Genomic DNA, 72,089 nt, shown 5'->3' with positions numbered 1-72,089 from the left:
ATTTATATTATAAAACTATTCCTATCAAATAAGATTATAAGATTACAAGATTAATAATGATATAATCGGTTCATTTCAGTATTTCTCTTTCTTTTTACTTACACTCCATCCCTTCCTTTTTTAACCATTTATAGGGTAAAACTTCAAACTTTTACTATCTTAGTTGAATTTTATTTACATTGAAATTTTTTATTTCTTATTAATTTTTTCGAAGTTCAAATCTCAAATGATTTATGTTAATTAATATCTAAGTTTAATTAATGGTTTATGACATAGGGATGTGTTGTAAACTTATTATATTTCATGGGACAATGGAAGTTAAGTGGATTTTCTTTTTTTCTTTTTTCTTTTTTCTTTTAAGGCAAAAAGTAAAGTGATTTTATTTATTTATTTATTTATTTAAGGCAAGGATTTAGTAGTTAGAGAAAATCAAATAAGTCAAACCAGAACAACACCATGTTTAAAAAAAAAGTGATATAGTTTTGATTTTTCATATCATATTTCTATGCCAAATTTATTTGCTCAACTTTTTAACATTTTTAATTAGACTCCAACCTTCAAAACACATTATTTCTTTATATCCTTCTATATTTGTAATAAGTGCGAAATTTTTTCAATTTCATGTTTAATAAAATTTGAATTTATCGTAAACCTAATAAATGTAGAATTAAAACTAATAAACTTTAACTACAAATGTACTAATCGTGGCAAACGGGAGATGGGGCAAGGACGCCTATACATACTAATCATATTTGGAGATGATGTGATTTGTTGGGCAATAATGAGAATTGAGGTGCTAAAACTCGAATTTGTTTCTCTCCTGCAACGCCAAGTTTATTCTTTGTATCCCTCATAGGGGTTCTAGGGGCTTGGTCACATCACGTGGGAATCAAGTCCTAACAGTGCTTATATTCTCGCTACTAGTGATGCTTTTTCGTTTAGAGTTTACAGTTCGGACCTTAAGAAAGATAAGCCTTTTTTGGAGTCTGTTGGGATTTTGGTGCTCCACCTAGGGTGAAACTCACCATATGGAAGACTTTATTCCCTTTCCACCATCGATAATATTTTTAAAAGAGGCATGATATTAATCCCCTTTGTTTATTTTCCAGGAAGCACGTGGAGTCATCTTGCCACGTTCTTTGGGGATGCAAGTTTACTAAACATGTTTAGCTCTTCTTTTCCCCTACCTTATGTAGTCTTTTTTATTGCTTTCAGAGAGACTGTTGGAGCTTGATGGATTGCTGGACCAGGGTCTTGGAGCTGATTGAGAGTTCGGCGTGAAATGTCTGCGATGTGATGTGTGGAACTATAGGAATTTGATTAATTCTAGTGGCCAATCCTTGAACAAAATTGCATTGTTGGATAACATTCCCTTGCACATAAAGGAGTTTTTCTAGGCTTGGTAGGTCCTTTCCCTTCTAGGAGAGAGATTTGAGCAAGACATGTGTCTAGGTCCCCACTTGACGATTGCTGCTAGAAGCTCAATTTTGATGCTTCATGGAATGATCGTGATCAAGTTGGGTGGCCTCATCTAGGTGGTTCATCTTCAAGATCTCTCCTTCTTGCTGGTTGTGAGAGAGTATATTAATTTCGATTTGGTCCATCATGATTTTGGAAGCTCTTGCTATAGTTAGAGGTTTACATGCCCTCATTGATTATCTTGGGGAGACCTCCCTCACTTGACTATTATCGATTATTATTGTTATGAGCTGACTAGTTTCCTATTCTATATATTTGTGGATATTTTTGAGTTGTCGAGTTTTGTTGAGGATATTTTAACATTAGCTTTGACTACCTGTGTTCGAAGGTTTGTGTGATGCTCTCGTTATACAAACAAGTTGGTTCATCGATTGGCTAGGGCCTCCTTCGTGCATGGCAACTGGAAAGGTTGCTTTGTCCTTGTTTCCTCCTATTTATAATGTTGGAGTGCGATTCATGTTTTGGTCGCAAATTGGATCCCTCTTAATGTTGTTAGGGATTTGTGTGTTGTTGTTCAGCATTTGAATGAATTTCTTCTTTTTCTTAAAAAAGAAATACTAATAAACTCTAATTAAAACACACACTTTATAATAAAACTGCTAAAAAAAAAAAAAGAAAGAAAAGACCATACTTTAGAATTGTATTTTTTAATTAAAAAAATTGAATTTGAGGAGACATTAGCTATGTTAGTTTTTTCCACACACACAAAAAGAAAAAAAGAAAAAAAAAACAAACAAACAAACAAAAAAAACCACTTTGCTGACGGAATTACCTTTTTGATATTAGGCTGACAGAAATGGTAAATTTGACTTTATTGATCTCTTACAATATTTTGTATTAATTCAATTAAATTACGCATCCTTATATTATTTGCCAAAAATAAATAAAAATATCTCCCAATTCGTATTTTATAATATAAACTTAAATTATGTTTTAAGAAAAATCAACTATGTATATATATATATGTGTGTGTGTGTGTGTACTTTTTCTAATATGATGCATTTATGAATCCCATCTTATAAATATAAGTCTAAAAAATAAAAGAAAAAAAAAAAACAAGTCCATTTCATTGGAAAATTTACACCCTTAAATTTTACTATTATATTAATTTATTAACAATTCTATCCATCTAAATTTTCAACTTCCATAAATAATATTTTAAATTAAATTTATAAGTTATTATAAGTAAAACCTAAAATATTCCATACATTCATTTTTATGCATAACATATGCTCTGTTTTAAAAGTATCTTAGAGCTACCTTCGAATATATTAAAATAAATTAAAATATTTATAAAATATAGCAAAATACTATCGTCTATCTACGATGGATCGCGATAAACCAAGATCATAAATTATTTTATGTGTCTATCTGTATCATAATAGACAGACGGGTGGATTTAGCATAGATCTAGAATGGCTTGAGTCCAACACAATTTTATGATCTTTATATATAAATAAAACTAAAATAATATCAATTTCAAAAGTTAGCCTAATGGTAAAATGGTCTTTTAATTGCCTCTGCATCCCAATTTGTGATTTAAAAAAATTCAGATATTAATTGATATTTGTTTTTATATATATGATAATTGGATTGAAAATATATATATATATATATATATATATATATATATATAAAATCCATTCCTTTTGATTTACGGAATGGTGAGTTTATAAAGGTAGGGGAGGGGAACATAAAAATTTGCACTAAAATTGAAGAAATTAATTATAAGATTAATATGGTTATTTTAATTTTATATTTGGGTCGATGTTACATTTCTATAAAAGATATATAGAAATTAATAATATGCACATGAATCCATAATCATTTTGATGCTTATTTATGATTTTAAGTTTGGATAATGAATTGGTTGTTGCTTTCAATTGATTACCAAAATTATGAATATTTAAAACAGTCAAGATAGATAGACAAAAAGAAAAAAAAAAAAAAAAAAAGTATAGTGACTTTTGAGACATATATGTATGTAATCTTTAATTAGAATAATACTTATATAGTTATTGGTTTGACATGAATGTTCAATTAGTAAAATAAATTAGTTGATTCAACATTTGTTGGAGAGGAAAAAAAATTGCAATTTCAACGTAGCTTTAACCTACACTGTATTATCCGTGTTAGACTTTGTAAGATTTTTTGGACAATGATCCATCAAAAGTTGTCGGAAGTCTAAGTAGTCATAGAGGGTCTCGATCATAATCTCATTTCTCTTTAACCTTTGCTATATTTTTGTTAAACATGATGGTTGTTAATTAACTTTAGTAAAAAGTGAAAAACTAAATTGAGAAGTTAGGTATATGTTGGACGCTTAGAAAATCTTTCTCATTTTTGTCTTTATGATAAGAATTGGTTGTACATTTTTAATTAGTTTTTCTTGTTTCCTTTTGAAAGATTTTAGAAAAACTGAAGTTATTAACTTTCCGAGCTCTGGGACTTTTATGAAGTAGGTTTCTTTAATATACATATATATATATATGTATGTACATGTATACACACAATACCAAGCTAATTACAAAAGTAATAATCAATAGTTGAACTAAAAAGAATTAGCAACCTAGCAAATTCATCATGGTAGATAATCGATAATTATTTAAACTATAAACATCAATATCTTAGTGAAATATAATGTTTAGTATGGAAGAATTGTGATTGATAGATTCTTTAATTACACAGGCCATATATTTTTTTTTCCCTTAAAATGCTATATGTAGTTCAATATAATTGTATGGTGTGAGAGTGTTTCAAGATTGTAACTAATTTCTTAGCACTAAACTACAAATTTGTTGCATACATATTTATCTATTCAACTATATATATAATATATATTTTTAAAGAAAAAAGTAACCACTAATTCATTTCCTTAATTAAATATTTCCTTAAATCTCAAAATTCATATTTATCTTGACAGGAGTCGATCAGAAAATGAAAAAAGAAAAAAAAAAGAAAAAAAAGAGAGAGAGAGAGAGAGATCAGAGACGAAAGCAATTTCCCTTTTGTATAAATAGTTGAGATTAAAATGCAATGAGAGACACAAAGAAATTAGCATTTATGGTGAAGTATATGGATGCACATGCACCTCATAATTCGTCACCATTATCAATATTTATTAAATGTATTTTGGAGAGAATAAAATGAGTTGTAAATGAGTAGTTAACAAGGTACCTCTACCAAAATTTATATTTAATATTGCTTAATCATGTACAACTAAGTTAGATCAATATTTTTTATAAACTCTATAGTTATTACCATTTTCTTTTATTATTAATTAATTCAATTAGGAAAATTCTATCTTAATATGTTAATTAATGACATGGCCAAAACCTTATGTAGATAGCTACAAATTACTTATGAAAAATGTTTAAATACCAAATTATATTTGCAAGAAACTTCTTCATTTCTACTTTCCTGATCTTTGTTTCTTACCCTTTATGTCACTGTAAAAATAATATTCACATTGACGTTAGAAGCATATAATTAAGTAAAATTTGTATTTAACGTGTTTACTTATTTACATAATATAAATTCAGGCATCATTATTTTATACTATGCAACATTTTCTCTAATAATGGTTCTCTTTCAATTTCAGAAATATGTCCAATTGTTGTTTATTATTATTATTATTATTATTATTATTTTTAATAAAAAATGAAAACTGTGGAGTGAAGATTCCAATATCTTAAAGGAACAGAGAAACATTATTTGAAAAACCTAAAATTTATTTGGCAAGTATATAACTTTCCATGATAGAGTGATCTGCATTTTCAAAGTTGTAATCAATTTGTAAATGCCAAATATATAGTGGTTCCCCAAGACTTATTTTTAGTGTTTCAATGTTAACTACATTTTTCTGAAGAGTTTCTAGAAAGTATAAAACATATCAACTATCAAGTTAGTTAATAATTAACAATCTGGAATTTTAAAACAAAATACCCAGAGAAACTAATATTTTAATACAAAAATCATAAGTATGGTTGTAGTTACAATTACAGACTTTCCATCGTAAAAATTTGGTCCTCAAATTTTGATACAAGTCAACATTAGACACTTAAAATAATAGTAGAAATTAGATTCTCAAGGACCCGCTTTTAACATTATTTATAAGTTTGAGAGCTTAAATTTGGTTGAAATTTGCTATCATACTTTGACAATAGTATTTGCAAGATAAAGACAAAATTGTACATTAATCTAAGTAGATCAGGGTAATGCAAAATAAGAACGGTATGAAATTAACTAAATCTAATGAGAAGCAATAACCCTGGAAAGCATATAGTAGATTAGGCAGTAAGAAAGAATATAAAGCAGTGGCAATAAATTTCATTCCACAAGCTAGGGAAGGAGAATGGATATTATATAATTACATTTGGTACTGTTTCTGACTTTTTCTTAATCTGCTTTTGCAATTCTCAAATTTAAGGCTATATAAACCCTATAATTCGTTTTGTTCTATGTATAAATGACAAACAAGATGCTATTTCAGTAAAAATTGTATTGGCAGAATATATATATGTGTGTGTGTATGTGCGTGATGGTGGCTTTAGTAAGTTTAAGATGCTGACCTCACTCCTCGTCACATTTTTGTACCTTTAGAGATGAAAATATCTCCAAAGGGAACTTGTTGGTTGACCTTTAAGTAATCACTTGAAGCTAGAACTGTGTAAAGAAAGGATAAAGTCATTTTAAGATTAATTTCTTAAGCATCCATATGAGCATAGTATTAAACTATTATTGTAGTCTTCTGCTATTTAAAATTTACAATTTCCATTTTCCTCTTTATGATTTGATTATATCTTCTTCCAAAATGTCTTCTAATCATGTATTGATATTTTTTCCTACCTGAGATGATTTTGTTTAGCATGATAAAACAAGTGTTAAAGTGTTGGTATAATTAAATTTACCATAACCCATCAACTTAAACTTTTGGGTCATTGTTTAACATGATAGGAGAGTAAGAGGTCCGGTGTTCGAACACTTATAATATCATGTTTTTTCAGCTTAAGTTAGTGTTCAACGTAGTTTTATCCATTAAAAAATCTATTAAAAGACTTAACCAACAAGCAAAAAGACTTGGCAAGAACAGCAAAGGAAAAGCACAAATGAAGGAAATATACCGCAAGTTTGATAGAAGAGCATAGCAGCTGCTTTGCGGTTCATTCCAGCAGCCAAATTGTTTAGAGATTCTGTTGATGCGGCTCCTGGCGTATCGAAATGTGCCTTCATTTGCCTTCAGCATTAGAATGGTCCAGAGGGAGAGAATTTTTTTGTTAGGAATCTATGATGTGCTAAAATACACACTTCATACCAAAACAAAAACAGTATTTACATTCGAATGGAATCAGTTATCTTGTCAGCAGGAGGATGCTTGAAAGCAGCTTGAGAAACTTGAGTTTGTGTCAATGCAGTTTCTTCCAATAAATCTGTGAAAGCAAATTATCAATTAGAGCAAGTAGTGAGTAGAGTTCAACTAGATAGAGAAACAATCCCGAATAGGTAAGTGTTTTTTACTTACCTGGATCATTTTCAGACAACCTCGCTAACTTGAAATTTGGATCAGAATGATGAGACCATGGATTCTCCTCAGCTACAGGTTCGAGGCCTCCGCTACTTCGCTTAGATGAAGAATAAGGTCTTTTCTTGTTGAACCTATTGATCGTTAACACATCGTGTTATTGTGTTTTTCCTAAATTAAAAAAAAAAATCGTGTTTTGGGTTCAAAAGGGAGCGTCTTGAAGCTTTCGTACTACTAACCGTACAGAATCAGTCCCTGAATTTTTTGATAGCACATCATGTTCAGATGCTGAGCTTGAAACTGACCTCACTCCAAATCCTGTTTATATGGAGAGACCATATGTTTCTAAAACAAGTCATGGCAATCTCAAAAGTTCTTACTATAGAGATGGAGTGAATGTTATATGTTTTAGCTGAGATGAAGAAAACATACCGGAATTTCCAGGTGTACCCATTTGATTTCTTTCAGCCATCTCCATAACATTATCCATGATATTGGGTCCAAGTTCTTCCAGAGGAATCTCGGCACCATCATTGACTTGTCCGGTCATTAGCTTCTCCATGGAACCTCCAAACGACTGAGAACCAACTCCACTGTAATGATCTTCAAAAGGCTTCATAATTCGCATTTAAATTATTTGTAAGTGAGAAGATTATATTCTTCCAACATTCAAAATAAATCTGTAGAAGTTGGTTAAATGGCTTACAAAATCCGTATGATCTGAAAAGTTTACTCTCTCTCGCCGTGAGGACACAGATGGCTCGGGAGGAAATGGTGTAGAATTCCTCTCTGCAGAAATAAATGGTCAAATTTCTTTTTTCCGCAATATATATTTTCAATGGAAATGTCTAGCTACGAGTAATAGTAATACTGACCAGAAGGTGAGTCAGGGGATTGACGTATACTTCTCATCCATAACTCTAGGAGAGGAGCTGGATAGTAGGCTTCTCTACTTCCTTCTGTGAACAAGCGTTCACTTAACACCACAGGAGGAAGGTCCATGAGAGTGACTATCTTCTTAGTGAACATTGGACCTGTCCGCTGCTACAAAAGAACATGAAACTTCTTAATTTTATTAACTTAATGGTAGTTTTTGTTATCCTGTGTAATATCAATCTTATCACAGACATCGCTCTGTCGGTTCAAAATGAGTATCTAAGATACAATGTGGCAGTCAACATTCAAGAACACTCTTATGTGAGTAAAATTTCAAGATAATAAATGAATAGTTCAAAAGTGTGCTCATTATCTAAATCTACTAACATAGAATATCAGAAAAAAAAATGAGAACTACAGGTTGAAGACTAAGAACCTTTCTCTTTCTTCTTCTTCTAGAGATCAGATCCGAGACATCTTTTAGCCAAGATTGGTATACATGTCCAGGAATGATGGTCTGTTCATAGTCCATCAAAGAGGCTGCTGTTCTTTTTGCTTTCCTTTTTCTTGCCTCCTGCTCCAGCTTGTGTCGAATAGATACACTCCATTGTTCGATTAAGCCTACAATGTGTAATTAATTACTCTTTATCAAGCAAACTAGTAGAATACCTGTCTATGCTCCTTGGATTCCTTGGCCGGCTGATCAACATTGTGTTCAAGATGTTGGTCCTGGACTTCAGCATCAGGAGGGCCTAAAAGTAAGAGAATGCATAACGATGTGAAATATCTTCTAAAATTGACATTCAATGATGAAAGTTCTTTTGGAGTGTAGTAGCAAGTTAAATCGAGTTTTGGAGTGTAGTAGGATGAATCATAGCAATTTTCTTTCTGAAAAGATCAATAGAGTAGTCTGTTTTAGCTAAAGGCTACTTAGTACTAAGTTTCATCGACCAGTCTGATCTATTTCTTCACCAAGTGTAAATATAGTAGAATCTGATCTGGAAAAGATACTAAAAGAAGAAAAAGAAGATACCGAGAGATAAGAAAAGGAGGAGAGTGGAGGCTATTTATAAGTTTACATCCCTGAAGTATGAATTTGTAGATATTCACATTTCTAGGATGTTGTGATGAAAAAAACAAATGCATGAAACGTTCATATAATCACATTTATTTCATTCCTCCCGAAATAAAAGTTCATAGTTTGACATTAACATTTAGAAGATTTAACTTAAAAACTGCATGTTCATATAGTTACGAATGTGGAATACATACATGGTGCAGTTGAGAGCCTTTTAAGTGCCAAATCATGATAATGTATATTACCTTCTGGATACTTGTCTGGAGGAGGAGGGGAAGGTCTAACAGTAGCTGGAATTTGTGTTTGATCTACAGATGCAAAATCTGGTTGTGTATCCTCGTACTCTTCAATATCAAATCTACAAATCCAGCACAAGAAGTTGATGTTGTTGGTTCTTTGTTTACCATTTCACCTCAGAAGCATTTCAAATAACGAGTTGAATTATCACTACAGAGCAAGAGAGAGCTTCATGAATTTGGAATGGTGTATGTTACGAGCTCCGATTAACACATAAGTTTTATGGCTCAAGTTTTTGAGCAAGAGGAAGGTAGTAGAGAAATTATATCGATAACCGCAAAGTTCTGTCTATACAAGTAAAGAATTCACCTTTCAAACCGATCAAATGTACTTGTCTTTGATTGATACATATCAAAACGCTCAATTAAGGTTATATTTTCAATATCAGCTGGCCAAAGAACAACCGAGATCATTAGTAGGTAGAAGTAGAACGCATCATGAATTTAATAGTTATGCAGAAAATGAGTTCAAGGGACGGAATAAAACTTTGATGGAAGTTTTGTGATGGGTCATCTTCCACCGTTTTGTCGTTGATATAGGGTTCATCCACACTGTCAAGCCGCTGCAAACGCAGAAAAATCTATCAATGAAACAATTGGTAATTGAAAAACTAAAAACTAGCCCCAAATAAGTTGCCAAACTCCTATAGTATGTTTCAAAGAACAGACAAAATAGTGTGATGATAATTGCCAAAATCAATTAGTTCCCTTCGAAGCCAATATCCGACAAGTTTATTCTATGCTTTGTCTTCCTCGTAACTCAATCCTAGCGCAAGTTATTAGGCTTAAAATCTCCCAATACCACATTAAAGTGCTCTAGACTCATGAAATTTTTATCTTTCTATAAATTGATGAAACCAAATTAGCCCCTTCTCTTCTACAACTTACCATACTAAAAAATGCGGTTTGCTGAAACTTCATTGGAGAGGTGTCATAGGAAACATCGTTCGGATCCTTCTCAGGCCTAGTAACAGCTTCCTTCCTGAATACATGTGGGAATATATAAATTGTAACAAAATAAATTCAGAATCAAGATAACCTTCTTAACCGACCGTATACTCATCTTATTTTGAGCTGTGAGCATTTGTTAACATGCAAACGAATTCAGAGCCGAAATCACATTCTCAACCCTTCTCAATCTCAACTTACATTTTGGACGGTGAACATATGAAGAACATGTTAAAAGGAAAAAAAAAAAAAAAAAAAAAAAAAGAATAAAGAATAAAGACGACTGATCTTAATTATTTTGGCATTGAACGATTGAAAGTCATAATCAGAAATATTCAGAGCAAAAATCATATTCTTAATACTCCCCAAGCTCATCTTACTTCAGACTATGGAAATACTAAAATCCTAACTAAACAAACTCCGATCCAAAATAACTCTCTTAATCCGCAAGGACCCATCTTATTTTTTGACCGGGAAGCAAATCGGACCATTGTTCAAGCTATTCATATTCTCAAATGCAGACGCATTCAAAGTAAATCAATAATTAAATGATCATGCATTACAGTTAAGAGAAGGAAGGTAGAGACTGACTTGGCCAGAGATTTTCCTTTGGGAAGGGCGGTGGGCTCTGGAGCTGCTTTCACTTTCCATGCTTCGTTTATCTCAATCTGAGAAAATCAATTCCAGAAAACAAAGCGAATCAACTTATTCAATAGAAATAAGAAGACGAAAATCCAAACGGTACTCTATCGATAGAACTCAGAATTGAGTAATTACCAGAAGGCGAGTTACATCCTCTGTGATAAAAAAACAAGAAGAAAAAACAAATGCGCAATTCTTCAGAGATAGCGAATGAACATTAAATCGATACATTCCTTTATAAAAAAATAATTACAAGATTACCGTAAAGAATTTTAACTTTCCGTTCATAAACAATGACAACGCCACCTGAGAATAATGAAGCAGACAAACACAAATCCGTCACTGAAATGAAAAACAGAGCATTAAAATTCTGAAAAATACAAATAGCTGGAAGAACGATTACCCATAAGAATCCCCGAGAGTCTTAGAGCCATCGGAACCGAAGGATTCAAAATCTCCTCACTACAAACGCCGGCACAAAACTCAAAACTAAACAAACACTCGAAATAAAACAAACTTAACTCCATCATCTTCTGTTTTTCCATTACCAAATTTTGATTATGTTCAACTTATCGAGCTTCCTCCGATTAATCTTCGCGTGCATTGTCGCAGCCATCCTTAGAAACATATAGAAACACAAAATACCAGATAACATTAAAAAAAAAAAAAAACAAACTAAAACACAATTCCTCTAATATATCGATGCATCAAAAACATCTACATCTACTCTGAAGTAACTTAAACAAGAAACAAGAAGCACAGAAATGGCGTTTTGATTGATTCTTACTTATCATTCAGATTAAAAAGAACGATTTAAAATGAGGTTTTACCAGATTTGGCCTAGAGGAGCTTTGCGAGCTAGAAGCTGATGCGAGTAAAACATTGTCGACGAAACTCTGGGTTTTCGGTGTTGTTGGAGCTTGAAACTCTTGAAAGAGAAGATCGAAGAAGAAGAAGAAGAAGAAGAAGAAGAAGAAGAAATGAAGTGGAGTTTCGTTGGGGTTAGGCTAATAACTAACGAATTGTGCGCGCCATGGCTACTGAGCTATAACTATATGCATGGAGGATGGTGAGGGCGATAAACTTAGTTGGAAGGTATAAGAATTTATGTGCTACCTACAATTAAGACAACAGATAGCTTCAAATTTAGAAAGGAAACATGAAAGTTTACGTGAGTCTATGGGTGAGATTATCATACATAGATGCTTCCGTTGCCTTTTTTTTCTTTTTAAATTTTTATCTCTTTGAGCACTCATATATTATATAAATCTAATATTAAATTATTAAAAATTTAAAAATTTAAAGACTAAATCCTTGCCGATCAAAGTAGAGAGACTAAATTGTTTCTTCGATAAAAGTTTGGAGACTAAAAGTTATTTTAAACTTTAAATTTATCCTAAAAACAATTTATTTAGATTGATTTGTAGTAAGATCTTGATTGACATGATTTTAATGAAGACGAATTTGGCTACTAAGGATATTGAGCTAGAAAAGAGAGGTTGCCCATTATGTTATGGCAAGGTGGAAAAGACAACACAATTATTTTTTGAAACTGTTGAGCGGCTAAGGCCATTTGACATAACATTTTTTTTCCTACTAATGTTGTTTATTTGAAATGTTGCAGGAATGGTTGGATGCTTTTAGATCACTTCAACAGGGTGCAAGACCATGACAAGCAAGCTATGATGGAGATATTCATAGTGGTGTTGCGGTGTACTATTAGGTGTACTATTTAGGAGGTTCATAATCGAGTGGTCTTCTATACGGATGATGGTTCGATGAAACTCTAGATCAATTCAATTTAGAGGTTCCTTTTAGAGTACTTATGGAGAACAACATGTGTGGATGATGGTCGCTAATGGCACACAATACTCATTCATGTTCACTTGCTCATTGGTTGGTGTTGTCATAAAATGATGCTTGGGGATGTAGGGACATGTAGAGACCACATTAGTTCAAAGGTATTTTTTATGCTAGAGGGTATTTGTAACGACTCAAGCTTTTAACTTAAGTTAAGGTCATTACTCAAAAAGACGAATGACAAATTACACTTTCTTGAAGAGACAGACGACTAAAATTCTTACCAAATCAAGATTTTCACATAATATAAGGTTACAAAACCAACAAAAGTAATTTGAAAACATGACCCATGGGTTCCAACAATTTTAAAGAAAATAAAATCAAATAAATATGACAAAATCTTAAGTAAAATGTTTAAAATTTAAAATACAGGAAAACATATAAATAGACGCAGAAGCTAACTATGTCCCCATATGGCATGTCACGAATCCCTTTCTATCACTCACCAACTTCTCAAATTCTCTATCGTAGCCTAAAATATTAAACATAAAAAAGAGTGAGTATATAAATATACTCAATAACGGACCCACTACTGGTTCTGCTAGGTGATTTGTTAACTTTCCGTTAGAAATATAATCATAACATCGTGTGTCCAATGAAGCACACCTGGGTGAGTGAGACCATACAAGTATCCCTAAATCATGAGAGTGATCCAGCGGGAACACCCTTAGTCGTGCAAGTGATCGCAGGTACACACTCCATAAACATATCTGTAATACGTAGGTACACCCCTAATCGTGCTAGTGGTCCCGTGGGAACACCCCTAATCGTGCGAATGACCCCGCATATACAATATATCTGTCCCCTAACCGTGCATGTGATCCATAGGTAAACCCCCTAAATTGTGCAAGTGGTTTTGTAGGAATACCCCTAGTCATATGAGTAACTCCATAGATAGGATCACCATACAAGTGGAGTAAGAAATTTAATAGATAAAGTTAATAGACGTACCACAATCCAAAAGTATGTAATATTATCATAAACATCATAACATAACATGAATATTAATCATAACGTCCTTAAGCATGTGATTTAATATATCATGTATCACAATAATCATAAACATATTAGTCATCATCATCAACATAACATCAGACATCATCATCAACATAATATCAATCATCATCAATAACATCGCATTATGCATTTTAGCTACCATCAATTCATAATCGTAAATACATGCAGTCTCTTTTAAATTCAGTTCGAAGGTGCAATAGTAGAATATCTTACCTTGACATTAGCTAAAACAATTATTTCCTAGTTAACGATTGGGAGTCTTCCAATTAATTCGATCCTAACAATAAAAGAGAATTCAAATAGCTTAATTAATAAATATTAATAGTGGGCTACAATCTCCAAAATTCTTCAATTAATCAACTTACCCAAAGTTGAGGTTAAAAATAATTTAACAAAATTTCTCGAAATTACTTCTCCCAATTTAGCAATTAACCTTCACAAGAGAAATCCAAATAAAAATCCAAATTAAATTAATTAGAGTCCAAAATTAACATTTAATGGGTATTACCTAAACCTCATTAAAGCATACTAAAATAGGTCAAAATATGGTGAAAAAAGGGCAAAATAACGCTGCCAGCTCGGCTAAGCACTAAAACGGCTCGAGTGGCTAAGGACTAGTGTGCGCGGCTCAGTGAGGAAGGGTAGACGCACTCGGCTCGGCTTAATGAGGATGAAGTACGGCTTGGCTCGCGAAAATGGAGAGATGGCTCTGTTTGCTCGTGCGAGTTGTAAAGGATGTGCAATCGACTTGACAAAAAGGACGACTCACGCTTAAAGGGACGACTCGGACTACACTCGAACGACTGAGGCTTGCAATGACGACAGCTTGGGCTTCGTCAGACGTGATGGATGACGACAACAATTGAACAAAGATGAAGGGGCGACGCGGTGCTTGGCAGCTGAAACGAACAACTAGAAACGATGAGCTTTGGCTACACGAGACGACTTTGCTTGATTGTGGCTGACGGCAAAGTGGTCTGAGTGTGAACGGAGGTGAAACGCGATGGAAAACTCGTGGAGTATGGTGGCGGCAGTTAAGGTTTGAAGAAGGAAAAGTGAAGAAAAGTGAAGAAAATGAAGAGTTGGAATGCAAAACGAAGCCTTTTTATAACCTAATAATAATAATATCATTATTATTATTATTATTTCTCTTTCCATTTTCAAATATCTTTCTTTTCCTTTTTAAATTCTTTTCCAAATCAAATCTTCTCTCTTCATTTAACTACCCATCCAATCAAACTTTCTCTTTCTTATCATAATTATATTTTACCAAATAATAATTATATTTTCCATTATATAATTATTATTTTAAATTTCTCTCTTTCCAGAAATATCTTTCTCCAAAATAATTACTCTACAACAAATTATCTTTATATTCTTTCCACCATACAATATCTTTTTTAAAATAATTATATCTCAATAAATATAATTATTTTCTCTTTTCTCATAGGTAAATATATATATATATATCTCCAAATATCCACATAATTATCAAATCTCAACAATTTACTTCAAATCCTTCAATTTAATTAAATAACCACCCAAATTTTTTTAATTAAATTTCAATTCCCTTAAACCAAATAATTTCCATCAAATGAAAAACTAACCTCCAACAAACTAAACCTAACTAAACCAAAACTAAGATAATTAGCTCTAAAAAATTTTGAAATTTTGGGGGTATTTTTTAAGCTTAATGGTATTTTTTAAACTTAAAGAGAATTTATGGAACTTTTCAATAGTTCAAGGGTACTTTTTAAAAAGAACTTTAACGATTTGCATCCAAAACTAACGATAGTGGTATTTTTTAATCATTCTTTAAAATTTAAGGGCATTTTTTAAACTTTTGAAAGTTTAGGAGTATTACAAACTACAAAGTGTAGGGGCATTTTTTGTAATTTAGCCTATTATTTAATTAAAAATTAAATTAATAATAAAATAGGTGTTGAGTGAGAAATTTTGGACTAATCACAAATTGTCACGTCATTTTACTAATGATGAATTCATAAATTATCAAATTTAGGACTAATTGAAAGTTGTCATGTGTCTCAAATTAAAATCGAAGATATAAATTTGATAATTTCTGATGAAGTCACCTATTTTTACCATGAACGTTGGACCAAGTTCTTTAATTTGGATAAATTAAATATTATTTATTTTGACTAAAGTCTAATCGAGCAAAAAAAGGAATAGGCTTAGTTTAGCCCAAATGCTAAATAAAACCTATACATATGGTTAGGCATAAGGGTCAGATTCATAGGCCAACCAAGCCCTAACCCATAAAACTCATATGAGAACTCTATAAATAGAGAAGTTGAGCCTAGAGAGAATTCTCCCAAACAACCAGAAGACTTCCTTAACTCCTAAAGAAACTAAACCATTTCTTAAAGCTCAAGTTCTTTGAAGATACAAATATTCTTCCAAGACTCTAACTTCAAGAATATCAAGCGCTCCACCTCCATACATCAAGTGTATGCATTCAACCGAGAGAGAATCAAAGAATCAAGTATTAGAGATCGAACCAGATCACATGAAAAAAATACAAACCCAACATAAACATAAGTTTACCTCAACACAACACGTTTTACCTGAAACCTCTGCAACAAATTGACACATCTAATGGGACATCTTTACCTCCCATCTCTCTCTTGTCATTTAAATCAACAAGTCAACAAATGATACCAAAGAAAGTTGTATCTAAAACTACCGTTGCAAGCAATGTTTACACTAGACCAGTCACACGAAGTCATTAAAAGAGTATCATCAAAATCAAGGACAAGGTTCTATCCTCATTAAGAAAAGCTGGGAGCAACTTATGAAATCTCTTGAAGGCAAGATCGTTATTAGAGAGATTCCTTTGTTTGACAACTCTACTGTCACACCCGCTCTCGAACTACCTGCTAGCTTAGACCGAAAGATAGCATGAAGCCGACAGACAATGCTTTACTTTACCTGTATCTGTCGACTCTGCTTAAAACTTTAATGTGATGAACTTTCCAATCTAGTATATAAATTATTCTGCATGCACACAACGCAACGAATCCTACACTAATCATATACATGCATGAAATGTATCTCGAAAATAACTAATTTCACAAGTAAACCTAGAGACACCTTAACCAAAACATAACCAACAAGGGTTTACACAATCGCAGCTCCTAAAGTTTATACAAACTGTGGAGTATCTATAACATACAAGGGTGTAGATACATCATAAAACAACAGACTCTATGCCCAACTCGATACACGTACTGGCAATTGATAATGGAGCTTTAGCAGACTAAGGTAGTCTATCAGGCACCGAGAACTTGACGTCTACCTAGAAAGTGTGTAAAACATTTTGGAAGGGTAAGCTATAAAACTTAGTGAGTGACTCAGTTTAAAACTAGAAATTTAAAAGTAAGAGCACGTGAAAGCTTACGCTTATAAATCTGTTTATACAAGTCGTAAACATAGACATATAATAGTAAGAATAGCTTCCTTAAATACTCAGTATATACATCATTGAAATCTAGCAAGGCTTATCAAGTATATCAAAATATTTTAACCAACATGACAAATCTACGTTGTGTACGATACACCCAGTACAACAACGTTTACAAGCTCTACATGTAGTGGGACCCGTCCAACACTCCCATCATCTTTGTCGTAGTAGGATCCGCCCAATACTTACGATAGCATCGTTGTTACAGAGTACACTCAACGTCAATAACGGAATCCAACATGTGTGCACACGGTATCATATAGCCTCGGGCTCAACACCTCAGTCATGTAGTTAATAGAAACATCAGAAAAATCGTATGAAAACATTAAAACATACCTGCTATCCTTTTCTTTCCTAAAGATTAAACTTACTTAGATTATTCGTGAAAAGCTGTAGTTCTTAAAATAAAACTTGGTAACTCATACTTTGTTTGAAACATAGTGGTTCAAATAATTTCCAGACATTCAATAATCATGTGCTAGCATAAACATTAAGTAAGAATTCTAGTCTTGAAACTCATACTTGAAAATAATCATGGACTTCAAATGATTTTCAATGCTTTGTAAATAAACGTGTAGATCAATCAATCATAGTTAATATTTAGGAGAAAGAAAATATTTTTAAAAACTGGTTTTGGTCACTCACAGTCTTGGACTAGTTTTCCGATGTGTAAATCCGATCTATTTCTTCTTGGCCTGTCAAACAACCAGAACCGAGTATTAAAAATCTAAATATTATGATCTTCAAATTTTATGTTTAACATGACTCACTAAGGATAATGCTAAAGAAGTCTATCTTAAAATAATAAACCATACTCCACACACTTCTCAGAATTTTCCACATTCGCAGCACGAAATTCAAATGATCATAACTCTTCCAATACTTAACCAATATGAGATTTCTCTTCCTTTTGAGGTCCTCTAAAACTTACCTCAAGACATGTAAATCCGATTCCCTGTGAATAATCTCAAATAACCCTTGAAACAGAACAACTTCAATAATCGCGCACACACGACCCCTTTAACTTGACCCTACAATTTAACTTATTTTTAGTCACTGTTGGTTCATAGATTTTTCATGAAAGTTGTAGTAAATTGAATAAGATTTCTAACCACACCAATTAGAGATCCTAACTCCACCGGTACTCTCGGCAATATAAGAAAAACCAGAGACCTCCTGAATTCACGTGAAAACCAGCTGCCCTGTTTTCTTTATAAAAAAATCACCCAATGAACATCCGAATTTGCTCAAACTTTCTTCTTAAAATTTGTTTGAAAATGAAGTAGCTTTCAGTAAATGTAACCCTCACCTCTTAATTCTTTTTGTGTAGCTCGAAATCAACAGAACATTAGAGATGTGCTGTGTGAATCAATTTATGCCAAGGATGAAGCTTTGCTTGCAATTTCCCTTCTCTTTCTTCAATAAAACTTCTTGAACTTCTTCTTCTTCTTTTCTCAGCCTTCTTTCCTAGAAGCCCTCTGAAATTTTGGTGCAGAAATTGAAGAAAATGATGAAGAAAATGGTGAATGATACTTTAGCGGTGGTGGGTTTTAAAGTACCAAAAACAAAACCCACCTCCTTCCTTTTTTTCTTCTTTTCTTATTACTTTCTCTTTTCCTTTCTTCCCTTTATCTTATTTAATAAAAAAAATAAACATTAAATACATAATATATATATATATATATATATATATATATATATATATATATTTAATTTCCATTTTTCTTTTATTCCTTTCACATTTAAAGAAAATAAACCAAAAAAATATCGGGTTTCTACTCCTGCTTTTGGTCTATTAGAGAAAAAATCACACCTTGAAATAGTGTTTGTCACGATGGCAGATGTAATAGCTGAGGCAACCATGGTAGAGATGGAGAGGAAATAAATCTCTTAATGAAAGTTGTCGAGGAGCGAGAAAATTAAATCTCAACCCCAAGAGATCAAATGAAGGCTCGTGAAACTGTTAAGTCAAGCTAAACCCTCACTACCAAAATTAACGATAAAGAAAATGTTGTGCTGCAAGAAAACCAGGGCAAATTTCATCTCTTTCACCTCCTTGTTGATCTAACAACTGTAGGATGTGATCATAAGCTCCATAAGGGGTCAGTATAAAGGATCGTCACAAACTTCTTTTATGTACTCAAAGTCATATACAAAGAGAATTAACAGCCTGAGAATGTTTCTCGAGTACTAACCTCCAAAGTTTCAATAGTTTGTTGGAATGAGCAATCCCAAACAACATTGGTCAATTTGTCGAAAAATGCAAAAATGTTGGAAGCAATAGAGACCAACTAGTCAGGCAGTTTATTTGAAGCTTGAAAGACAATGCTTTTGAGTGGTATATCGATTTAGAGCCGTAAGCGATTGATAGCTAGAAAAAGAGTTCTTCAACTCCTTTTATAGTACCATGCGCATCGTCATAATGATAGAGTTGACAAACACCAAGCAACGAAAGGGAGAGCTAGTCATCAATTACATAAACCGATAGGGAGCTCTGAATTTAGATTGCAAAGATAAACTCATTGAACTGTCTGTAATGGAGATGTGCACCCAAAGCATGCACTGAAAGCTTTTCTACATCTTGTAGGGAATAAAATCCTACATGTTTAAAGAGTAGAGAAAAGCCGACTATCGAAATTGAACCGATGACCGTCGCATAACAAATGTGATGCTGTAACCTCTGAGCTAAGCGGGCTCACATAACAGAAATGTTACATGCATAGTAATTTACTAAATTACTGGGATCTTAGCTATTCCTAATTAATATGAATATAGAATCTAATTTCATTTCAAATAAATATTTAATACTGGAAATGTTCTATTATAGAACATAATAATTAATATAACGATTAATATAATATAGCGATAGAAAATTTTGATCTATTTATCAAATGGATGTGTATCAATAATTAATGATCTTAATTGCATTTAATGCAATTGAGATGATAATGAAGCGTTTCTGTGTTTTCATTCTGAAAGATGGAATATAAGACGAACAAAAGAATTGACCATTTAAGTATTAAAATTTTTACTAAAAATATAATAGAAAGAGAGGCAAATATATATGTTTATATATCTATCTATGTTGATATATATTGAATTGCAGATACAGAAATGATAGAATCATTTTGGATCAGAACAAATATAGGTCTTCGATAGAGAAGAGAGAGATGAAAGAAGATAGACAAGAAATCCAATAGGAGGAAACACTTTTCAATAGAGGAATCGGTATTTTAATGACTTCAATGGTTCCAATATAATACAAATGAAAGAAAATGGGGAAGGACATCATAATGCGATATTAATCTTAAAAGAGGGGGATATGGCAAAATCGGTAGACGCTACGAATTTAATTAGATTGTGCCTTGATATGGAGACCTACTAAGTGATAACTTTCAAATTCAGAGAAACTCTGGAATTAAAAATGGACAATCCTGAGCCAAATCATTTTTTCGAAAAAGAAAAAAGATAGGTGCAGTGACTCAATGGAAGTTGTTCTAACAAATGGAGTTGATGACGTTACGTTAGTAAAGGAATGAATCCTTCCATCAAATTCCAGAAATGATGAAAGATAAACATATTACGTACTGAAATACTATATTGATTAATGACAACTCGAATCTCTATTTTTTACATACATACATACATGCATATAATATATATATATATATATATATATATATATATATATATATAAATGAACAAATTGTTATGAATCGATTCCAAGATCTACAAGTTGAAAAAATAACTGAATATTCATTGATCAAATCATTTACTTCATCATACATAGTTTGATAGATCTTTTGTAATCAGATCGAATAGAATAAAGATAGAGTCCCATTCTACATGTCAATAACAAAAAAATGAAATTTATAATAAGAAGAAAATCCGTCGACTTTAAAAATTGTGAGGGTTCAAGTCACTCTATCCCAAAAACTCTAAAAAGGCCCGTTGGCCTCTTTAGTTATTTATCCTTTCATTAGCAATTCAAACATTGTAATGTTTCTCATTCATTCGACTCTTTCACAAGCGTATTTGAGCAGAAATTTGGTTTCTTATCACAAGGCTTGTGGTATATATTCTATATGATACACGTACAAACGAACATCCTTGCGCAATTAATCTGTGAAATTTGAATGATTAACAATACTGTCTATTGTACTAAAACTTCGAAAGGCTTATCCAAGCCCTAAAATTTCGTATATCTTAAAAAAGAAGACTTTGGAATACCTTTTTTCTTATTTACAATTAACATAGACCAAAGTCATCTATTAAAATAAGGATAATTTGTCGAAAATGGTCGGGATAACTCAATTGATAGAGCAGAGGACTGAAAATCCTTGTGTCACTAGTTCAAATATGATATATCATGATGTTTGGAAATCTACCCTTTAACTAAACTATATATATATATTTTACTCTATTTATAGATGTCGAAAATAGACAAGTAAAGATAAAGAGGATATTTATAGAAATATGTAAAGGATGTATATAGATATGTAAAAGAAAAGAATTTTCTTTTATTTCCTCTTCTTTTTTATTTGTTCAACTCTGTCTCCTAGCGTTCAATTCCTATTTTATACATATTTGAAAGTTTCAATTAGTTCCTTATAAGATTCAAAAATCTAGTCTAGGGGAGTTAAAAGGTAGGAATGACCAAGATTCATCTCAGATACAGTACAAATAGAATCTGATTCTCTTTTCATATTATATTTCTTCATTTCACCCTATGTGACTGTTTAAAGCACATCTATGAGTCATATGTGTGATACATAGTTCATAATGCAGAACTCATTTAGTTCATTCTATTAGCTTGTGGCTCATCCAAAATAAGTATCTTACAAATTGGATAATCTCACCAAATCTCTAATTGTAATTTTTTTTTTATAATCAATAATAATAAGATGAATGAGACTTCAATTTCTATGCTATATCTTTAAGAGAATGTAAAAATGTATTTGAATATCTTGAGTTGTTGAAGTGAAGATTAGTTTCGTATTATTTAATGAGCAACTTGTATTTCATAAAAATTAGGGGCAATATAATCCTTGTGTAAGGGTCATCCTACCCAACTTTCAGACATTAAGATACGCTTTAGACGTGGATGATTATCGTAAGAAATTTCCAACATATCATAAGATTCCCTTTCTTGAAAATTCGCACTTTTCCAAACCCAGAAAACAGATGGAATTCTAGGATTTATCCTTGCAGCAAATACTTTTATGCATATCTCTTTCGGTTGATCTATACCATACACGATTCTCGTAAGATGATACACACTAGCTAACAGTCCACCTGGTGTTACATCATAAGCACATGGAAAACATAGATAATTGTAACCATATACATATAAAATGGCTGCAATGGAGTGCCATCCTTGGGCTTTATTTGTAAAGTCTCTATTCCTTGGTAATCGAAACCCAAAGATCTATGAATCAGTTCATGTTCAACTAGCCAAAAAGACAAATTACCCTGCATCTTTTTTATCTTCCCCCACCCCCCTTTTTTGTTTTTATTTTTATAAGTATTTCCCATTTACAATGAAAAATTGATGAAGATTCACTCGTTCTTTACTTTGTTATTCTTTACAAAAAAAAATATACGGCCTAATTTACTAATTTGTAGGAAGAGACTGCACTTTTGTATTTGAAAAAAGTTTCAGAAAGGATGATCTCTGAAGTAGATGATGGTTGATAGAGTAATCCTTGATCGTAATTTCCAATATTAGTTCTTGGGCCAACATGAAATTTGTGATGGTAGTAAAACAACGATTTTCCTCTTGAAACTGTACTATAAGAATCAGTACTGAACATCCCTCCTGTACATGCTCCCACAGCAATAACATATTTTGGTTCAGACATTATTCCTATTTTGGCATTTTTAATTTCTAGAGTTTTAGCCCCTCTTAGCAAAGAGCTAGAGAAACTTTCGAGTTATGAATCGGGAATAGAACCAACGGGCGATGCTTGGGTACAATTTAGAATCCGTTATTATATGTTTGCTCTAGTTTTTGTTGTTTTTGATGTTGAAGCAATTTTTCTTTATCCGTGGGCAATGGGTTTTGATGTATTAGGGGCATCTGTCTTTATAGAAGCTTTAATTTTCGTGCTTATCCTAATTGTTGGTTTAGTTTATGCATGGCGAAAAGGAGCATTAGAATGGTCTTAGTTTTTTAATATTCAGACAATTAAAAAAAACATTGAGACAGTTATGAATTCCATCGAGTTTTCCTTACTTGATCGAACAACCCAAACTTCAGTTATTTCAACTACATCAAATGATCTTTAAATTGGTTAAGACTCTCCAGTTTATGGTTGCTTCTCTATGGTACCAGTTGTTGCTTCATTGAATTCGCTTCATTAATAGGTTCACGATTCGACTTTGATCGTTATGGAGTGGTACCAAGATCTAGTCCTAGACAAACAGACTTAATTTTAACAATGGGTACGGTAACAATGAAAATGACTCCTTCTTTAGTAAGATTATATGAGCAAATGTCTGAACCAAAATATGTTATTGCACTAGGCCAGACATTTGTTATGTAGTGGGAATAGTCAGTAGGTATCAGTCCAACCCAGGGTTAGACCATTGGACGGCAATTAAAATCATTCTCAAGTATCTTAGGAGAACGAGAGACTACATGCTTGTGTATGGAGCTAAGGATTTGATCCTTACAGGATACACTGATTCTGATTTCCAAACCGATAAGGATTCTAGGAAATCCACATCGAGATCAATGTTCACCCTAAATGGGGAAGCTGTAGTATGGCGTAGCATCAAGCAAGGATGCATTGCAGACTCTTCAATGGAGGCTGAATACGTCGCTGCTTGTGAAGCAGCAAAAGAAGCAGTTTGGCTTAGGAAGTTCCTACATGATTTGGAAGTTGTTCCAAACATGAACTTGCCCATCGCTCTATATTGTGATAACAGTGGGGCAATAGCCAATTCTAAAGAACCTTGCAGCCATAAACGAGGGAAACACATAGAGAGGAAGTATAACCTGATATGGAAGATTGTGCAACGAGGGGATGTGATCGTCACCAAGATCGCTTCGGAGCACAACATTGCTGATCCATTTATGAAGACTCTCACGGCTAAAGTATTCGAGGGTCATCTAGAAAGTCTAGGTCTACGAGATATGTACATTAGGTAACCTAAGGCAAGTGGGAGATGTGTAATGGGTAGGATGATGCCTTAGTATATTGTATTTGTATATATACGTTTTATGTAATATACTTGTACATTTTACCATTTTCAATGTTTGAGGATTACTTTATTATGTACATCCCATAAGGACTAGAGTTTTAGTCCAAGTGGGAGTTTGTTGGGTTTTATGTCCTAAAACTCATAGATAGTAAATATAATCAATTGACTGTCTTTAATAAAGTGTTTTATTATTATAATTTCAATAAGTGTTATTGATTATATTATTAGTTTTGTCTTCATAACCTAAATCCAATTAACTAACATCCTAAGCTGTTTGATGAGTCTTGAACAGTATGTAGAGATATACGGGGATCAATGTTCAAGATCAGCTTAAAGGGTCTATAGTATAGGGTTAAGGTTGGATACCTTATCCTGTTAACACTATGGATACGACTCACTTTGCATTTAATACAAACACATTGATCTAATGTGTTCATGTATGCGACATGTGAGTGAGGGTATCCTATGCAATGAGTTTGCATAAGACTGGACCACAAAATAGTAATCACTAGATGTAACTCCGTTAACTAGTTGGATTTCTATTTCATTAGGATGACCTAGGTGACTAGTCTTAATCCTGAGTGTATTATGAACTCTTGTTTTCGAGGGATTGTCCTTTGATTTGTACGGATGAGAGTGGCCAAATTGTCGACTCAATATGCTTATCATTTTGGGGACAAGACCGAGTGGGGAGCTGGAAACATAATCACACAAGATGGAATTCACTCCTTCCCACCTTTAGGGTAAGTAGATAAGTGTTCCCTTAAATAGTGTCTCCGGGACTTGAACAAAGGGTCCTACCCTCTCTATGGCACAAGAGTGGTTTCTGTTTAGTGGTTAGACCATAAACTGGTTGTTCATTAGAGGAGCATTGGTATTTAAGGACTAAAGGTAACCCAGGGGTAAAACGGCAATTTGACCCAGCTGGTGTTACGAACATTTGTGAAGGACTAACTTATTGGTATTGGTCTATATTCGTGGACACAGAAATATATCTACAATGAGAAGAGTTCAGATGTGAGTCTTTAGTGGAGTGTACACACAATTAACGAATATTGATTAATGTAGTTAATGAGTTTAGCTAATTAATCTCATATCGTTGTAGCTTCTAATCTGTAGGTCCATTAGGTCCCCTTCCTAGCTCATAAAGAGTAATGAGATTTATTTATATTGGTTGTAATTTGAAATGTTCAAATTTACTTTGCGAATTAATATAATGTATATTGATACATTATAATATAAAGTTTATATTTTAATTAGACTTTATTATATAAATTTAATTTTGGATATGATTCAAAATTAAATTACAAGAGAATAAAATATTTGAATAAGTTCAAATATTAGTTTAATTTGAATTAGATTCATATTAAAACTATAAGTTAAAATTTAATGTGTATATGATACATATTAAAACTATAGGTTATGAGAGAAATTTATATTTGAATATGATTCAAATTATGGATTAAATTAAATATAAGATATTTAATTTAGAAATTAATTAATTGGAGAATTAATTAATAGTTTAGTTTAATTTGATTTAATTAAATTTGATTTAATTAAATTAATTAAATTAAAACTATAGGTTATGCGACATATATTCATTTAAATATGATTTAAATGAAAATATTAATTAAATACGATTTAATTAATTATTAAATTAAATTAATTAATTATTAAATTAATTAATTAATTTAATTAATTAATTAATTTAATTAATAAATTAGTTTAATACATATTAATTTAATAATTATTATTAAGTTAATAGGAAACGTGGGTGATTTTCGCACATTTCCCTTTATTATCTCCAACTTCCCACTTTTTCCGTCTGAATAAGTGAGAATACTTTGTGTAACAATCAAAGGGGTGAGTTCTGCGAAGAAGAATAAGCTTCATTCTCTCTTAAAAAATTCACTCCGTAGAGAAAAATTTCCTTATTCCAATTTTGGTTTCCACAAATCATATCAATTAGAGAATATGAAGGTTTCTAAGTGGTGGTGCCCAAATTGGTGATTGGTAGATTCAGAGTCGTCAACGAGCGTACGTTTTCTTCTCTGTATTTTTCTTCAAAGCATGTTTAACTATCAAAATTGTTTCTGTAATTTTTGCCAATGTATTCTGATAGGAAATGAGAGACAAATAATTTCTTTTTTATTGAATGACTATTCAGCTATTGTATTTTCATGTAAATAGGGGCAAGAAAGCTCTATAAAAAAAAATGGTTAAATTCGATGTTGTCAAGGGAAGGCCAAGTAAATCAATCAATAGTCTTGGTCCTATTGAAAGTGAAGAATCAATTATATATAATATGAATAATAACATTCCTAGCCATAGAGATAGTTACAAATCTAGTTGTCGTACTGTTGATGATTTAGTCGGCATTTGGAATTTCATATATGATGACACTTTTTTAGTTAGGGATAGTAATAGCAGCAGTTATTCCATCTATTTGGATATTGAAAATCAAATTTTTAAGATTGACAATGATCCTTCTTTTGTAAGTGAACTAGAAAATTCTTTTTATAGTTTTCGAAACTCTACTTATCAAAATAATGTATCTAAGAGTGATGATTCTCACTATGATCAGTATATGTACGATACTAAATATAGTTGGAATAATCACATTAATAGTTGCATTAACAATTATCTTTAGACTCAAATCTGTATTGATAGTTACATTTTAAGTGATAGTCACAATTACAGTGATAGTTACATTTATAGTTCTATTTGTGCTTAAGGTGGAAATAGTAGTCAAAGTGAGAGTTTCAGTATAAGAATTAGCACGCATAGAAAAAATTTAACTACAACAAAACGTTCTAATGATCTAGATCTAACTAAAAAATACAAGCATTCATGAGTTCAATGCGAAAATGTTATGGATTAAATTATAAGAAAATTTTTAAATAAAGAATGAATATTTGTCAACAATGTGAATACCATTTGAAAATGAGTAGTTCAGATAGAACCAAACTTTTGATTGATCCAGGTACCCTATGGGTGAAGACATGGTTTATACTTATCAAAGAAAGATCGTCTTTCTTCTTATCAAAGAAAGATAAGATTAATTGAGGCTATTCAAACAAGCACATGTAAATTAAATGGTATTCTCGTAGCAATTGCGGTTATGGATTTTCAGTTTATAGGGGGTAGTATGGGGTCCGTAGTAGGAAAGTCACTTGTTTGATCAAGTTTGCTACCAATCAATTTTTACCTCTTATTTTAGTGTGTGCTTTGAGAGGAGCATGCATGCAAGAAGGAAGTTTGAGCTTGATGCAAATGGCAAAAATATCTTCCGCTTTAATATGATTATCATTCAAATAAAAAATTAATCTAGGTAGCAATCCTTACATCGCAAAGGTTTTCTTGGTTCCAAAATTGAAGAATGACAAAAAATGAATCCAATGACACTGAAAAGATGTGAATAGTGTCACAAAAGAATATGCGGTTGTTTATGCGACTCCATTGAAATCTTTCTCTAAAGAGAAATAAAGCATGATGTGGCGAGAAGCAACATCCAACTTTTAAAGAAAGATGGAAAAAAATTTATCCATTTCTTGACTCACATATTGTAGACATGTTAGAGCAGCTCCTAGAAAAGCAACTTATTTTGCTGCCGGAGTGCAAACAATTGAAACAAACAAGAAAAGTATATTGTCCTAACTATTGCAAGTATCATTGATTTGTTAGTCATTCAATTGAAAATCCTTTGTGTTAAAAGAGGTAATTCTAAAGTTGTTAGCTCTCGTGAAAAGAATATTGAGCCAGACATTGATGAAATAGCTTAAACAAATCATGTTAGGTGGCAATAACTTTTAAGTATTCCACCATCAACATCGTTTTATGATAAAAGGAAAAGCTAATCAAGTTCAGGACCTTTGAGCCTATAGTTGTCCAATTCCAACAAGAGATCATGACGAAGAGAATGATGAATGATGGATAGTCATGACTCTTCGAAGAGGAAGACAATCAAATTCCATTCAAAAGAAGTCGCACTTCTATCAAAAACATGAAAAAAGAAACAATGCTCATAAAAAGAAGAGAAAAAGAAACAAGAAGACATGAAAGCCTAAATGCATGCATGAGGAAGACGATGGCTTCCCCCAACCTCAACGGTTAGTAATTTTAAACAACAAACTATGAGTTTTATGACATAAATTTCAACACAATCATTTTACTGAAACAAGTATTGAATTGCTTCTTTGTGTGGCCTGTTTGAATTAGAGTAATTCATTTGCTACTTTTGATAGACAAAAACTTAGTCAACTTGCTTAATTTTATCTAATACATTTTTCAGTTATTGAACTCTCTATGCTTGAAAATCAACTTCAAAATACATTACTTATATGCGTTAGAGTTTGTTGAATTAAAAACCATCGGTGATCTTTAAGTGAAAATGGTTGTTACGAAAAGAGATAAGGCTACCTATTAGTTTACCAGTTGCTCACATTTGTATTGATTTTACCGATTGCTATAGCTACTGTAGAGAGAATATTTTCTGCTATGAATATTGTGAATATTTGGTTACGTAATCGAATGGGAGATCAATGGATGATCGGTTATCTTATAAGCTTATATTGAGAAAAATTTATTGGATAAATTAGATAATAAACTTATCATGGATAGATTTCAAAACATGAAAAGTCGCAAATACAATTTTCATACGTATTAAATTAATTAATCTATGAAGCTATTGATATTTTTTTTTAACATTTTTTAGTGTTTTTATTATACATTGCCTTCATATAAAATTTGTAGATCTACCACTAAATGCATTTATATTTTTGTATTTGTCAATATGATGCATCAATTACTATGGTTTCCATTTGGAACTAGATTCTAATTTTACTCCAACCATAGGACCTAAATGTGCAATTTAACATAAACTTACTAACAAATGAATACACAAAAAATAAAAAAGAAAAGGAAAAATTAAATTAAATATTATCGATATTGTTATTTGATTGATAATGTATATTTATTAGAAACCTAAAAGAAAATGAACATGGAAAAAAATCCAATAATAATTAGTAAAATTATTATATACCATATTTATATTTATTAATATGATATAAGTAAAATCATAAATCCATTAATAATAGACGTTTTTCTTTATCTTTTTGTTCCATTGTGTAAATACGACGTCCTAAAAAGGATCGGAAAATTACTAAAAGTAAGATTATTTTTAGGAGTATAAAGAGTTAAAGGGATGAACAAACATGCGCGTGAAAAGTCTATATTGCCCTTAAAAAAAACCTAAAGCATTCCAAAATGTGAAGAGTTGAATTTTTTTTTTCTTTTTTTTTTTTCCTTTACTTCTTGAAAATACTGTTATTCGATTGATGGCAACATAATTGAAAACAACAACGGAGACTCAGATGGCAATGACATCATTTTTCCTTACAAATTAGAAAATTTTCTCAAATTCCAACTATTGTAGTGAATTGTTCTTTGTTGATTTTTTTGGAAATTGTTCTTGGTGTAGAAACTATCCTTTGATTTCTACTATTTTTTTTTCTTCTAAGTTTTTGGTTTTTTAATTAAATTTTCTAATTTGTAAATTGATCTTGGTTGCCAAAATCTGGTATGAGTAAACTAAGAAAAAAAAAGTTGTTATACATCTTTTACATTAAAATGTTTATTGATTTTTGTTGTGTTTTAAAGTACTATTTATTGATTTTTTTGTTTCCTGCGAGATAAAAATTTATAACTAAAATCTTAAAGATGTAAAAATTCAATTTTGGAAGGTATAGTAAAAGTTTAGAATGTACAAGATAATACACATATGCTTAAAATGTTTCCTAAACATGCACAAAAACACCCCAAAAGATTTAAGAGTGGTAGAAATTCAATTTTGGAACATAGTAAAAGTTTGAAACGTGCTACACGTGTACGAAATAACACACATGTACTTAAAAGGTTTCCTAAACATACAAAAAAAGCACTTCAAAGGACTTATGAGAGTTCGAAATTCAATTTTGGGACGCAAAGTAAAATTTTAGAATGTGTGAGAATACATATATACCTAAAAGGCTTCCTAAACATGCATAAAATGACTCCAAAGAATTAGAGTTAATATTCGATTTTAGAACGCATAATGAAAATTTGGAATGTGCGAGATAATAAACATGTTTGCGAAAATCACTTCCTAAATCAATACCTTCAAATTACAGAATAATCAACTTATCGTTACACACCAATATCAATTATTCTAGGAAAAGCGATTTTATCTAAGAAATGAAATTTGATTATATAATCCGAAGAAATCAGTAATTTAGGTGCAACCATAAGTTAAGAGTTAAAAAAAGGAAAAAAGAAAATGCAATTTAAAATAATATATAAGATATGCAACAAAGATCATATGGTAGTGCATGAATATATTCATCATTCAAATGCAGAAATGATGGGTTATAATCATCACGACTTGTATATCTAATGAAAAAGATTGAAATTAGAATTTCGAAGTAGACTATTTAATGAGAATACAAAAAACCATCAAGAGGGAAAAGACTATTCCCATAAATCAATACAATATACATTGAGAAGAAGAGTCAAGTTCGATTTAACGAGCCCAAAGTATTAAAATAATTAGACGATGCTTAAATCAATTAACTACGAAAGAAGGATCAGATAGTCGATCTTTGTTTCATCAGATTGCACCCGAAGACACAGGTCAATCAGGAAGTCATATTATAGTCAGATCCTACTAAACAAGCTTCGACAAAATATAAAAAGCTACAAACAAAACCTAATGAAACTATCTTCAACAAAAACAAATTAGAATGAATGAGTTGCTAACTACAACAAGAATCAGATACTATGTCAGTCACCATAGTGCATCCAAAGATGCAACTAAGACGGGTGACAATACATATCATCATCTTCCTTATTGCACATTCTAGAGTATACATACATAAATAAAACGAAAAGAGAAAGAAACATAAAAATACCTTGACGGAGATCTTTTGATCACTTTGAGGCCTCTTGAACTTTTTGGTCCTCTTCTTCACGATCTTCTTCGACAGCAAAGGCACCGCCATTTTCGCATATATAGATATTAGGGTTTCCTTTAGGTTTTTTTTTAAGTGAAGGGCAATATAAAGTTTTTCCAACTTATTTGTCCTAAAAATCATCTTTTTTAAACACTATCTCATAACTCTTTATACTCTTAAAAATAATCCTATTTTTTGTAATTTCCCAAAAAGATTTACGTCAAATATCGAACTTTCAACTCAAACAATCAAACAATACGACTTAAGAGAAAACTTCAATAATCATGACAACATGAACACAACTCAATTAGTTAAAAAAAAAAATGAAATTCTACCATGAGTGACGATGAAATGTCCAAATTATTATATCACCCATGATACATAAACAGGAACAAGAATCACATCAGAAAGAATTTTCTAAAATTATTCAGCATCTATTCAAAGAAACTATAGAAATAATATTAATGCATCATTACAAACTCGAAGATATTAACCTCCAATGCAATCACTGCAGGCCCTATAATATCTTTCATGCTTGTTATACGTATTTTCTTTTACAATTGAAATGGAGAAGTTTGAAAGAAAACTAAGGAAAGAAATAAAATTTATCAAACCATCTGTTCATCTGTTCTTCAGATCGTAGGAGGAAGCCTATGGCCGCCAGAATCCCTTTTTTCCAACAAGAAACTGATCTTGATAAACAGAAACTGACCAATGAAGTGAGTGAAAGATAGGACCAAGCACCTTTATTGCCTCCATGTCGTCCCGAATCAAAACATATCCACCTGGCCTCAATATTCTATCCATCTCCACAACCGTTGCTACAACGTCGCATCTGGAACGATAATCAAAGTCGTGGATGCTTAGAAATGAAAAACTATGATAACTAGAAAAAAAATACAGTGTTCATATTTATGTATTACAGGGTGTCAAGAATATGTGTAAAAGATTGTAAGTACCCTAACAGCTTAAATCTATTGGTTTAAGCTTGTGATTTGTGAATGTGCAGTGTAATTTAACCAGATACCCAAGCAAGAAATTCTAAGTTTGAACCTCTACAACTTCCTCGTTGATTCCAAATCCATAATGAGGAGTATTAAGAACATCAAATTTCATTTAACTTAACCATTTCAGCTTATCGATCTAGAAATATTCTGTAGAGATGTGTTAGGATGAGTTTACTGGCACTATATATATGATATCTCACCTTTTCTCTAGAGATGTGAAGAGAAAACTGGAATGTAGCAGATCATAGGTTCGAGGGTAGGTGTTGAAGGATTCGCACCAATCGTGGTAGAGACCGATCAATCCTCTATCGAAAATGATGGACAAAGTGTCTGGTTCATCTATTGGGATAACATTCATAACCCAAAGTGGTAGATCAATCAATGCAGCTGCAAACCTGAAAATTAGGGTGTATAAAAGTTATGTAATTTTACTTGTTAAATAGAATACAAGAACACTGGCTGATAAGATTTGGACTGATTTGAACAGTGATCTGGTCCTTTCCCATGGTAGTATAATTAAAAATAAAGAAGCTAAGGGTGTATGGATCGACTTTCTGAGCGTTTATATAAGCACAAAAAAAGTGTATACAATCCAAATGGTCCTATATCGTGATCATACTAGATTATCTAGACAAGGGCTTCTTCCTGTTCACCATAGTATAAAGAAGACTCGACACAGCAAGTTCACCAAACTACAGATCAGAAAGGAACTCAATACTTATATTCATTATTTCTATATGTTTTACCCTCCATAGCCAGCATTCATATCCAGCACATTTCGGACAGTTGACCAGTTTACTCCAATGTTATCTCGATATACATCTGACACAACAGTAGACCATAGTTTGGTATCCTCGAAGAATTTCTCCTCGGCACTTGGTTCAACTGACAAGCTAGGAGGTTTGCTAGTTAGTCTCTGCGGCCATGGCGAAGGCCAATAAAAATATTGGCCTTTGCTATCAACTGGAAGCCGGGAAATACATCTAGTCAGGGGCACATACCTGTACGAAAAAAAAAATAAACAAAATAAACACAAATTCAGCAACTTCATCCTGCTGCTGCCAAAACAAAAGAGTAGAGATATGTGAGAAGGAATTCCAGAAAATACCAAGATTTATTTCTCTTGTTCTTTTCATCACATATAGGAGGGTCATTTTCGCTACGTTCTTCATAGCAGGATGTCGAGGTGGGCTTTTGATATATTACAAGACCAACCCCAGATGAATCAGAAGTCTTTTTCACAACCTTCCAGCACATGGACTTCGTTAGCAACACCATTGCTGTAAGTGATCAATTCAAACCATCTTGACAAGGTCGTTTACAAGTTATGTGAAACTAAAATACAGATACTGTAACAAAAACACAAACCATTCCAAACATTCTTGTCTCTTTCATCGTCACGATAAACTGGTGTAGCAGACCATATGAAATATCCTCCAGGCCTGAGAATCCTGTTGAGCTCCAATAATGGTTTTCCACCTACAATTTTTACCAAAATTTTCATAAGAAGGTCTAGCTATCCAAAAGAAATCAGTTGATTACTAGTGACCAAAAAACAAAAAACTCAATTTATCAAATACTACCGTCTGCATCCCAATGGACCCTGCAACGTGCACAATGTATCAAATCATATGCATTATCTGGAAATGTCAGCCTCTGAGTTCCAATGACTGAGAGAGTAGCGGGAATTCCCCGTTCTAAAGCAAATTGTATCTGTGCTTCATGTTCATCCTTAGGGGCAAATGACATAGCTAGAACATTCTTCTGCAGTAAATAGCCACCAAAGCTAGCAACACCACAACCAACATCTAGAATAACTCTAATGTTTTCCCCCCATTTGATATCCGATAAAGTCTGTTCCAAATTCAATTGCGTGATATAAATCAAACCGAGATCCATGCAAAATTGTACTGGCAGCACAAGATGTACAGACTAGATAAATTACTAAACTGGAATATCCTAAATACTATCTTACGATCACCTAGTCAAGCTATAACACAATACATCAATAGATGAACTCAATGAAGAAATAAGAGAAAAAGCACCTCCTGAATGAAGTAAATGTAACGATCAACTCCATCCTTGAACTGTGTACCACCTCCAGGAAAGTTAAGATACTCCCCCAACTTAACAACCCAATGTTGATCTTTCTTATATTCCACAAGCTTGGGATGAGGAACATTATCATACCAAATCTACAACAGAAGGGTTTTCAACAAAATCAACAATCATCACATTCACAAGTTGCAAATAAAACAATCACAAAAGTCACACAATTTGAACAGAACAAAAAATCCCCTAACAAAATACAAGATCATCAACAAACCTTGTGCAAAGAATGAAGCTGCTCACCATGTCCCTACTCTTGGGCCAGGGAACCGGGACCTTATAACCAACAGGAAGAGGGATCAAACAGCGTGGACTGGGAGTGGGGCAATGACGTTCACGATGCTCCATGTGTTTCCTGGACTGCAGAGCCTTGATCGCCTTGAAATTATCCAAACAGGGAATGAAATCGACGGCGACAGACCCATCACAGAGCTTCCAAGAGAGATTGGCTGCGAAAGAAGAAGAGAAATGGGTAGAAGACGGGTTGATGAGATCAAGCCCAGAAGAAGAAGAAGAAGAAGAAGAAGAAGAAGAGGTTAGAGAAGGGGATCGAAGAGAGGAGTAAGTACGAAGGAGAGGGTTGAGAGTAAGAGAATCGGTGAAGAAGAGGAAGAGGAAGCAAATGAGAAGGAGAGAGAGAGAGAAGAGAAATGGGAATTTTCGTTCTTGGAAAAAGGAGTGGAGTGAAATGGCCATTGATGAATGAGCAGTGAGAATTTTAGATGGGAGAGAAAGGAAAGTAAGATATAGAGAGAAGGAGAAGGAGAAGAAGAAAGAGAAGAAGGCGGCAATTATTTCAGGGATTCGAAATGTCGTTTGTAATTGGGAAGGAGAAATTCATATCCTACACCGCTCCCTATACCAACTCTAATCGCATAGAGAAGAATGATCACAAGAGTATGATTCTATTCCCACAAAAACTACTCCTTATGCCACCTCTCTCTCTATCTCTATCTCTATCTATTATGTATTATCCATTACTTTAGGCTACATACAAGTTCTTCATGTTTTTATTTTATACAATCCTTACCAGAATCATCAAAAAAAAAAAAAATCAAATTTTGAATTTTTCAAACTTTTTTTTTTAGTAAATCCAAACACCCCTTAAATCTAACCAAGCCTTTAAACTAAACTTTTGTGGGTAAAAATTTATAAGTTGAAATAATTTTAATTTTATAACAATTTAGTCTATTGACTTTAACGAGTATTAATTTAATTCATGATCTAATCATTTCCACACGTAAATTAACAAATTAATTATGAGTTGTTTACACATTGTGGAGGCTAAATCATTGTCTAATCAAAATTAACGATGAAGTCTAACAAGATCTTTTGAAGAGATGACTAGCATATGTTTCAATTCAACAATTTTATCACAATATTTAAAGGAATATTTTTAAATCTTGTCCAACAATTTAAAATATTTACAAAATATAATAAATTTTTAAATTTTTTAATGCATTTAATAAATATTAATAGACTTCTATCGGTATCTATCATTAATAGAATTCGATATTTTCAATCATTTTTTAAATTTAAAATGCACTAACAAATGAAACTCTATGAACTAAATCTCTGTGGAAATGGTTTTATTTTTAAATTTGCGTATTTGTTTGTAATAATATAGTTTTATATATATAAAAAGAATATTATGATAAATTAGTGTATAGCATTAAAAAGAAATTTATTGGTGAAATTTCTTAATATGTATACATAATTTCCCACCGACAATGGACAACATTATTAATCGCTTTTTATTTATTATGGTTCTTGAAAAGGACGTCATATATTTATTCATTTCCTCGTAATTTTATATACTTTATTTTTATTTTAACTTAACATTCAAATATGTATTAATCTTTTCAAAAAAAAAAAAAAAAAAAAAACCATTTAAATATGTATTCTTTTATGTTAAATGAAAAGTTGGTGTTAACAATCGTGGTTGTGCGATTGCACGATCATAGTTATCATAGTTGTCTGCATTCGTAGCTGTGCGATCATGGATTGCGGTTACACGATCGTGCCTACTAGTTGTAGTTGGGTTGTGAGCAATCGTTGAGTGATTGTGCACAATCGTGGCTATGCAATCATGGTTATGCAATGTTGGTAAGCTGTGAACGATCATGGTCATAACTGATTAATTGGTAGACGGTTTTTTTTATTAACCTTCATAAAATCATCGGTTACGTGATTAATTTTTTATCTGTTGGAGCCTCCCCATGCATCTACTATAAAATCACCAATCCACCTTTCATTTGCTACAGAATAAGATACATTATTTTTCTCCACCTCTCCAAATCTCTCCTATTATTCTCAACGATTTCTTTTATCTCTTAGCCTCAGAGAGATAAATTAATAAATAATTCTAAGTTTGCACATACAAGCAGAGCTGCAAAACATCTTTAAGATAACGAGATTCGCAACTCAGCGTATTTTATCGTGTTTTTTGTTTTGTAGATTTTATCACCAATAAGCTTAGCTCCACCAAGTGCAACAACATTTTAATAAATTATTTTTGTATTTCTTTCTAATATCGTTCCTTCCACGATTATATTTTACCAAAATTATTTAATTTCTTCAATTTTTATAAAATTTAGATCAAAGATAGAATTTATAATCTTTAAATTTGAACTAAAATGAATAACACTCCTACAAGTGTTTACTCTATTCGTATACACCCAACTTATTTAGAAAATATAACCAAATGCTAAAAATTAATTTATTTCTTTTTCTTAAAAAAAAATAAAAATAAAATCATCTATTTTATTAAATTGTTCAATAAATTATTTAAATTTAAATTATTTTTCAAATTAATATAATTTAAATAAGAGAAGGTCAAAATTGGAATTTTGAATTTTTATATAAAAAAAATGTTAAAATGTTGAATTTTTTGTTGTCAAATTGTTGACCTTATGAGTTATTTGGTAGAGCATTCCACTAATTGGAGGGACTATCCCACTAATTAGAGGGACTATCCCACGTTTACACCCCCCCTACCAATTTAATATTTTTAAGGGATATTTTAAAAAATATAAAATATTTAGATTTCGAAAATGAAAAAAAAAAACCATCATGAAAATATAAAAAATGTCTCATCAATCACGCTGTCAACAACTCGCGTAATATATTTAACGATTTAGTCGTTTAGATATAGATAGTCAAATCTAAATGATTTAATTTTTTCAATTCTATCGTTTAAGTTGGTTGCACAATCTTTTAATTTTGTTACACGATCTTAGATTTGGTTATAGATCCCTAGATTCGATAACAATTATTTCTTTTTAAATTTGGTATACGATCGTTTAGATTTAAGTAAAGAAATTTTTTAAAATCTTAACAATTTTTTTTAAAATTCTTTATACACGATTCTTTAAATTTGACTATTTTTTTACACGAACGTTTTGATTTAAGTAGTTAAATCAAAACGACGTTTTTTTTCCAAGTTTACACGATCTTGAATAACTAAATAATAATTTGAAAAAAAAAAGAAAAAAGAAAGAAAGAAATCACATCAAGAAAAATTTTCTATTTTTAAATTCATACAATTATTAATTTGAAATTAAATTCGTATAAATTGAGGAAATTTTTTCCACACCAAATAAAAGGAAAAAAATCATTTGAATTATTTTTTAGAAACTTTAAAAATTGGGAGACGACCTTTTAAAATTAGAAAAAAAGAGAATATTTGAGTCGGCATAACCAATAGATTCTTAGGAAGAGAAAATGTGAAAAGAAGAGGAAATAAGAAGAATTTGAGAAAATGGAAGGCGTCGACAGCAGGATTCGAACCTGCGCAGGCAAAGCCCAACAGATTTCGAGTCTGTCTCCTTAACCACTCGGACATATCGACAACATCGTTTGATCAGTTTCGATTCATTTTACTTCAACTCAACTCTCTTAACCCAACATACTCTATACCTCGTAAAACTCCTGATTCTAACTCTTATAAACTCAACTCTATTCTCTTTGTTTCTTTTTTGGGGAATCTAAGGGTTTCTTTACCCATTAATGTTTGAGATTTCACTAATTAAATTGTACCTATAAATAATGTTTAAATGATAATTTAAACAAATTTAAAATCAGTTTTTCTTTAACAAGATAGACTAAAAAATTTAATTAAGTAGATACAAACATATCACTTCTAAACACGCTAACGATAAAAGCGCCAAAATGAGCTTAGTTTAATGGTATTGGCATGCACTTTGTTCTTAAAGGGTAGGGGCAAGGATTGATCAAAGTCAGTTTTTCGATTAAACTACAACCGAACCAACTATGGTCATTTTAGTAGATGTTCAATGCTCAAACCAACCTCGATCGAGAAATAAAAAGCTAGTTGGTCCATTTTTCTCTAAAATATTTATGTAAATTTTCTTATTTGGATTTTTTCCAAAATCGACACCGACCAGCCATTTTCGATTATGTTAGTCAGCTCAAATTTTCAATCTATCATATTTATCCATGTTAGAGGGGATGAGGACAAAATTTTAATCACTCACCCCACAATTGTTATATTTAAAAAAAATGGTCAAAGCAATCTAAAACTAGAAGGGATCCATAAATTTTGTTGATGAGGGACTTTATAATTCAGTTAAATTAATATGAAAAAAAAAAGGTAAAAATTGGAGCTTGAATCTATGTCTAGAGGGACTAAATTATAATTTAACCACCATGTTAACTCCTAGTATTAATATTATATATATATAAAAAGCATAAAGTTGAACAAGATTCGAACCCCTAAACATTATATTAAATTCCCTCGTGTCAAGAAAGCATAGTATTATTTCTTTTTAACATTTAGGAATTTTTTATAATATTTCAACAATTTTGTTTGCATATCTTTAAGAAAATCATAAAACATTTCTATGTTAGTATTGGGAAGGAGGTTTGTATTTAGAAAGCTTATTTCTATTTGATTGCATATTTGATATTTGTATCTTTTCTTTTTCTCCTATCATTGATCTTTTGATCATGAGAAGTTCTTTCTTGATGCTCTTTTTCTTTTTTAAAGTTGATTTATCAACTTATATTTTTAATTTTGGGAAAAAAAAACCTATACATTAAAATGGATATTTTTATCCCTCTTAAATTGATTACAAATTTTAAATTTAATCGGCAGAGCTGTTGCTTGTTAATTAAAAAAAATGTAATTTTATTTTAAATAGTATAAATTTAATTGAAATTTTATTTAAATGATTTAAAAAACTACAACAAAAATGGCAAAAGGATGAACAAACTCTGAATCCTTTTTGTCTTACGGATAAAATTGTAAAATAGTGACCTAATCTTGAACTAATACAAAAAAAAAAAAAAAAAAAAAAGAAAGAAGCACTTGCCTTTTGTAGTAAAACATCAAGCAAAAGCCAATATTGTATTTGAGTCTAAATCTTCAAATGAAAGAGAAGTGTGAAACAATGGAAGCTCAAGATGAGGTTAAAACAAAACTCGAAATTAGCACGAAAAACGAGTCACTCCTCCCTACATGTAATAAAACGTGAACTCAGCGTCTGTGCCTGTTGATGATATACACATTAAGGAAACAATGTCAACAACAAAAATTGAATTAGTTAGTAAGCATTGTTTGATTACAATTCATCTGTTCGAGGTTGTTTATCGTCATTCCACAGCGAGAAGAGCCAACGGAACAGTGATAACTTACTCGGTTCAGGCGGTGGTGTGGGTGGTGTTGGTTCTTCCACATTCACTGTGCACAACGTGTCGAAATCATGTTCAAGATGAGGGGCCACAATTTTATCCTACAAAAGATCACAATTTTAAGATATTATCATTCTGTACTAATAAAAATACTTCTGTGTAATTCAAAATGAAGCGGTAAATTCTACCTTGAACATTTGGAAGGGGCAAAAATTCAAACCATCACAACCCTATTCATCCAAGTACAAAAATATTCTGTTAGGATCCCAACTCACGAAAAAACTCAAAGAAATCAAGAAGAGCACAAAGACAGTAGTATATTGCAATATCAAGCACGGTTACAATACACCAGTAGTCTTTCGAGAGGGCTATCTTTCTCCCGATGGAAACTCCCACCAAAACCATCCACAAACCCTCTAAGGTCCATAACTCCCCTTATTTATAACCAAGACACTACTACAGATTTACCCATAATAATACCCCTTACTAATACCATACTAATCTTACATATAAACCTATAACTAGTGCTCTAACAAATTCATCATAAGTTCATTCATAACTTGTAATATGAACAAGCTACAAAATCAGCAAGAAATGTGAAGAACAGAAAACTTTCAGATGAAATTCCAACCTTAGAATCGTCTATAAATGTAGATCTTCAAACAAAATAACATTAAGATCTCATTAGATAATGGTTTAACTTTTAGTTTTTTGTTGTTGAAATCGATATTTGTTTACCCATAGTTTCCTTATTATTGTTTTCACATTTCTTAAAAAACCATTTAAATTCTTTGTCAAATTCTAAAAACAATAATTTTTCTTCATATAGAAACTTGAAAGGGTCGAATGGTGTTTCTAAAGCTTATTTAGAAAAGAAACAAAAAACAAAAAAAATATAGCCTTTGTTTTAGAAATTTTATGCATTAAAAGACGTAAGAAAGAAATTTTTATGGAAGCCCAAACATGAGCTATAAATAAGAAATGGTAAGAGAGCGCTAACCGGCATTGCTATGGGTTCTTCATTATGCAAGACTTGCACAAAGTACTCGTCCGACAAGTTAGTGGCGGGGCAGCTATAGAGAACCAGCATGTTATTCCCAGCAAAAGGTGCAACATCACTTCCCTTCCAGATTCTAGTAGCTGGAGGCCGTGGAGGAAGTTGCAAAGACTGCTCCCTTTGTATTTGTTTAAATCCTGTTATATTCAGATGTTAAAAAAATAAAATCCAAAATTGAGAAAGCATAAGTTTAGAAGTGCTTTACTCATACAAAAAAAAAAAAAAAAAAAAAAAAAAGAAAGAAAGAAAGAAAGAAAGAAAGAAAGAAAGAAAAACGCTTACCATGATGTCCTTCTTCAAGGAAGAGCCCCAGCAAACATGTGAATGGAAGCACAGTTTCAGCATGAGCAAAACGAAGTCTTGCCTTCTCATAGCTGCCAGGAACTTGTTTTTCTGCCAATAGAAAAATGGAACATAGTAAATATAACTTCCAGCATTGGCCTTTAAGATGAGTGTGTGTACCTTCTTTGGCTGTGATAGCTTTCTCCATGGATTGAACAATATCTTGCAACAAAGGAACTCCCATTCTATAGTTTAATGAATTGCCATAACCCTTCAATATAAACACCTCCATATCATCCGTCCACTCCAACAAAGCAACCTGAGGACACAAAACACAGATAGCAAAAGCTGAGAATCAAGAAATGCAGAACCTACCAAACATGTTAACTGCAGCTTGCTCAGCTGAACCAAAATCATTCAACGAAAGATTCTATATAAGTGGATTAGAAAGAACTCAAAAGTCTGATCATCTTGATGGATAAATATTCTGTGGTACAAGCTAACCTCGTATATGAGCTCACTGACTATTCAAGCTATAACCTATATGTAGGTATGTGAGTATGTACATATATTATATATCAAATTAATGCCCATCTCATTTCTCTCAAACCCTCTGTTCTTTTAAGAAAATGTATTTTCTAGCTTGAATTCCCATTCAACCCTTTTCAGATTCGTATGAAGGCATACATAAATACATATCCATATTTTCTGTTCCTTTTAATAAAAGCTAAATTTAGTTAGATATATACATAATGAGATGAGAAGTAATAAGTTATACTTGCTCCATGAAATCTAAGGACCTGTGACATGCATTTAAAACCAAACCATACCATTTACATGACAGCAAATAATAAGACCAATAATTCAAGTACCTCAGACAGGCTGAACATTCCACAAGCTTGATCTGTTATGTCCAATAAGGATGCCTCCTGCAGATGAAGGAGGTGTTCTCTTAGAATCATAAACGTTCTCTTAGAAAAATCCCGTTTTCAATATCATCGCCAATTAAAAGGTTAACTTGCTACTTTGCAAGTGCATATCCCTAGAGAAAACAATTGACTGTAAAATTTCAAAATCCATTCTCAAGATCCTTGAACCTGAATATTTTATGCGGAATTTTGGCATTCGCCATATTCCAAGTATATGAATGAAGAATCACCTGCTTACAGAGAAACCAAAGAGATGAAATGTGTTGCCAGGTAAAATTTAGACCATAACGTTCAGTGAGTGACTTAGAAATATCATCAAGTACAGGTTCCCTACGCTTCTCAACTTCAGGTTCCTGATTCTTCCTGTAATCCTGCATTGAAAATTGGTAGTGATGAATGACAGCAACCAGTCAACCATTAAACATCTTTATTAATCATGGCAGATTTAAGGGTTGAAAATAACTTTGTCATATGGTTGACCTACTGAAAGTTAAACTGGTAGAAATAAATCGATTGATGTTTTAGAATTACAGTTTAACATTCAGAAAATTCAAGAACAATGATGAACACGAGATGGGTGTGATTGATGTCAATGTCCAATGAATTCGTATATTTAATACTTTTGATCTAATTTCCATGCACAAACTAACTCATAACAATAATTAAAGTGCAAAACAGTAAACAAAAAGTATGATTTTAATGAAAATAGTAATATGTAATCAAATTTTGGCAAATATAAAACACAGAAAGTAGAAGATATTAAGAATTCATAATTACCTCATATCTCTGACAGCAGTCGAAAAACCTAAGCATTGTATCACTGGCACGACTCTCACTAACAACAGAAAAAGCTCGATGACGATCTAATCCAAGGCTTCCTCTCCCACGGAATAGCCCCATACCAAATGCCACAGCACTAGCTGATGCCCGAGGAATCTAATTAGTTGCGGAGGAACGAACATAATCAGACAGTTTGTTTTCAAAACAAATAAACAAAACTCCAAGTCTATATCCTTCCAATCTGCACAGTTAAAAATTAGAGGTGCACAACCGACAACACAAACAATGCCAAAAGCAGAAATAACCTGAGTTGCTTTGATTGTATATATGTCGGGGTGATAATCGTCGCTCAACAAGTCAGGAAACAATTTTCTTGTTCTAATTCCAAGATCATACAATTCTTGCTCTCCTTCAGGAATTAATTCTCCTCCATTCACTTTTTCTCTCCAAGGAGATTTCCATCCCTTCAACCAGGAAGGAACTTTATGCAGGGACAAACCATTTCTTGCAGCAGCACTTAAAAGCATCTCTAATTGTTTCTCCAAGTTGTTTAACTCTTTGATCCGTTTTTTGGTTGGAGCACGAGTTCCGTGCCTAGCCTGAGAAAAAATAAACCATTAAATCTATTCGTTTCTTTGGAATCTTTAGCTTTAAAAAAATTACAAATAGTCAAATCAAGTACTGTTATTAAAAAGCTTGCAAATAAGCCATGCAAAAATCTGGTATATAATCCCAAACTGTGCAACAAAGCATTGATACATTTACATACACGGCCGAAAAGAAACATATACTCTGCTAGAATCCGTGGCAAGAAAGCAACCTTGCGTGCCTCCCCTTCTGTAAGAGGGTTTAAAGATATAACTTTCCATTTAAGTTCATACAAGCAACCTAATAGATATTGACAAAGAGGAAATGGAGGAGTCAAGTGAAACGATCCAAAAATGGAAAACTAATCTTAAATGGGGGCATACATGATACAACCCAATCTCATTCATGATCTATCGATAAAATTCTGAAATATAGATTTTTTACTTCCACCTATTTCATTCACGCTCGATAAAGACAATAACTCCCATCAAAAAACATCATGAAAGCTATTAACCAAGTTGGTTTTTTGGAAACCAACAAGTTTGGAATATACTTACCACAAGATTTAAATGGATTGGAATGCATCCATCAGGAGCGGGAACATAATTACTATGACGACCACCTTTCGCTGCACCATATCTGTCCACAAAGATCAAGATTAGAAGTATTCTTCTTATACCATGACATTGTCCTTCATGACTATTCAAAACTGCATCACACTTGCACAGAAAACATAGGGCATTGTCATTTTTTTCCCCTAATAAGAAACAAGAACAACTCTTTTGTCGATATTTGAACAGAAACAAGAACAATAGACACAAAACCCCCTCTAGGCTGCCTGCAAACTGCTTGGAGCCTAAGAATACAAAAGTACAAGAATGAAAAAAAAAAAAAAAAAAAAACTGAATATCGAACTAGCAAGTCCAGACAAATCAAACTTGCAGCCTAACATTATAAGAAAGCTTACCAATTACATAATCCCATTGACTCAATAACTTTGTAGATCAGGAAAAAAAAAACGACTAAAGCTGGCTCTCCAATTAGAAAAATAGAACATCATGCCAAATTCCAAAGAGCTTGTTGTTATGGGGTCCTCCTTTTCGATTTTGCAATAGTGGGTTGTTACAAAAGGAATGTTGTGAAAAGATCAAAGCCTCAGTTACTGATTTAGGGTACAAGGTTGAGTTGGTTTTTTTATTAGTTCCAAACTCAGAAGGATAAAAGATACTGTAAAAAGTCTTGGTTTCCTGATTTTGAGAAAGAAAAAGGTCTATTGGCAGAACTTGAGTATTTTAATGCCAGGTAGAAGCAAATGAACAGTTAGCTTCTTGGAACAAAATTTTTTTCTCTAAGGGTGGTAGATTATCTTCTAGTAGATCTATGCTTAGCGGTATTCCTGTTTACTGCTTCTCCTTATTTAAAGCTCCTAGCTCTATCTGCAAAAGTATCGAGAAGCTTATGAGAGATTTTCTTTGGGAAGGAATAGATGAAAAAGGAAGGGATCTCATTTGGTTAGCTGGCAAGCTGTTGGCGCCCTATGAATCAGGGAGGGTTGGAGATTGGTAACTTAAGGCTGCGTAACAAAGCCTTGTTGGCTAAGTGGCTTTGACGTTTTGCCCTTGAACCTGAATCTTTGTGGCATAGGATCCTTGTGAGCAAGCATGACTCTGCTCCTTAAAGGGATTAAAGGCACACATCGTACTCCTTGGGAAGGACATCTCGCTTGAGCTCCCTTCTTTGTCTTCTTGGGTTAGATGTGTTAGTGATATATAATTAAATTTGCATTTGACCACTAGCTTAAGCTTTTGGGTAAATTTGTGGTTTAATATGGTATCAGAGCAACTGGTTCAGGAAGGTCCTATGTTCAGGCCCTTGCATTTTCGTTTCCTCCCCAATTAAAATTGATTTCTACTTGTTGGGCCTTTCAAATATTTCAAGTCCACAAGTGAGGGAGAGTGTTGGTGATATATAATTAAATTTTCCTTCAACCACTAGCTTAAGCTTTTGGGTGAATTGGTAGTTTAATAAGATGCATTGTGGGAGATGCCAAGGAGACGTTTTTTCTGGGAAGATAAGTAGGTTGGGGATAGCCCCCTTTGCTCTACCTTTCCTCATCTTTATCATCATTTGTCCTCTCTTAAAAATCATTTAATCTCTAATTTTTTGGTTTAGGAGGAAGTTCAATGTCTTTTCTTTCAGGTTCCACCGTCACTCATCCAATAGGGAAGTAGCCTCGCTTCTTTTCTTGCTCAATAAGTGTGACCAGTATTTTAAAAAGCCCTCTGCGCCTCACCTTCAAGGCAAGGCTCACAAAATAAGGTATGCCTCAACCGCACACCTTTTGTGAAGCCCCAAAGCTCAAAGAGCTGCACCTCGGGTCTTTTTCATTATTTTAAAAAAAATAGTAATAATTAGGGATTTTTCTTCTCTATTAACTACATAAATCAAATCTACGATAGATCTCAACTTGAGGAAAGTAATTCCCCACTTTATTGATGAATTATGAACAAAACAATGTGATGGAATTGAGTGAAACTCAATTCAATGAACTCAGAACTCACTCTTTTCTCTCTCAAGAAGTAGTAAGCCTACGGAACTTTCTTCTCTAATTAAAGGGGATTTACCCTTTTTTCTCTCTCTACTTATGTTTACATCTGCCAAATTAAAGGGAAGTAGGTTAATCTCCATGGGCCCCAGTTGGGGTTTACCCCTTTTTTTTGTAATTATTCCCTTGGGTAACATTTTATTAAGTTGGAATCCTTTCTTGTAGAAGGCTTGTTCTTTGGTGGACTTGGTTTTCTTATATGCCCTTATAATTCTTTCGTTCTTTCTCAATGAAAGTTGCCAGTTTCTATAAATAAAATAATAATAATAAATAAACGAATTCTCTGCACTAGAAATTGATATTCGAGCTGCTGTAAAACAACTACTAGTGCAGGAAAATCTCATCACAAGAGCCGATCTCAAGCAGTGGTCTTCCAGTTTTTTCTTCAGAGAAACAGAACAAGAAATTCTGGGATTTTCAATAATTTGTATCAGAAATGCCCTGGTTATTGGTCACAATCCCTTGAATTTACAATGGGCTCAAGTCTTGATAATTCATAATCAAGCTCTTATTGCTCTTTCTTTGGATGAAATTAAGAGGGCAGTGGGCTCTAAGTACATATTCTATGGTAATGGAAGACTCAATGCTTGCATCAAGGAGAACTTCATTTGTTTGATCCAGAAAAAAGATTGTGTTGTTTTTGTAAAAGATTTTAGGCCAATCAGCCTAACTACTTAGTTTACAGAAAAAAGTGTCAATGGTCTAAGCAAACATATTGGAAAAGGTAATACCAAGCCTCATCTACCCTTCTCAAAGTGCCCTAGACCCAATCCTCATCGCAAATGAAGTGGTGGAAGAATATAGAGAAAAAAAAGCCTTTGATCGTATTGATTGGGAATTCTTAGAAAATGTGCTGAATGTAAAAGGTTTCACTGCCAAATGGATCCAACGGATTATTGGGTGTGTGAAAAATCCAAAATTTTCAATTTTTATCAATGGAAAACCACGTGGAAAAATTCTCGCTTCAAGGGTATTAGTTTCCCGCTTTCTAGTCCTCTTGGTAAGCAAACTTCTAAGTATTCTTGTTGAACTCAAATCATGAGAAAGGAGTTTACTAAGGCTTCAATTTTGGCAAGAATGAAGTCCATGTTTCAGTCCTTCAATATGCTGATGATATGTTGTTTTTTAGTAAAAATGATGATGAAAGTTTGAAAGCTTTAATACCAATCATTGAGCTCTTCCAATGGTGCTCGAGGCAAAATATTAATTGGGAAAAATCTAAACCTTGTGAAGTGAATATTGCAAAAAATAGGCTGTTGGCAACTGCATCAAGTTTGAACTGTAAAGCGGAGTCATTACCGTTTATGTATCTTGGGCTTCCTCTTCAAGGCTACCCAAGAAAGGTTTCCTTTTGGCAGCCACCAGCCAGTCATTGATAAAATCCAAAAGAAGTTGGATAGAAGGAGACACTTTAATCCATCTAGAGGGAGGCTCACTTTGAATAAGGCAGTTCTTTCTAATCTCCCAATTGATTATATGTCTTCCTTTACAATGCCTTCCAAAGTGCTTGCAGAAATAGAAAAGATAATGCAGGATTTTTTTGTAAAGATAAATCACCTCGTCAAGTGGGTTGGTTTCCAAACTGCAAACACAAGAAGGTCTCAGTTTTGGTGAGATAAAAAACAGAAACATGGCATTATTGGCAAAATGGGGTTGAAGATTTATTCATGAAGAGAAAGCTCGTTGATACAAAGTTCTAAGGAGTATCCATGGGAGTGGCTCCTTCGATTGGCACACGTCTGGAAAAGTTGGAAAAATCCTTCGAAGCCCTTGGATCAACCTCTCTCAAACTTTGTTAAAAGTTGAATCTTATGCCTCCTTCAATCTAGGCCGAGGTGCTAGAATCTCTTTTTGGCATAACAAATGGTTGAATTCTTCTTCCTTGAGTTCATTCTTTCCAAGATTATGCAGGTTTACTACGAATCCTAAGGATCAATTTTTTTTATCATTGGAACCTGAATACTTTATCATGGGCAATCAATCTTAGAAGATCACTACAAGAAGAAGAGATGCTGGATTTAAGAAACTTTTGATAATGTTAGATGGTCAAAGAGTGGTAGAAAGGCAAGATTCCAGAATATGGACATTGGATACTTCAGGAGTGTTCACAAAAGTCTTTAGTTAGACATTTGGCTTCTTCCTCTTCAATTCATAGCAAACTTTTCAAAAACCTATGGAAATATAGGTGTCCAAGAAGAGATAACATCGTCATTTGGGTTATGATTATTGGGCCTCTTAATTGTGCAAAGATCCTTCCAAGGGTAGCTGCCAAATAGTTCTTTTTTGCCTCAATTTTCCCATTATGCTTAAAGAGATGGTGAAGATTGTCAGCATATGTTTTTTTATTGTCGCTTCTCAAAAGAATTGTGGAGAAGGCTATTCTCATTGTTTAACCTTCATCAGGATTTTTGTAATAGCTTTACATAAAATGTGTCTCAGCTCTTAATCGCGCCGGTCCTTAAAAGCACATTCGCATCAGTTGTAGGTTAATGCCGTCAAACCCATTCTTTCAAAGATTTGGTTTGAAAGGAAACAGCAACTTACAAGAAAAGTCATTTCATTGGTTTGACCATTTTGTGATTGTTTGAGTCAAAGCTTCCTCTTGATGCTCTCTTTCCAAGATTTTTTTTCAGATTATTTGATTCAAGACATTAGCTTAATTCGTAATGCTCTTATTTCCTCTTTCTCTACAAGTTAGATTGTTTTCTCTTGTTAACACGTTTGACATTGTTCTTGCATTGCTGGTTAGTTTCTTTTTTCCTATTTTTGTCTCCTATTAAGTATTTTGACCATTAGTATCATTTCATTATTTCAACAAAGAGGCCAGTTTCCGTTCTTTAATTAATTTAAAAGAAAAAATCATCCCGAAGACAATCACAGTTCAAGCTCCATATAGTGGTAATCTAACATCAAGCTGTGGAAACCTATAATCGCTTGCACAGTCCAACCACAAACGTTTAAAAATCATTAAAAAGAAAAAAAACCATGTTCAGGCCATTGACTTTCTAGTCAATTTCTCACGTGGATTCGTGGAAAGAGATGAAGCAAAATTTTAATATACAGGAATTCTAAATTTCGATTTCAATTGTCTGATCAGAAACATAAATGTTTAAAACATGTTTCATACAAACACAGAGATGTTGCCCATGAATTAAATCTCAATCATTCACATAAATAACTAAATCAATACAAAACAAAACAAAACAAATCATGAAGGTATATTGAAAAAAACAGCCAATTCAGACAGCACAAAACCCACAAAAATAGATGAGAGAGATCGTCAAGAAAACCTGGTAACCGTGGACAGATGTTGCTTTACATCGAATGGTCGCTCTTCGGCTCTCAAATTAGTGAATAGGAATAAGAAAATGAGAAGAAAAATCGCCATGAAAATATTCTTCCTTGCTGCCGTTCATCCAAGCATGAATACAAACATCAATAAAACAAGAAAGCACCGAGAAATTATATGGGAAGAAACTAAATAGTTTATTTGACAATTTTGTCCTTCCAATTTTTTGATTGTGTGCCAGTTTTGCCCCCTTATGCTATGAAATTGGGTTGGGGGGACATTTTGGAACCAACCCGAATTTTCGGGTCGTCGGGTCGGGTCGGGTCTTATTATTTCAAGTGAAAATAAGAGCTTTTATAGGTATTTCTATTTATGTTTCGAAGACAAAGAATAAGGCCAATATGATTTCCCCAATCTACCCTCTCATTTTCATTTAAACAAAGTGGAATGATAAAACTACCAAAAAAAAGTTAAATGTCATCCAATAATTTCAATTCTAAAAACTCATCCAAAAGTTGTACAATCTAATCTTGTTTATGTTCGTAATGTCATCCAAAAGTTCTGGGTAGAGCAAAAATATTCATTCACTCAAACAAGAAACAAAGTTATTTACCTTAGAGAAAAATAATTCGATTCGTTTGTAAGTTGTACGAAGTATCGTAACCGACGGCAACGCAGCGATGAGGAGAGTCGTGCTAGAGCGACGATCAAAGATGAACACCAGAGACTGAGAAGGAGAGAAGATTGAACGCCAATGACAGCGTGAGATGAGATAGTCCACACACCAACGATGAGGACTTCCGTCGAATGGGATGGGCGAGAAGAGTCAGAGAGATGGTAGAGGCCGCAAGAAATTAAGTGAGGCGTGAAATTGACCATTCTCACCTAACTATTTTCTATTTAGCATTTATTAATAATATAAATATAATACATATACAGACTTTTAATACGAAAACTTGTAAAAACCTTAGTTATTTTTAAATATTTTAGATTTGTCATTCTCTCTTTTTTTCTCTCTTGTAAATTGTTTCTTTTTTGCTATGTGCATAGTCTTTTTTCTTTTTCTTTTTTTTTACTGTGTGCATCGTCTTTCTTCTTTTTCTCATCTTTTTTTATGTCATTTAGATTTGCGGATTTCGCTGCGTGAATCTTGAAAAAGATCGTTCCAAAAGAATTTAAAAAATTCAATGATTGTGTATCAAATAATCTTAAAAAAAAATAAACGATCATGTAAACAAACATAAATATCAAAAGAATCTTGAAAAAAATATTTTAACCAAATTTAAACGACCAAATCTAAATAACCAAATCTAAATGATAGTATACCAAACAATAACCAAATTTAAACCAAATATATTATGCAAGTAGATTGTACTTACGTGCATTGTTGACAGAAAAATTTTGATATTTTCTATTGTGGGTCCGTAAATTTTTTTCGTTTTTAAAATTGTTGTATATGATGTAAATATTTTGTTATATTACTGAAAAGAGGCATATAAGTAGATTATTTATTCAAATATTACATTTTAAAAGTAAAAGGAGGGTTATTAAGAATTTGGTGCCATTTAGAAGGACGGGTCTTAAACACTCGTCCATAAGAAAATGCAGAAGGACACAACTCCTTCCTTCTAATGACATCCTCTTGCCATGTTGAGATTTTTTCTCTATTACTTTTTTCCATTTATTCTATCTTCTTTATTACTTCTAAGTTTGTTTGTTCTTTTTCTTCTCAACAATGTTTATTTTCCACTCCCCTCTTTATCTTATTCTTAAAATTTATTTTATTTTCATTTAAGGTGATAAATATTTTGTTAGAAATTTAAGTTATAAAATAAAGAAAATAATCAATATATACCATTCAAATAAAAAAAATTAAAAAAAAAAACATAAGTAAAAATATGATCCCTAGGAATATTTCAATATTAAAAAAATTAACATTAAATACATTAATAATACACTTGAATTTTTAATATATATTTTGAAATCAATATGAAACTAAAAGAAAGTTGGGAAATTGCCAAAAATAGGTTAAAAAAAGAGATTTAAATGAATTTTGGGACAAGTTTTCAAAAGAAAGACTTTTAGGACAATTTGGGTGTGAATGGACAAAAATGCCCTTCATTAAATTTCTATCGCTCTCTATTGATTTTTCGCCTACCCACGTTCGCTTTCCCTTCTCTTTCGCATAGAACACCTGAAGCAAAAAAAAAAACATCTCCTTTCGTTGGCTTTTGAAATTTCCCGCTCTGTTCTTCGAAGATACTCCGACTGTTCGTCTGTCGTCGGTCCTCCAGTGCATTTCGTCGCTTCTCCTTTTCGAACCTAAGAATCAACTTTAAGCGTGTTCTCTTATTTCAGTGAGTTTTATCTGTAACCCATTTTCAATATATTTGCTGGAATTTGTTCCTTTTTCTTCAGCTTCAATCATGACATCGACTTCGACATCGACCGACGGACCCTTGTACAAAATTAATCCTTCCCATCATTTTTATTCCCTAGTAAGTTGTTTGTCTCATTTGGAAAAGACAACACATAATATTAAGGCCAAACTCAAACCCGATCAATTAGCCTTATTTAGGAAAACAAAGTTTGGGCACTTTTTGGACCTAAATATTGTCTTTAATGGGCCACTCATCCACTACTTACTGTTAAGGGAGGTGGAAGATGAAGGAAAGGATTCTATAAGTTTCTTACTAGGGGGCGTTGTTTGTACTTTCGGTAGGAGAGAGTTTAACATCATAACTGGACTATGGGGTCCTAAAGAGGACTATATTCAGTTGGTTGGGAATAGTCGACTGTTGGAGAAGTTTTTCAAAGACAAGGAGTGTGTTTATGTTAGCGACTTAGAGGATATATTTTTGGAATACGAGGGTGATGACGATGATATTGTGAAATTAGCTTTAGTCTACTTTATAGAGATATCTTTGTTGGGAAAAGATAGGCGAACCAAAGTGGACATTGGTTTTTTCAAGATTGCTAATGATTGGAATACATTTAATAATTATGATTGGGGTCGGATTGTTTTTGTACGCACGCTAAGTGCCTTGGACAAGCAATATGCCAAGGGAAAGAAGAAATCAACACAGACAAAAAAATATACTATCAATGGATTTCTGCATGCATTACAGGTATGTGACTTCTTACTTCTTACTTCAAAACTTTAAAACGATCGTTTAGTTATTTTAAACGACAGTTTAGTTATTTAAACGATCGTTTAGTTGTTTTAAACGATCGTTTAGTTGTTTTAAACGATCGTTTAGTTATGTTAAACGATCGTATAGTTGTTTTTTTTTAACGATCGTTTAGTTATGTTAAATGATCGTATAATTGTTTTCAAACGATTGTATAACCACTTGTTTATATATCTATATATATCTTGTGGCACTTCGTAAACTTGTTTGTCAAATGTCGAATAGGTTTGGGCATATGAGTCTATACCAACCATCATTGGATGTGGTGTAGATAAAGTAAACGATCATGCCATACCACGAATGCTGAGGTGGGTGTGCCAACAATCACCAAAGTCCCAAACTATAAGCCAGGTGTTTGACTCGCCAATGGTAAGTAGCAAGCAATAGTAACTTACTTAAGGATCGCGTGATTTTGTGCTTATTTCTTTGTCCTAAATACATTTGCCTTTTTCTATTTGCAGTTTATAATTAAGGCGGTCATTGAGATGACAACTGAAGAGGAGCAGTTGAAAATTGCTTCAGGTGAATTTTTTGAAAACTTCCGCTCATCTACCATTATTCAGTCGAAGAATGTGAAGGAATGGAATTCCTAAAGCGAAAGCTTATGAACGCCCGTGCGAGTGAAATTCAATTTATGAAACCAATAAATTCAAAGAAAAATAATAAACATGCTTTTCATGGAAAAGGTGAAAATAAACTGACCTTTGTAGAACCAATTCAATTCTTCTTCCAAGCTTGGCACCACAAAATCTTCCTCGTTATTCTCCAAGTAAAGAATCACAGAGAGTTGTGGGCTTCTGTAATTTTGGTGAGGGAAGAAGCTTTTGAGAGAATTTTCTTTTGTTGGGATACAGAGAGATCGTAAGATTGTTTTTGCAATTAAAAAAAACTTTCTTTTTATTTTCTTTTAAAACAAATCTCAACAATGGAGGGGGAAGTTATCAAATAACTTCCCCATCCTTCCCACGTAGAACAACTCCCAAGGGAGTTATTCTATTCTATTTAAATATATTAATATATATATATATATATATATATATATATATATATATATATATATATATATATATATATATTAAATTAAATAAAATCAATATAAATTTAATTAATATATATTATATCTCATATAATATAAACTTTATATTATATCATATATAATATAACCAATGATTTAGATCTCTCATATAATCTATAGTTCTAATATGAATCGAATTCAATTTTAACCTATAGTTTATTTATGAATCTCATTCATATTATTATTATTATTTGAATCATATTCAAATATTAACTTCTCTCATAAAAAACTTTACATTATAATGTATCAAATAAATTATATTAATTGTATCATATACAATTTATTCCCTTTAATCAATTTGAACAATTCAAATTAAACCAAAATAAATTTGATTCTCATTTATCCTTATTGAGCTAACAAGGGGACCTTATGGACCTACAGATTGAAGCTCTAATGAAATGAGATTAATTAATTAAACTCTTTAATTAAATTTAATCTCTATTCATTAACTATTAGTCATTCCACTAAAGACTAATAGTTGCACTCTTCTAACTGTAGATATATTTTTGTGTCCATTAGATATAACCAATCAACAGTGCAATGACCCTTCACAAATTGCTCGTAAGTACAGCTAGGCCAAAAATTACCGTTTTGCCCCTGTAGTTACATCTAACTCCTTAAGTACCATTGATTCCTCTAATGAACAATAATTATAGTCCTACTATAACTGAACTCCTCTCAGGCCAAGAGAGGGTGTGGCGCCACATTGTTCAAGCCCTGAAATCAACCCTTAAGAGAGCAAATTCTCTACTTACTCCATCTATAGAGAAGGAGTGAATTCCTTCTTGTGTAGCTGCGTTCCCAGCTCCCCAATCAGACGAATCCCCAAAATGGTAGGCATATTGAGTCGGCTACATAGGCCACTCTCACCCATACAAATCAAAGGATCGCCTACATAGGCAGGAGTTCACAACTCACTCAAGATTCAGGTCAAGTCACCTATAGTCATCCTGGTGAAATGTAGTCTCAACTAGTAACGGTGTTAATAAGAGAGACTATTCATTTCATGGTCCGGTCTTATACAAACTCTTTGTATAGAATACCCCCGCTCTAATGTCTCGACATAAATGATTAGGATCAAATCATTTGTAGCACTTTAGAACAATTGTAACAACTACAAAGCAGACCGTATTCGTAGTGTCACCAGGATAAGGTATCCAGCCTTATCCATTTACTACAGACCATTTAGGTTATCACTTAAACATGATCCACTTGTATGTCTCTACATACATGTTTAGGTTACAGAAGATAACCTTGGATGTTAGTTTATTGGTTTTGTGAGTTAATGCAACTAAATATCAAATAAAATAAAACACTTTATTTTATTAGATAAATAAAAAGTTTGTATTATATATACAATTACAAACTACAAGACCCGAGATTTAGGGCATCAACCCCAACAATCTCCCACTTGTCCTAAAGCTAGTGGGGTGTACAAAATAAAAAATAAAATACTATAATAGTACACAAAACAAGAAACTAGGGCATACAATATGCACCCAGTAAATCTCCCACTTGCCCTAGGTTAAATGTGGCATGTCACGTAGACCCAGACTCTCTAGGTGACCCTCAAACACCTTAGCCGTGAGGGGCTTTGTAAACGGATCAGCAACATTGTGTGTCGAAGCTATCTGTGTGACGATCACGTCCCCTCGATGCACTATCTCTCGAATCAAGTGATACTTGCGCTCAATATGCTTTCCACGCTTGTGGCTTCTGGGCTCCCTAGAATTAGCCACAGCCCCACTATTATCACAGTAAAGAGTAATTGGCTTTGACATGTTTGGAACTACTTCCAAATCAATCAAGAAATTTCTAAGCCAAACAGCCTCTTTGGCAGCTTCACAAGCTGCAACGTACTCTGCCTCCATAGTGGAGTCAACAATACATCCTTGCTTGATACTTCTCCAAACTACAGCTCCTCCGTTAAGAGTGAACACTGAACCTGAAGTAGATTTCCTAGAATCTCTATCAGTCTGAAAGTCAGAGTCTGTGTATCCTGTAAGAATCAAATCCTTAGAACCATACACAAGCGTGTAGTCCCTCGTTCTCCTAAGATACTTGAGGATAGTTTTAACGGCAGTCCAATGAGCTAATCCTGGATTAGATTGATATCTACTGACTATCCCCACCGCATAACAAATGTCAGGTCTAGTACATAACATCGCATACATCAAGCTGCCAACAGCTGATGCATAGGGGATATGTCTCATTTCCTCAACGTCTTGAGGTGTCTTAGGACACTGTTCCTTAGACAAAGTAACTCCATGCCTGAAAGGTAGTAAGCCTCTCTTGGAGTTTTGCATTGAATATTTAACAACTATTTTGTCAATATACGATGCTTGAGACAAAGCTAGCATTTTATTCTTACGATCTCTAAAGATCTGAATACCCAGAACAAATTGTGCCTCTCCCAAATCTTTCATTTGAAATTGGGTTGCTAGCCATTGTTTGATGTCAGTTAGTAAACCTATATCATTCCCAATGAGTAGGATATCATCTACGTACAAAACTAAGAAAGCTACTGATTTGTTGATGATTCTTTTGTAGACACAAGGTTCATCAACGATTTGATCAAATCCATAAGATTTTATTGCGGTATCAAATCTTATGTTCCAAGATCGAGAAGCTTGTTTTAATCCATAAATAGAACGATTAAGCTTGCAAATCTTTTGCTCTTGACCTGGAATTATGAATCCTTCTGGTTGTTGCATATAGATGGTCTCCTCAAGATTGCCATTCAAAAAGGCAGTCTTTACATCCATTTGCCAAATCTCATAGTCAAAATATGCAGCAATGGACAAAAGTATTCGAATAGACTTTAACATGGCAACAGGTGAGAAAGTCTCCTCATAGTCAACTCCCTCAACTTGGGTATAACCCTTTGCCACTAGTCTAGCTTTAAAAGTTTGTACCTTACCATCTGCACCTCTTTTTCTCTTGTAGATCCATTTACAACCTATAGGTTTTACCCCATCAGGTTGATCTACAAGATCCCAGACCGAATTGAAGTACATAGACTCCAATTCAAGATTCATAGCTTTGATCCATTCATCTTTATCCACATCCTCCATTGCCTTCTTAAAAGTCAATGGATCCTCAATGTCGCCATCAGATATGACAGTTAAGGTTTCAGTTAAACTCATATAACGAATAGGTAAGTTTGTAACCCTCCCACTTCGTCGAGGTTCCCTCAACGATTGAGGTTGATGTGTCCTAGTAGATGAACCGACATGAACAACTCTTGTTAATGCACTAGGCTCTTCAACAACTCTTGTTGAAGGTTCAGTAGTTTCTTTGGAAAGTTCATTTAATACTATCTTACTACGCGGTTTGTGCTCCCTTATGTGGTCCTCTTCTAAAAATGTAGCATTTGTCTATACAAACACTTTATTATCTTTAGGATCATAGAAGTAACCACCTCTAGTTCCTTTGGGGTAGCCTACAAATAAACATAATTTTGAACGAGGTTCCAATTTCTTAGGGTTATTCTCAAGCACGTGTGCTGGACAACCCCAAATTCTGAAATGACGTAAACTACCTTTACGACCATCCCATAATTTTAAAGGTGTTTCAGAAACACTTTTAGATGGAACATAATTCAAAATATAGACTGCAGTTTGCACTGCATAACCCCAAAACGAATTAGGTAAGTGAGCGTAACTCATCATAGACCGAACCATGTCCAACAAGGTTCGATTTCTCCTTTCTGATACATCATTCTGTTGAGGTGTACCAGGTGCTGAGAGTTGAGATACAATTCCACATTCCATCAAATAGTTTTGGAATTTCAAATCCATATACTCTCCACCTCGATCCGATCGAAATGTTTTAATAGTTTTACTTAATGCGTTTTCAACTTCAGCCTTGTATTCCTTGAACTTTTCAAGGGCTTCAGACTTATGTTGCATTAAATAAACATACCCATATCTTGAATAATCATCAGTAAAAGTGATGAAATATTCAAATCCTCCTCTTGCTTTAACATTCATAGGACCACATAGATCTGAATGTACAAGTTCTAGAGGTTCTTTGGCCCTATGACCTTTTCCAGTAAAAGGTCTTTTGGTCATCTTACCTTCAAGGCATGACTCACATACAGGTAAAGAATTTTCTTCTAACTCACTTAGAAGTCCATTCTTTACTAATCTCTCAATCCTATTGAGATTTATATGCCCTAATCTTAGGTGCCAAAGATGAGCATTTTCTTTTGGAGAAATTTTAAGTCTTTTATTTTGAGTTATTGCAGTTTTGAACATTTCAGTATTAAGAAGAGCTTTAGATGTTAATGATCTTAACACATAAAGATTATTTTCTAACTTTGCAGAACAAATCTCAACACCATTTTTGTAAATAAACACTTTATTTACATTAAAAGTTAACGAGTAAGATTGTTCTAGTAAGCACTTTACAGAAATCAAATTCCTTTTTAAATCAGGAACAACATATACATTTTCTAATAAAAGAAAAGATTTCTGTAAACAAAGTCGAAGCCCTCCCACTGCAATTGCTGAGACGACATGCCCAGTTCCAACTCGCATCGTCATCTCTCCAGTCTCCAACTGCCGCCAGGAACTAATTCCCTGAAATGAAGAACAAACATGATTAGTGGCACCTGAATCTATTATCCAGGCTGAATCATCATTTTCCACTAAACAAGTCTCTAGCACTAGTAAATCATATTTACCTTGTTTAGCCTTCTTCTTTTCTGCCAAGTACTTGGGACAGTTTCTCTTCCAATGTCCCTCTTGGTTGCAATGGAAACATATTCCCTTTGCAGCTTTGGCTTTCTTGGTCGTTTTAGCAGCAGCGAGGTTAGCTTTATTCATTTCTGCCCTATTCATTTCTGCCACGTTGAAATGAATCATCATATTGAGAACATGTTCTCGCACTGAGGCTCCCTCATTCATACGGGCATTATAAATGTATTTCAGAGCATCATGCTTGATCTGATAAGAGGCCTGACCAAACATCTCCTGCAAGGAGTCCATAATCTCACGAGCAGTGAGCATTGATTCATGTTTCTTGGCCAATACTTCAGATAAGCTTGCCAAGATGTATGCTCAGGCTTTTTCATTTGCCTTGGCCCAACGCTCATATGGTTCTCGAACAGTTCGAGTTGCATTAGCAGCTGGGACTTGAGGACACTCCTCAACTAGGACAAATCTAAGGTCATCGATGATTAGCACAGTGTTGATAGTATTTTTCCAAGATGCATAATTATTGCCATTAAGTTTATCAGCAGCCAGCATATTCAAAGTAGCACTCGTCATTATCAAATTACTGAAAACATACAATTTATTTATATTAGTTATACTAGCATTTTCCATATAAAACCAATCAATTTAGCAAAATTTTAATGTATCCTAAGTGATATCTATTTTGCAATGATGCTTCAGTGAGGTAGGATAAAAATCTCCGTAGGGTGATTAATTATCCCTTCACTAAATTGAGACAATCTCAACTAAATATTACACTAGAATAACTCTTATTCCTATAATAGTTAGTCATCATTGTTTAGTCAAGAAATGATTAACTTACTTAAAAATTTCTTGTAAGTGTAACCTTTCATTTTAGATTCTAGAGTTCCGCCCCAATAAGTAATCCGTAGGGAAAAAACCGATTGGAGCAAAAACTAAAGAAATCTTATCCATTTCTGGAGTTTGAGTAAAATCTAATGCAAACACCTTCCGTAGGGGAACACAAGCAAAGGTGCCTCAAGGTCAAGCATGAGAATTTACTAAAAACTAATGAAAGAGACCGCGGGATGTGTTGACACACATCACTCTCCCACTTACTATAAACACTATCTCCATTCACCTTGTTATTGACTTACACAAACACCATCCGTAGGGGGACACAAGCAAAGGTGCCTCGAGGCCGAGCATAAGTCTCACGGTGTGAATGTTTAAGGAGAAACATGAAAAGAAAAATGAAGTATCATATACCTCATTTCCTCCCACTTAGTGTTTTACTTAAAAAAACAACTTAGAAAATACGGCTAATTATTTATCTAAGTCCATTGTTAAATTGGCCCAATATAACTCTTATATTGGATAGTTTAACAATATATGATTATTGTTCATCAAACACTTTGATAAATATATTTATCAAAGTGTTTGATGAACAATAATCATGTATTGCATGCTTATAAAATGTTTGACTAATTCACCTTCCAGGTCAGTTCCCAGGTAGGGGTGTTCCGTTACCGTCAGCTTAAGTACCCCAGCCTAGACAGAACCTTCCTTAGACAAAGGTCCCTTATAGACAAAGGTCCCTTATAGACAAATATTTTATAAATTTAATCTTTTATTGATATCATTTTAATCCTAATAAAACGAGAAAAGATTAACCCTATTTCTAATCTCATTAGAAATATTATTCATTAAGGTCTAGGTGAATTAATTTTAAACTATTTAAAACTAATTGTGACCTTATGTTAGCATGCAACTCTTTATTATAGATTTTAATTCTAAATTCATAAACTTATAACACTTATAAGGAAAGAAAATAATTAAAATCTATAAACATGCAATTCTAATGTCATTTAATATATATATTCTCTAAGTAATGACATGCTCAATGCATTTTCATTTTCATCACACAATACAACAATTATATTAATGCAATGAAAATAAAAACATCCATCAATCAAACTATATAATACAACATGTTAAATTATAGGATGATGCATGGATATATTAATTATACATGCTATCATATAATATAACAATTATATTAAATATGATGCATGAGCATGCTTAGAAAATCATGCAACTAAAATACAACACTTATATTTAAGTATGATGCATGATAATTATAATCCTAAGGTGGGATTTTAAACTATATGACATACATTATGTATATAATTAGTTTAATAAAACATCACATGCAATAAAAGATTAAAAGCAAAAATTATATTAATTTAATTAATTAAAACCAAAAAAAATGAAAAACTGCACAATCTGGAACTCGAAGCCACGACCTCTTGCAAGAGAAATGGACAACCAGCCACTGCACCAGGAAGCAATCCACGTTGTTAGGAAGACGCGCGTAAAAGATATATTTGTTTTGTTGTTTTTTTTAATAACAAAATCTGCTGCAACTCTGTACAGATTTGAATCTGTACGAACTGGAAAAAAAAAACTCCGTAATGCCTCCGAAAATCGTTCATCAACCCAGCAACACTTGCCTCGAACGACATGGACTTACAGACTCGATTACAGAATTAAAATGGCCAAAACAACAGCCCCTTACATCAATCAAATTAATGAAAAATAAAAAAAAAACTGTAATCTAAGGTGCCAAAATCGAAAACATCTATTTTGCAAACCTACATACAACAATGCAGAGAAAAAAAACCCACCTTTTCTTTGAATTTTGTTTCAAAAAAAATTGAAAAAACAATTGCACGATTTGGCTCTGATACCATTTGAAGGAATAGAATTCCTAAAGCGAAAGCTTATGAACGCCCGTGCGAGTGAAATTCAATTTATGAAACCAATAAATTCAAAGAAAAATAATAAACATGCTTTTCATGGAAAAGGTGAAAATAAACTGACCTTTGTAGAACCAATTCAATTCTTCTTCCAAGCTTGGCACCACAAAATCTTCCTCGTTATTCTCCTAAGTAAAGAATCACAGAGAGTTGTGGGCTTTTGTAATTTTGGTGAGGGAAGAAGCTTTTGAGAGAATTTTCTTTTGTTGGGATACAGAGAGATCGTAAGATTGTTTTTGCAATTAAAAAAAACTTTCTTTTTATTTTCTTTTAAAACAAATCTCAACAATGGAGGGGGAAGTTATCAAATAACTTCCCCATCCTTCCCACGTAGAACAACTCCCAAGGGAGTTATTCTATTCTATTTAAATATATTAATATATATATATATATATATATTAATTAAATTAAATAAAATCAATATAAATTTAATTAATATATATTATATCTCATATAATATAAACTTTATATTATATCATATATAATATAACCAATTATTTAGATCTCTCATATAATCTATAGTTCTAATATGAATCGAATTCAATTTTAACCTATAGTTTATTTATGAATCTCATTCATATTATTATTATTATTTGAATCATATTCAAATATTAACTTCTCTCATAAAAAACTTTACATTATAATGTATCAAATAAATTATATTAATTGTATCATATACAATTTATTCCCTTTAATCAATTTGAACAATTCAAATTAAACCAAAATAAATTTGATTCTCATTTATCCTTATTGAGCTAACAAGGGGACCTTATGGACCTACAGATTGAAGCTCTAATGAAATGAGATTAATTAATTAAACTCTTTAATTAAATTTAATCTCTATTCATTAACTATTAGTCATTCCACTAAAGACTAATAGTTGCACTCTTCTAACTGTAGATATATTTTTGTGTCCATTAGATATAACCAATCAACAGTGCAATGACCCTTCACAAATTGCTCGTAAGTACAGCTAGGCCAAAAATTACCGTTTTGCCCCTGTAGTTACATCTAACTCCTTAAGTACCATTGATTCCTCTAATGAACAATAATTATAGTCCTACTATAACTGAACTCCTCTCAAGCCAAGAGAGGGTGTGGCGCCACATTGTTCAAGCCCTGAAATCAACCCTTAAGAGAGCAAATTCTCTACTTACTCCATCTATAGAGAAGGAGTGAATTCCTTCTTGTGTAGCTGCGTTCCCAGCTCCCCAATCAGACGAATCCCCAAAATGGTAGGCATATTGAGTCGGCTACATAGGCCACTCTCACCCATACAAATCAAAGGATCGCCTACATAGGCAGGAGTTCACAACTCACTCAAGATTCAAGTCAAGTCACCTATAGTCATCCTGGTGAAATGTAGTCTCAACTAGTAACGGTGTTAATAAGAGAGACTATTCATTTCATGGTCCGGTCTTATACAAACTCTTTGTATAGAATACCCCCGCTCTAATGTCTCGACATAAATGATTAGGATCAAATCATTTGTAGCACTTTAGAACATTTGTAACAACTACAAAGCAGACCGTATTCGTAGTGTCACCAGGATAAGGTATCCAGCCTTATCCATTTACTACAGACCATTTAGGTTATCACTTAAACATGATCCACTTGTATGTCTCTACATACATGTTTAGGTTACAGAAGATAACCTTGGATGTTAGTTTATTGGTTTTGTGAGTTAATGCAACTAAATATCAAATAAAATAAAACACTTTATTTTATTAGATAAATAAAAAGTTTGTATTATATATACAATTACAAACTACAAGACCACGAGATTTAGGGCATCAACCCCAACAGAATGGTGGTTCAAAAAGAGTAAGAGAAGTTGTTAATGATGAAGATGACTTCAAAAAGAGTAAGAAACAGAAGTCCAAGATTAAGATGAAAAAGGCTATTCGAAATCTCCAAGATCGAGTAGCGGTTGTTGAAGGGCAACTTAATAGTATAAAATCAGATATTGACGAATTGAAGGGCATGATGTCAACCATATTGAAGCATATTGGACTTCAAAGAAAGGTTAGGAATGAAACTGTTAAGTGTATTGACGTTAGTTGTTTCATATTTGGTAATTACTCATACGTTAAGTTGCATGTTCTCGCTAATTCATTTTGAGGTTCCATAGGGTGACGAAGGGGACCACAAGGTGTCCGAAGGCTTAGTAGATCATACATTAGAAAGTAAAGAAGTGGGTAATGCTAAGACCGAAGATGTTGACACAGGCGTTACCCCTAATTGGTTGAGGATGCCAAAGGAGGATGAACACATTGAAGTTAAAAAGAAGGTTTGGTTCCATGTTCTTCCTAATATTGATGTTTAATTTCTATCATTATCCACACTAATGCATTATGAGCTTCCATAGGGCGACGAAGATGTGTTGGAGAAGAAGGTTGATATTGGTTTAGAGGAGCCAATAGATGTCGTTGACGATGAGGACGTCACAGAGATAGAACCATTTCTCACTCAACGACCACACGTTCGGCCCGCCCGTAGGAAGCGTGCAAGTGTTTACCTATCAACCCCATTCACAACTCTACCTAAACGGTTTGTGACATCAACCACCAGCACCTCTGAGTATGAAGCAATTGTTTCCATCTGCGTTACCGTCTTCAGGTATCTGCCTCAGCAAGAAATGATGGATCAACTGGCCGTTGAAGACCATGTTCACATTCAGCAATGGACCAAAAATTGTTTTTTCGAACATTTGCAGCTGGTCCTTGGTCAGTTTATCCTTAATAAGACTGCCGATCTTGTGCACTTGGCATGACACAGTGGCAGGGAAATACTTGTCGCTAGGTACAGCCATCCTGAAATGATAGTTTAAGAACACAATGATAGTTTTTGAAGACAGAAGTTGAAACGTTTGAAATATAAAGAAAGGAAAAGTGTAATGTTATAGTAGGAAAAGTTCGGGAAAATACCTTTTAACGTTGACGAAAAATATGGACTGAGACAAAAATGGTCTGAGAGAATAATGGACTGAGAGAAAACGAAGGTGAGTGATCAGTGCGGTTGTGTATTGCGTAGTGACGAAAAACGAACGAAGAAGGCGGAACATATATATCGGTCGTTTTTACCAAAGGGGCAATATTGTAAATTCGCGTACTTTTTTGAAATGTTGAATCGCGGTTGTAAACAATTCGCGGGTGTCTTTCGTTGTTTCAAAAGATCGTTTAGTTTCTGTAAACGATCGTTTAGTTTTTTATAATCGATCGTTTAGTTAATTTCAAACGATCGATTGGTTGTTTTAAACGATCGTTTAGTTTTGTTTGACCAATCGTTTAGTTTTGTTTAACTGATCGTTTAGTTAATTTCAAACGATCGATTGGTTGTTTTAAACGATCGTTTAGTTTTGTTTGACCAATCGTTTAGTTTTGTTTAACTGATCGTTTAGTTAATGTCAAACGATCGATTGGTTGTTTTAAACGATCGTTTAGTTTTGTTTGACCAATCGTTTAGTTTTGTTTAACTGATCGTTTAGTTTTTTTCAAACGATCGTTTGGTTGTTTTTACACGATGTTTTGCTTGTTTTTAATCGATTGTTTAGTTTAGTTTAACCTATCGTTTAGTTGTTTTCAAACAATCATTTGGTTGTTGTTAACCGATTGTTTAGTTATTTTTAAACGATCATTTAGATATTTTTAAACGAACATTTAGTTATTTTTAAACGATCCTAAAACCAGTTTTTGTGTTCTTAAATGAATAAGTCAATTGTTATTTTCGTCTTCTTCATCCATCTGGAAGCACAGAAAGTAAGAATGTTGGGACAAATCATTAAGAAAACACATCATTAACAAACATTCATTAATTAGTGTAATACTTAGTACATTGGTAGAGAAATTTCTAATCTTGTATGCTCGACTTGTCGGTATATGAAATTGGATTGGTACACGTTAATCTGTTGTGACCTATTTGTTTACACCGACCACACTTATGCAATTTCGGAGCTTCACCAACACTTGGAATCCTCTTTTTCTTTGGTCGACCAACTATTTTGACTACTTTTGGAGGTAAAACAATCATATGTACGTAGTCTTCGCTTGTCTTCCAATCTGACTGATTTCCAACTGGGTAGACGGCCTCCGCATATGCAGCCAACAATCATTCATTAGTGTAATAATTAGCACATAAACTATAAACATTTATATTACGATCCCGTGCTGCAGCAATGGCATGTGAGCATGGTAGTTGCTCAGCTTGAAACTCCTTGCAAGTGCATTCTTTAGTCTGAAGGTTTACGACCTCCTCCTTATCTAAATCTTTGACATGAAATTGGTAACAGTCAATTGGGTTGACCTTCATTGTCAAAGCTCCTTCTTGTTTCTTTTGAATAACTAACTCTGCCCATTTGGTCAATGTAGACATCACTTTAATGCCTTCTTCTTGACGCTCCCAAAACCAACGTTGTAGCAAAGCTCGAACATTTTCAAGGAATGAAGCAATAGGCAAATCTCTAGGTTCTTTCAGTATAGAATTCATGGACTCTGCTATATTTGTTGTCATCATGTTATACCGTCTTCCTGGGCAGTGAACACGAGACCACCGTGCTATTCCAACATCATTTAAATATTTCCCTGAACCATTAGGAAATGCAAGAAGATGTCTCCACGCTTCTACAAACGTTGATTCATGATATGTTCTCGATGCATTATAAAACAAAGTAGCAACCGTGTCATTCTTATATTTATCATGCAAATTTTGACTCAAATGTTGGACACAAAGGCCGTGGAATGCAGAGGGGAAAACTGATGAAATACCCTTGGCGAAGCATGTTTTCCGATCTGTCACAAAGCCTAGATTAGGCACCTCCCCTATTGCACCTTTTAATTTTTCTAAGAACCACTGTATTGAGTCATCTGTTTCTCTATCAACTACTCCAAAGGCTAGAGGATAGATCTGATTGTTACCATCTAAACAAACGCCCACTATCAACTGACCCCGATATTTGTTCTTAAGAAATGTTCCGTCCATGACTATGACCGGTCTAATGCAATTTAAGAATCCTCTAACACATGCACCAACAACCATAAAAAGATATTTAAAGAAACGATCATCTTCGAGTTCCATGTGAAATATTGTACCTGGATTTGTAAATTTGAGTGCTTCACCATATCTATGCAAAAGATTATATGACTCTTCAGGAGACCCTCGCACTCGTTCATATGCATTTTCTCTGGCACGCCATGCTTTCTCATAACTCATATTTATGCCATAGTCTTGCCTCATGTCTTCTATGATATCACGTGGTTTGTATATGCGACCGGGGTCCCTTGAATTTGGACTTTATTAATTCTCCAACAACCCAAGATTTTGCTTGCCTATGGTCACGATTCAAAAACTCAAGAGAACATGAATGAACTTTCACATACTTTTTAATCTTGAATATATTTGAATCCTTCAGTCTAACCGCTCGCAATCTCCAACCACACTTGTTGTCGATGCATCTAACAAAAAGAACCTCTTTTGTAGACTTTTTTACTACAAACTGAAAATTTTTTTTCATTGCCAACACACTTAATCTCATTTACAAATCTCTCTTGCAAAAAAAGATTTGTCCTACATCCAACTCTTCACTTGTAGAGCTTTCTTCCGACCAGCCACTTCCTTTTGTCTTCAACTTCCGACTAGAGGAGCTGTAGTCAACTTTACCTTTTCCTTTGCAATCTTTTGTAGAAGCATCTCTTTGTTCTGGGATGTCAAACAATTCATTGTACATCTCAACTGACTCCCATGTAAAAGTATCATCTATTGAATGATATGACTCATATGATTCCCATATAGCCGAATTGGTCCCTATCATGTTATCACACAAGCCAACCTGAACTTCACCAATATCAACTTCATTCTCATCTAATGTATCCATTCCAATTGGAGGAGGATGAGGGTTTAAATTTTGAACTTGGTTGCTCCCAGATACTGAATTGTAATCTTTGTTTAACACTTTCATGCTTCGATTGCTTGAAGGCTCAAAAGATAGGTATAGGGGGACCTCCAATAGATTTTCACTAAGAATATAAAACTTCAAATCACGGTCATTGCTTAACTCAAATGGAGGAGCTTCCTTTTCCCCTTTGATCTCATATATACATCTTATCTTTATGTCGAACTTTGTAGGGTCAACTTCTGCAAGGTCATATAGTTCAGACTGTAAATCTTTGTGTGTTATTTCTTTAGGGACAACAATGCCTTTTAACACTCCTCCTTCATATTTTCTTTGTCCCTCATCCCATTCACCACCGTGACGCACTAAAATCCGAACATGTGCCATCCTTAAACTACCTTAAGTAGTTTTGTATCTTCAAAGATGCGTGCAAGATGTAAAGAAATAAAAAAAAATAATTGCAAGATGTGTGCGGGCCTAAGAGAGTTACTAAACATGCAAAGAATAGATCTACATGGATTAGGAGGTGTACCAATTTGATTTTGAAATAAATAGTGGAAGTTTGGAACGTGCGAGATGTGTGCGAGATACGTGCGAGATAAAGCATGAGGGCCGAAGAGAGTTACTAAACATGCAAAGAATAGCTCTAAATGGATTAGGAGGTGTACCAAGTTGATTTTGAAATAAATAGTGAAAGTTCGGAACGTGCGAGATACGTGCGAGATGTGTGCGAGATACGTGCGAGATAAAGCATGAGGGCCTAAGAGAGTTACTACACATGCAAAGAATAGCTCTAAATGGATTAGGAGGTGTACCAAGTTGATTTTGAAATAAATAGTGAAAGTTCGGAACGTGCGAGATACGTGCGAGATGTGTGCGAGATACGTGCGAGATAAAGCATGAGGGCCTAAGAGAGTTACTAAACATGCAAAGAATAGCTCTAAATGGATTAGGAGGTGTACCAAGTTGATTTTGAAATAAATAGTGAAAGTTTGGAACGTGCGAGATAAAAAAAATACGTGCGAGATAAAAAAAAAACCTTCATTCCTTCTATTCCTATTGCTTACTCCTCCTTTATTTGATCCAACTAAATCCTCATCCTCTAGTTCAATTCATTTTTCACTACCCATTGAACTTTCTAAGAACCTAAAACCAAACTTTGACTAAACTAATTTACGACAAATAAGTCCAATTCCAAAAACCAGACAATTACGGATGAAAATAGCACCAAATACCCCAACCAAACATTTACTTACAGCAGATAAATTGAAAATCGGTTAGACATGAAACTCACCTAAATAAGAGAAAACGCTCGAAGTTGATTGAATGGTCCGAATAGGAGCGACAAAATGCACTGGACAACGACCGACGAAAGGCAAGCGACGAAGGGCAAACGACGATGGGCAAGCGACGATGGGCAAGCGACGATGGGCAAGTGACGATGGGCAAGAGACGATGGTCGGAGTAGGTTCAAGTGTTCTATACGAAAAAGAAGAGAAGGGAAAGGGAACTATACGCGAAAGAGAAGGAATCGATCGTGGAGAGAAGGGAAAGCAAACGTGGAAGAGGGAAAGGAAAGGAAGGGCATTTTTGTCCATTCACACCCAAATTGTCCTAAAAGTCTTTCTTTTGAAAACTTGTCCCAAAATTCATTTAAATCTCTTTTTTTAACCTATTTTTGGCAATTTTCCAAGAAAGTTAAAGATAAGTATCTTTTCATGCACCATATAAAGTAGTCGTATAACATTGTATAAGGGGATTAGTTGTTTTAATGTAATATATTATGTTTACATCATTTGGGAGTCATACAAAACTATCATAGATAGTTTGTCCAAACTAAAACATATGATAAAATATAAGAACGATCTAGACACATAATAGACAAGAGTCTTCTCATATGTTTACACATTGTATTGATATAAAAAAAAAATTAATTTACCTTTAACTATTTTTCAATTATAAACTAAAAGTACAATCGTAGATTTTTATAAGAAATGATATTAATATACTATCTAGTCTTTACTTTTATGCACCTTGTCTATCCACACAATGATTGAAAGCATACAATCGTAACAGAAATAGGATCAGATAATTATTTTAATTACAACTAAACTAATTTTAGTAATTAACATGCTTTATAAGAACCCTAATTATATTAAAATAGGGATGAAAAAAAACTTGCCTTTGTAGCTTCCCGATACTTTAAAAAACTCCTCACGAACATAAACCCAAATCTCCACTAGAGTTGACCCGCTAATCTCCAGATTTAGAACCGAGTTGTGGGAGTTGTTCAATGAAGGAAAAAGAAAAAGAAAGAAGGTGGAATTTGGAGGGTTGAGATTTTTTAGGTTTGAGATCTAAAATATATTTCTCAAATTAAAAAAAAAAAACAAAAGTCTTTTTCAATTTGAAAAGTAAGCTATTTATAAGCAAATTACATGCAAAAATTTAGTAGGATTACTCACCATTCAAATTTCTCTTAGTGGGCTTGGTGTCATCACCATGAGCTTCCACATGGTCCACTAAGAGTTAGTAGCATTATCCAATAAAATGTTGGATTTTTTCACTAACTTTGGTCAAGAGGCAAAATGGTCATTTGACCATTCTAGTCAAAGTCAAACTTTGACTCGTTTAAGTCAAAAGTCAACATTTTGACTTTTTACCATATTGTCCATCTTGACTAATTTTGATCTTCCGAGCATGGATCTACATTTATTTTTCTAAAATTTAAATCACATTTAAATATAAAGCCGGTCAAAGTTTGACTTTTCAAGGTTAAAAGTCAACATTTTGACTTTTTACAACTTTAACCACTTCCATTAATTCCGAGCTTCCAAATATGAATATCTATTCATATTTTAAATATTTAAATCACATTTAAGCATCAAGCTCTTGCTTAAAGCTATAACCGACGACTATATCATATATATACTTGTTGGTTTCTCTCTCTTTACCTAATTCGAACAATTCGAATTATTCCAACATGTTGTTCTAAATTAATTCCGTATGAGCTAGCATTGGAACCTAATGGACCTATAGATCATGGGTTCCAACGATCCGAGATTAACTGGCTAAACCCTTTTAGACCAAGCTAATCAACATTCGTTAACTAATGAGTCATTCCACTAAAGTCTCGTAGTTGCACTCCTTCACTATAGATATACTTCTGTCCATCTGATATAACCATGATTAGTAAGTTAATCCTTTACAAGTTGTTCGTAATCTCGGCTGGGTCAAAATACCATTTTACCCCCGAGGTTACATCTTGTTTCTTAAGTCCTACCGATCCACTATTAAACAATTGGTTTAAGGTCCAACCTATAAACCGAATCCCTCTCAGGCCAATGAGAGGGTGGGGCCCCTTTGTTCAAGACTTGGATTCAGTCTTTAAGAGAACAACCTATCTACTAACCCTAAAACGGGTAATAGTGAATTCCATCTTGCATCCTATATTCCCAACTATCCGCCCGATCTTACCCTTGAAATGGGAGGCTTGTTGGGCCAACACTAATGAGTTGCCCTCACCTATGCAGATCTAAGGATAATCTCGTGTGAGCAGAAGTTCACAGTTAACTCAAGATTAAGATTAAGTTATCTAGGTCATCGGTAATTGAAATAGTCAATTTTAAACAGTGAACGACGTTATAACGTGACTATTTCATGGTTCTGTCTTATGTAAACCTTTTACATATGATGCCCCCACTTTCATGTCTCTACATGAACGATTCAGGATTACATCGTTTGTATTAGCTACAAAGCGGACTGCATCCATAGTATTTCTAAATAAGGCGACCAACCTTTATTTAAATAATATAGACTATTTAGGCTATTTACTCCAACTTAATCTATATTTATGTCTCTACGTAAAGTTCAAGTTTACTAAAAAATAGCCTTGGGATCTTAGTTTATTGGATTTAAGATTATAGTATTCAATTTCTCAATAACAACTTTAATGAATAGAATATGATTACAAACTACGAGTTTTAGGACATAAATTCCAACACACAAAACTTCCAATCAACATTTTAATTAGAAAATTAGTTTTTGGTGAAACAAATATTAATATATGTAGTAATACTCTATTCCACGTAGTATGAAGTCCTAGGACATTTTGCTTCTTGACTTAGATAATACACATTATTTGAAGATTAACCACTTTGAGTTTAGTTGTGGCTTCTAAATTTTTTATTTTTATTTTTAATATTTTTCTGTAATTTGTTAAAGAACATATTTGATTTGGGAATAGTAAAAATAAATTGGCATTAGGTCAAATGTTTCGATCTTGTTCTCAAAATGATAAACATATTGAGTCGGCAATCTGACCACTCTCACCCGTATAAATCAAAAAACAATCCCTCGCAAACAGGAATTCATAATACAAACACTCGACCATCTAAAAAAATAAAATGATATTTTTAAACAAATCTTAAACATAGAATCCATTTTAATTCAAATTTAAAAACGCGTTCTATAAATTACAATTTTTGTTAAGATTGCATAATTAACACATGGTCATAGCCTGTTTATATTTACAAACACATCCGACAATTCATAAAATATCAAGTATATCTCAAAATAGGAAAAATTAATTTGTTATTACGCTAAATGTTAAAACGAAAGAAAAAAGCAAAATTTGTATGTGACAGTGAGTATAACAGATTTGGGCATAAACTTAAATACAGAATCAAGATTAGTTGAAGAATATATTGATGCTGACCTAGAATAAGATGCACAACCAGTGTGTGATGAT

General features: G+C 33.1%; 3 protein-coding genes and 2 non-coding genes across 8 annotated transcripts; all 5 read right to left on the bottom strand.

Annotated features, from left to right (window-relative positions):
- Positions 1 to 5,935: 5,935 nt before the first annotated feature.
- On the bottom strand, positions 5,936 to 11,723 carry LOC103495180 (sister chromatid cohesion 1 protein 1). The gene is made up of 19 exons (XM_051090588.1): positions 11,671 to 11,723; positions 11,389 to 11,457; positions 11,244 to 11,302; positions 11,102 to 11,146; positions 10,976 to 10,995; positions 10,790 to 10,866; positions 10,139 to 10,232; positions 9,684 to 9,813; positions 9,561 to 9,639; positions 9,200 to 9,312; positions 8,546 to 8,628; positions 8,295 to 8,459; positions 7,876 to 8,044; positions 7,433 to 7,603; positions 7,240 to 7,318; positions 7,001 to 7,134; positions 6,815 to 6,908; positions 6,603 to 6,715; positions 5,936 to 6,144 (listed from the first exon to the last, which is right to left on the bottom strand). Exons 1-19 carry the CDS (start codon positions 11,721 to 11,723, stop codon positions 6,062 to 6,064), a joined length of 1,830 nt encoding a protein of 609 aa, XP_050946545.1. The 3' UTR covers positions 5,936 to 6,061.
- Positions 11,724 to 31,205: 19,482 nt separating this feature from the next.
- LOC127151524 (small nucleolar RNA U31b) lies at positions 31,206 to 31,283 on the bottom strand. The gene has a single exon (XR_007824573.1). It is a non-coding gene; the product is annotated as a small nucleolar RNA U31b (small nucleolar RNA).
- A 520-nt stretch (positions 31,284 to 31,803) lies between these two features.
- LOC103495129 (probable methyltransferase PMT23) lies at positions 31,804 to 35,468 on the bottom strand. Its single transcript, XM_017046175.2, has 8 exons — positions 34,750 to 35,468; positions 34,443 to 34,592; positions 33,981 to 34,251; positions 33,766 to 33,876; positions 33,506 to 33,677; positions 33,144 to 33,398; positions 32,598 to 32,792; positions 31,804 to 32,225 (listed from the first exon to the last, which is right to left on the bottom strand). The coding sequence occupies exons 1-8, from the start codon at positions 35,200 to 35,202 to the stop codon at positions 32,042 to 32,044; spliced, it is 1,791 nt and encodes a 596-aa protein (XP_016901664.1). The 5' UTR covers positions 35,203 to 35,468; the 3' UTR covers positions 31,804 to 32,041.
- A 2,806-nt stretch (positions 35,469 to 38,274) lies between these two features.
- TRNAS-CGA (transfer RNA serine (anticodon CGA)) lies at positions 38,275 to 38,356 on the bottom strand. Its single transcript has one exon. It is a non-coding gene; the product is annotated as a tRNA-Ser (tRNA).
- A 1,484-nt stretch (positions 38,357 to 39,840) lies between these two features.
- On the bottom strand, positions 39,841 to 49,856 carry LOC103495130 (uncharacterized). 4 transcript variants are annotated; one of them, XM_008456597.3, is made up of 12 exons: positions 49,690 to 49,856; positions 44,352 to 44,433; positions 43,512 to 43,805; positions 43,204 to 43,362; positions 42,657 to 42,797; positions 42,370 to 42,426; positions 41,678 to 41,816; positions 41,498 to 41,608; positions 41,159 to 41,352; positions 40,347 to 40,388; positions 40,163 to 40,259; positions 39,841 to 40,016 (listed from the first exon to the last, which is right to left on the bottom strand). In XM_008456597.3, the coding sequence occupies exons 1-12, from the start codon at positions 49,785 to 49,787 to the stop codon at positions 39,982 to 39,984; spliced, it is 1,449 nt and encodes a 482-aa protein (XP_008454819.1). In that variant the 5' UTR covers positions 49,788 to 49,856; the 3' UTR covers positions 39,841 to 39,981. The 4 variants fall into 4 exon arrangements, with proteins under 4 accessions (XP_008454819.1, XP_050946636.1, XP_050946637.1 ...); XM_051090679.1 differs by adding an exon at positions 43,976 to 44,094 and having other exon boundaries at positions 39,841 to 40,259; positions 49,690 to 49,855; XM_051090680.1 differs by adding an exon at positions 43,976 to 44,043 and having other exon boundaries at positions 39,841 to 40,259; positions 49,690 to 49,855.
- Between the last annotated feature and the right edge of the window lie 22,233 nt (positions 49,857 to 72,089).

This window comes from Cucumis melo, chromosome 10, assembly GCF_025177605.1.
Source record: "Cucumis melo cultivar AY chromosome 10, USDA_Cmelo_AY_1.0, whole genome shotgun sequence".
NCBI lineage: Eukaryota > Viridiplantae > Streptophyta > Magnoliopsida > Cucurbitales > Cucurbitaceae > Cucumis > Cucumis melo.
This window is presented reverse-complemented; position numbering and strand designations above follow the sequence as displayed.

Excerpts from the sequence above, each read along its gene's own strand:
- LOC103495180 (XM_051090588.1), bottom strand. The coding sequence starts at position 11,723 with ATGTTTTACTCGCATCAGCTTCTAGCTCGCAAAGCTCCTCTAGGCCAA. Across the intron at positions 10,233-10,789 it reads AAAGGAAAATCTCTGGCCAA|GAAGGAAGCTGTTACTAGGC; the intron begins GTCAGTCTCTAC and ends ACATGTATTCAG. Across the intron at positions 6,716-6,814 it reads ATAACTGATTCCATTCGAAT|GCAAATGAAGGCACATTTCG; the intron begins GTAAATACTGTT and ends CTAATGCTGAAG.
- LOC103495129 (XM_017046175.2), bottom strand. The coding sequence starts at position 35,202 with ATGGCCATTTCACTCCACTCCTTTTTCCAAGAACGAAAATTCCCATTT. Across the intron at positions 33,877-33,980 it reads GGTCCATTGGGATGCAGACG|GTGGAAAACCATTATTGGAG; the intron begins GTAGTATTTGAT and ends TAAAAATTGTAG. Across the intron at positions 33,678-33,765 it reads AGACAAGAATGTTTGGAATG|CAATGGTGTTGCTAACGAAG; the intron begins GTTTGTGTTTTT and ends GATCACTTACAG.
- LOC103495130 (XM_008456595.3), bottom strand. The coding sequence starts at position 49,787 with ATGGCGATTTTTCTTCTCATTTTCTTATTCCTATTCACTAATTTGAGA. Across the intron at positions 43,806-44,351 it reads CAATCCATTTAAATCTTGTG|GCTAGGCACGGAACTCGTGC; the intron begins GTAAGTATATTC and ends ATTTTTTCTCAG. Across the intron at positions 41,817-42,369 it reads GAATGTTCAGCCTGTCTGAG|GTTGCTTTGTTGGAGTGGAC; the intron begins GTACTTGAATTA and ends TTGTGTCCTCAG.